The sequence below is a fragment of the Cavia porcellus genome, unplaced genomic scaffold, assembly GCF_034190915.1.
Source record: "Cavia porcellus strain 051 isolate PalLab524CR breed Dunkin Hartley unplaced genomic scaffold, mCavPor4.1 scaffold_14, whole genome shotgun sequence".
NCBI lineage: Eukaryota > Metazoa > Chordata > Mammalia > Rodentia > Caviidae > Cavia > Cavia porcellus.
In genome coordinates, this window is record NW_026947497.1 from 50,723,523 (window position 1) to 50,795,611 (window position 72,089).

Below are 72,089 nucleotides of genomic sequence, written 5' to 3' on the forward strand. Positions count from 1 at the left end.
CCATCAGAATTACAGCAGATTTCTCTGCACAAACCATCAAATCACGAAGAGCATGGGGGAAATAATTCAAGCTTTGAAAGATAATAATCTCCAGCCAAGATTGAGATATCCTGCACAACTGTCCCTGGAAATTGATGGAAAAACAAGGTGCTTCCAGGATAAAGAGGAACTGGGGGGAATTTGCAACCACCAATTCAACTCTACATAGAGTATTGCAGGATATTCTAAAAAAAGAAAAATACAAAGAACCCAGAAATAGTGGCGGGGAGGCCACAACGAATGGAGCAGAGAACAAAATGAAGAAGACAAACTGACAGCTACTGACAGAAAAAGAGCTCAACAGAAATGAGGCAGAGAAAATTGGATGATAGGAACAGCTATTTTGGAGAAAATGACATCTTAATAAGTAATACTGATTTAGTATCATCTTGTTTTGAAGTCTCATCTAGCTTTTGTTCTTCTGTCTCCAATGGTCTAAATAGGTTGTATCTTATTGGATTTTATTATGTACGATAGTATAAGCAAAAACCTTTTAAAGACAAGGAGATTATACAGAAACCATTGTTCATTTTCTGTTAGTCGATTCTAAATACTCTGTAATGCTGTCATTCTCTTAAATGGTTTTACATTGTTTTGATATATTTGATGCTACAGTATACGAAGTTGTACTCAAGGATTTCAAGGAAAGAGACAATATGGTAACTACTTTTAGGTTAGGATTATCTTGTGGTGAAACACTATTCTGCTTAAATGGTTATGTTTTGATCTGCGCTGTTTCGTTGTTATGCCCTCTTTTATCTCAATCTCCACTCCATTATTTACTTTTTTATTTTTATCCTTTTAATTAAAGGGAAAAAATAGCAGGGTATATTATAGTAACCCACTTTGACTTTCCATTATCTCGATTTAAAGCCCTGTATCACTCTCACCATTTTGTTTTTGACTGATGTTCCCCTATTCTGTTTTGCTGGATAGTATCAGGTTCGAAAATTTAGGCATAAGCTGTGAAGATAATGAGATTCATTATAACGCCCATTCTCGACTTTCATCTACTTTTGAAGACCTACAATGTCTCCAATGTTTTGGTTTTGTCGGTTTTATTCTTTACTGTTTTGTTCAATTGTATTATAACTAATGATATAGGCAATTCTATTAGAGATAGAAGGAGGCATTATGGTAACCATTGTTGATCACCTTGTATTATGTTTTTACATTATCTATTATGTCCACCCTTTTGACTTGACCGATTCTGTTCTGTTATGTCACATTTGGTTTTACTCTCTTCCAAAAAAGTAATAAGAACCGTGGGAGCAATGAAACCCAAAATGTGTAATAGTCATTGTACAAAAGAGAGGAAAAGAAAGTGCTCTAAACTATATAACTGCATGTATATTTAAGTGTATAAGATAGAAAATGATATCACAGAGTTTTATTGGATCATTGAACAGAACTGTTTGCAGTATCATTGTTGGAATGTCCACTTTACAAGCTTTAATTTTGTGACTTGAACAATTATATCTAAGATGACAATATGTAATCCATTAACTAGTGATTTCCTACTGTTTATTTTTTTTCTGTAAATCTGTATAACTTGTACCCTTTCTCTGCTTTTTTTTCTTTTCTCCTTAAATAAAATTAAAAAATAAATAAATAAAATAAAATAAATATATATATATGCAAGAAAGTGCTAAAGGTCTTTAAGCATCAAATAAATGTATTTAATATCACAGTGTGATACTATTGAGGCTTTAAAAACCTTGAAACTGAAACACTGAAAATACTGGTAGAATCTCTTACATGAGTGATAAGATTCTAATTCATACAATATCTGTAGAAAACTGTTTATTCTTATTTATCACACTAAGCACCCATGTGTACTATACTCAACAGTTCTAATTTCAATATTATTATCCAACAAAGTGGAACACAAACATGCCATAAAAGATCTATAAAAAGTTATTCATAGTGGTATCATTCACAATAAACAGATATTGAAAACAGTTAAATTTAGAACAATGCTTTATCTGTATCTTAAGTCTACATATAGCAAACTGCAATCTAACTTAGTATGAAAATAAATTGCAGCCTGACACATTAAAACAAATAACTGAATCCAAGTGGATCACTGCAAACAAGCTTCAACTAATCACAGGCTGCCAACTGCTCAAATCATATCTACCTGGCCAGGGAACTGGTCTTAAGCTTCAATTCCAATAATTAAGGATATTAAATTTAAACTGCTAGGCATTGTGGTACACACTTGTAATCCCAGCACTCAGAAGCTGAGACAGGAGGGTTACTGGGAGTTTGAGACCAGTCTCAGTACATAGCACGACTCTATTTCAAAAAACAAAAACCAAAAATTTAAATTTCAGAAAAGACTCAATTCATTGCTAGTACTGGAGGTCATACTACTGAATATCTCTGGGAGACTGGCAGGGTATTTATTCAAAGACAACGCAGAGAAGCTTTACACACATTTATAGATAGTCATACAAATATAATTAGTCATCAAATAAATGCAATTTAATTTAATAAATGCAATTTAATATATAGTTTTAAAAAGTAAACAGGAGACATAGGATATGAAAAATTCATAAGCACAAAAGTTAATAAATAAAATAATACATCTATTAGCATGAAAGACAATGAAAGTTGTTAGCAAACACCAGCTGAGGTAGGTGGAGCCCTGGCTATGTCCTAGACTGGTCCTGGAGTATACACAACTGAAGTCAGGCTGAGAAAAGTGAAAATGACATGGGGGGTCACCCCTGGTCTTAGGGAGAGAACAGGCAGGAGTGCTTTCTGAGTGTGGATCCTCAGACTCCTCTGCAGGTACAGGCTTGGAGCAGAACGCAGTCTCCCTGAAGAGGAGCTAAGGCCCTTCCCTGAATGCTGAGGAAGCCCAAGCTGGCTGAACATTAGCTTATCGGTCACAGCCAGAGGCCTAGCTAGCCCAGTCTACCTCTGCAGACATGAAGGTTGTGCAGGGTTACCACACACAGGTATGGCTATTTACAGCGTTTATAGCATTACTCTCTCCCTCCTTTTCGTAATGGGTGTGAGTGGTCCAGAGAAGCTCATGCTCGTGACTGTTTCACTGTCAGATCGTAAGTGTGCTGGAAGCCCACCCATGGATCGTACTTTCTTAGCCTTTCATGGTTCTACAGCACTGTCTTGTTTTGGGAGTTTGGGAGCCTTTTTCGACTTGATTTTTCTATCTTGGAAAGTAGGATTTTTTCCTCTCGTCCAACAAAGTTAATAAATTTTGTAAATATTCAGTTATTTTTCCGTATACCAGAACACTTACATATATTTGACTTAAGCAAAATGTCTCTTGTTTCAGTTTATCAAGTTTCAGTGTTTGCCTACCATGGCAAAATTAGGCAAAATTAGGATTTTTAGACAAAATTAGGATTAGATAAGGGTTTTGCCTTAGAGAATGTACTTAATTTATTTATACATCACTGAGAGATGCTGGCTAGACATCAATGCCTGCTGAATTTGTGTATTTCTGTTCCTGCTTTGAACAAACCCATCTTTTAAGTCCACACAGAGCTTATTTCAAATGCAACAATCACAGCAGAAGGCAATCTAAACCTTTGAAACTTTTGTTTCAGACAGACACTTTCCTTTAAAGGTCATAAAACCTGTTGCATTACCATAGTTTGCTGGCCAATTTTCTAACCCCTGAAGTGAAGACTTAAGAATGTCAGGGTTGCTCTCAGACATCTTTGGCAGCATCTTCTCATGGAACCACCTGACCTAGAACTGCTAGTCAACTGAAATGTGATTGTATTTACAACTTAGCAAGTTAGTATGCCACAACGTGTTAGCAGTTCTTGGGTGCTGGGAGGGGACAGCCAGAAACAAACTATTACTTTGAATACTTTAAACAGTGTGTGCACCAGCATGTACATACTTTTCCCCTTGGTCCCAAGTCTAGAAAGGTGAAATCAGTAGACTAAAGTAAGTAACTACATAGTGGTTTATATTAAATGATGAAATTTAATGTCTTATAATTACAAGCAGTCTGTATTTCAGAGGTAGCACGACAGCAAACAGAAACACCAAAATCACTCCCAGGATCTGGAGGAAAATTTGCTTTCATCAACAGACACTGATCAGGATCATTCTCAAAATATCAGGCACTGATCTCTGGTGGTGTAGGGCCTATATGGAGTTTGCAAGTGGGAAGTAGAGAAGCAGAGCACTTGGCTGTCTCTGATTGGCTCTCACAATATGCATCATAGTGACTGGCTATATATCACAGTGACCAGCCATTTCTAAGAAACTGACGCAATAGGAACTGGAGCAGGAACTTTTACCTGAGCAACTAACAGAAACTAAAGTATAGGGGTAGGAGATGTTCTGCTGCAGTAGACTTTTTCTTTCTTTTTTTCACTAGACAGAGAGCATGCCTGCTCTTTGCTTTGAAAAAAGACTGCCTTCTCAAGGCTCTTTGCTCTGCAAACACTAAAAGATAGTTTTTAATAAGAGTGATTACTGCCAATTATACCTATAATCTCATTTACTCAAGAGGCTAAGGCAGCAGTGTTACAAGTCAAGGCTGGTCAATTTAATGAGACAAATTCAATGTGTAAATGTAAAAAATTATTGTTTTGAACTTGAAAGCTTATGTTTTCTTTCTCATTCATTCTTTTCTTTATTTTTTTATTTCTTTTTCCTTTCTTTCTTTCTTCTCTCTCTTTCTTTGTAGTGTCGGCTAGCCTTGAACTCACTATGCAGTCCTGGCTGGCCTCAAACTCAAGACAATCCTCCTGCTTCAGCCTCTTGAGTGTTGGGCTTACAGGTGTGTGCCACCATGCCTGGAAGCTCTTTGCATGCATGGGTGACTCCCTGAATGCTGCATACCAAGAAATTTATACATTAAATACAACCTTCTCTAGGATAAAGATAAAAGTTGGTGAATACAAACTCAACTTCCTCTCCATGCTTTCTTGATGCTCTTCCCCTAATGTTTAACACAAAGCAGCACAACAAAAATACACCACACACTGGGTGCTTAACAGACACTGTAGAAGGAAGGCAAATAAGGATTTGCCAGACCAGAAGACAGTTGCTCAAGGATATGAGGATAATACTGATAATACTCTGTGCAAGCAACAGAGGCCAATTCTAATCCCTGAAGGCTTCACGATTAAGTGCAAAGAATAATCCTGGTGTCTGGAAGGTCTTCATGAGTCTTCATGAAGATGTTGTGTTATGAGAGTAAATGTTTGAGGCTTAAATCCTCAAATTCAGCCTAATGGGAAAAGCATTCCTCTCCATCCAGTTCCCCATTCCAGTGCAGAGGGAGTGTGGAGTGGGGTCAGGGAGCAGTCTGAGATCAGACCCCTCAAGGTTAAATGTATTCGTGGTGCTTAAGCATTCTATGAATGTTCAGTTTGAAATGTTCAGTTTTCTTATATGTAAAGAGATATTCATACTATTTAGATGATAGTTGCAAAGACTGAAGGAGATAAACAACTGCACCAGAGACCTACCGATGGCAGGTGCTCAATTTCCATTTCCTTGGCTTCTCTCTGACTACACTAACGAACTCTCCTCTTCAGTTATATAGATATTGAGCTTGAACACATGCTCATTCTAAGACACTGAGTTTTGCATTTCAAATTTTGCTCCTCTTTTCTGCATCCCATTTTTCCTCTTTCCACTCAGCCTACAATTCCAAGCTCTTTCTTTCAATCAGGGCCAAGCAGCTGCCCTTGGCAATTGTGTGTAACCTCCTCTGGCTCCAAAGATGAGTGGTACTTTTCTTTTTTGCTGTCTTCCTATCCTCTCCCCAGGTTTCCTGACTAAATCCTTCTTTCTGAACATCTTTATGAAGCAATGGCCCAGATTCAGTCATTGATGCACTTCATTTTAATTATGTTATTCACAGAAACATTAAGCTCTTTGCAGAATACAGCAGGGCTCGTTTTGTAGACTGTGATACCCTGGGTTATGTGAAAAGCTGTAAATGAAGCAGATTGGAGGCTGCTCGGTCTGCTCTCCTCGATCACCAGGAGCCTGAGCTTGACGTTGCTTTCTTAAAAGACTTCCTGAATATGGAGAGACCTATTTTACTCTGGTTTTTGGGGAGGAGTGTTTTTTTTCTTCCACATCTCCACTCACCAAGAATGTGTTTAAGGCACTGACATTTAGTGCTTGTGGATCTGAGTGAGAGAGAGGGAAGGGAATGAAGATGAAGAGAGGGAGAAAGGTTTATAGAAATAGAGAGGAAGATAAAGGAGGGAGGGAGAGAACAAGTGGGAAAGAGTGGAATTCAAGGGGAAACTCAGAGGAAGTGTTAAAAAGCAGATGTCTTAGCAAAGGGGACTGGGAACTCACAGAAGAAGTACCAGAGAATGCCAGAGATTGGAGGTAACTATTAATTCAAATTCTTTTATTTTACAAATTAAAAACTACAAGGCCAAGGTCACAGCAGGCAGCAGAAGGGAGAAGATGGCAGAGTTTGGATACAGCAGAATTACCGGTCCACATGATTTCCACTTTAACGTGGCAGCGGGAGGTCAGGAAACAAACGAGGAACACTGGCTTTCCTGAGTTCTGAAGGGAGCTGTCATTTAGTAAGTCACCTTCCCTTCCCACCCCTTCTGCAGCTGTTGCTTTACTCTGTGATAACCAGGAACTCAGGAATCTCTAAGTCTTTGGCTCTTACCTCTGCTCCCCTGGATACAGACAAGAGGACTCTAGGGGAGGGATTCATCCATATGGGGAGACAAATACATATTATTAAGTGAGCTATGAATGGGTTATATCCAGATGTCCCCTGAGAGCCCTGTGTGTGGCTGGTTATATTACAGTGATTGCATTGTGGGGTGCTGAAGCTGGTTTGCTGTTAGGAGGTGGGACGTGGTTACCAGCAGGACACTAAGCATGAGCTGAAAGGACACGTCTCCCTCTGCAGACCACCCTGCGCTCTCTGTTTCCTGGCTGCCATGAGGTGAGCAGCTTTCCCTCTGCCATGTCCCTCTGCATGCTGCTTCTTCTTTGGAGTCCACTGACCAGGGACCAACACATGAGCCAGAAGAGACTTCTCCTCCTTGAAGCTGTGGGTATTGGGTATTTTCTCCCAGCAACCAGGAAAGTGATTAAGACATGAACTAGGGGCTGGGATTTAGCTCAGCAGCATAAGCGCCTGCCTTTCAAGCAGACAGTCGTGAGTTCGATCCCTGGTACCGATAAAAACGAAAAAGACAAAAAAAGATGAACTAATATTTCATGCTGCTGAAGGAGGACCTTTAGGTGGAGGCTGAGTTAGAAAAGTGTCTCTAACTTGAACCAAACTCTCTGTTCTTCTGAAAATAAATGGATGCTAACAGGACTGGGACCAAAGACTAAAGAGTCTTTTCTAATGTCTCCTGATATATTCACAAAAGACAGAAAGGGAGAGAATAACCTGGAGGAGTGGCTGACGGCCACCCACAAGTGCCAATCGCTGAGCCTCCAGTGACCTCCTATCAGGATTCAATACGTGTTCGGAGCTTTGCCCAATCTAGGCAAGTCATCCCCAGGCAGGACCTAGACAGGAGGAGGTCAGAGGAGGAGACAAGGCCTTAGAAGACAGACACTGTCTTCCCAGCAGTGGGTCTACAGTACCACCCATGTAGGATAGAAAGTTCAAAGAGGAGGTGCAAATCCTCTTTACTTGGTGAGACAACCCTGAACATATTTAATTAATGGGAAGTAATAAGGCCGTTAAGTTCCTTCATTATCCACGAATGTAAGCATCCACTGTCATTAAGTCAAATATTTTATAATTTGAGCAAATGACATTAAGGTCTACTGCAGAATCTGGTCTTCCCAGAAACACAATGGATGATCAACCTGTCACAATTACCACCTTCAGTTTGTGAGCTGATCGCTATGTTGCAAACAACCTTCCTTCAAATGATCCTCGGAGCCTCCTTCTTACCATTTGAAAGCAAAGTTCTGCAAACCAAGCACATGTTCAATTACCATATTCAGGATCTGTGCAATCCCACAGCCACCTGAAGTCACTGAACACACTTCACTATGTTCTAATTCCAGTACTGATGCTAAGAACACATCTGCCGGCTCTCCTTACCAGCCATCCTAATGGTGCATTCAGAAGTTCTCCAACAACCTCTAGTCAGAGAAAGTCAAAATCAAATCAGATCTTTTCTGAACTTCCCGCTTGCCATTTCACTGTGTATAGCACAGATGTGAAAGGTGAACCGCTGATCAAAAGACATGTTCTCATTTAAAGAAGCTGTGGTGACGGGGGCATGTGTCAGAGCACTTCCAGGCAGCATCTGTGGCCATGGCTGATTCCTGAGAGACACACTGAGCCACTGGCTAGAGCTGGAGGTGAGTGGACCCCAGATTCGCTTTTCTTTTTCTAACTTTTTGTCTACTTAATGTGGGACTTAGCTTTCCCAGACATGAAAATGAGATCCTCCATTTGAATCTGGACAGCAGGCTTTCAAAGATCCAAGGGGGCCACTTACAAGCCCACAATGCATGAAACTCCTGGGATCACACCAAACCTGATCAGAACCTACAGGGCTAAGGCCCAATCATGTTTTCATAAAAAGTTTACTGAGATCTGATTCACATTCTGTGCTTGTTGGGAGCCACCACATTGCCGAGCCGCCGCATATAGCGATCATGCGGCCTGTGGTAAAGAGTAAAGCCTGAGTTAGATTACCCCTCCCATCGAGCACGTTAGTTTCCTGCTTACCGCGTAAACAACCCGCTCAATAATATGTTAGCCAATCAGCTTGCCTTGCTTACTTTAACATGATTGGACACTGTATCCGTATATATACTGGTGCCACCCCTGGGGGGAAGTAGAAGCCCGGAAGGAGCCGCGGAGAGCGGACCGGTAGAGGCTTCGGAGCGAAGCACGGAAGGAGCCGCGGGGAGCGGACCAGAGGAGGCTTCGGCTGGGAGCGATCCCAGGGCAGGCTGTACGGAGAGAAAATAAAAGAAAAGGTTGTCCACTGCCAGACTTTGTCGTGTGTCCTTCCTGCCGGCCGGGAGCGACATCGACATGTGCTTTTTTTGTTTCATTTTGGTTTATGCTACTCTTTGTCCTTCAAATGTATATACGAATTTTAGGATCAATTTTAAAATACAGTTCAGTCATATTTAGTCCAGAATTGTGCAACTGAGATTACAATCTAATTGCAGAATCTTTCCTTCAGCCTAAGAGAGGAACCCTACTCACAGAGCAGGGACCCCTACTGCCCCCTATCCAGCCCTGGGCACCCAGCCAGACACTGACTTTCATTTTGTAAATGCTTCTGATTCACATTAATTTGTATAGACATATAACTCATTTAAAAACCCTTATGTGTCTGGTTTATTTTGTGTAGCATAATGCCATCAAGGCTGCAGTGTCTATCGATGTCTCATGTTGCAATGTCTATTGATGGTTTATGTATTCCTGCAGCTGGATAACACCCCATGGTATGGATATACCACATTTCTTCAGTTGACGAGCATTTGGATTCTACATTTTGATAATTATTAATGGTGCTTTCATGAATATTGGGTACACAGGATTTGTGGGGTTATATTTTCATTTCTGTGTGGTTTGCACACCCAGGAGTAGACTCCCCCGCCATGTGGTGACTCTGTGATTGACCTTAGGAGGAACTGCCAGCTGTTCCCCAGTGTCTGTCCCATCTCACATTCCTGCTACTGTGAACCCACCCTCCCCAGTACCTTCTGTTTTATATTTTAACCATTCCGGTGGTGTAAGATGGCATCTCTGTGGTATCAATTTACATTCCATAATAACATTGGGCATCTTGTGGACTTTATCACACTAGCAATTTGTCTTTCTCTCTCTCTCTCTCTCTCTCTCTCTCTCTCTCTCTCTCTCTCTCTCGGAGAAAATGCTATTCAAATTATCTACTTCTAAAATTGGACAATTATTATTAAATTTCAGTAATTCTTCATGCCTTCTAGATATTAGATCTTTATCAGATAATGTGCAAATAATTTCAACTCTGTGAGTTACCTTTTCACTTTCTTGACAATATACTTCAAAAGTTTTAATTTTGATGAAATCTAATGTTTCTTTGGTTTCCTGTCCTTTTGGTGTAAAAGCCAAGAAACTGCTGCATAATCCAAAATGACAAAGATTTGCCCTGGGTCTCCTTTTAACAATTTCGTAGTATTCACTCCTACATGTGCATAAGGTTGGGTGAAATATCCCCAGATCTTAACTTATGCTCCTTGTCACAAAATTTAACCTCACTCAAGTCTTTGATCCATTTTGAGTTAATTTTTGCATAGTGTGTGAGGCAGGGGTGCAATTCTTGGTCTTTGTAAATATCTAGTTGTTGTGTTACCATTGTCGAAAAACAATTGGCAGCTAAACATGGTGACACATACCTATAATCTCAGTACTCTGGGAGGCTGAGGCAGGAGGATCACAGGATTATAATGTGGAGCTCACTATGGGTATTTTGACAACTTAGCATACCTCTAACTTAAAGTTTAAAAAAAAATTTTTAAACCAGAGATGTAGCTCATCATGAAGAGCTCATCATCCTGGGTTCAACCCTCAATGTCATCAAAAACAAAAAGCAGAAAATCAACTGATCATGAATGCAAGGATTTTCTAGATTCTAAATTCTATTCCACTGATCTATATGTCTATCAGCATGCCAGTACCATCCAACCCTTGTAGCAAGTTGCCCTTCTGGGTCAATTTCTTTTCTTTTCTTTTTGCTATTCTGGGTCCCTTGAATTTGCATATGAATATATAACATAAATTTTAGAATCAATTGCTAATCTTTGTTTTTAAAAAAAAAAGTCACGTAAGATTCTGATAGGTATTGCACTGAATCTGAATTTGAAATATTCTCATCTTAAGAATACTGAATCTTTCAATATGCTAGCAATGGTGTCTTTCTACTTTAGTGCTTTCATTTTCTAAATGGGGTTTTGTAGTCTTTATTGTGAAAATGTCCCATTTCTTGTCTGAAATTTTTTCCTACTAATTTTATTGTTTTGGATGCTTTGTTTTAACTTCATTTTTGGGTTGTTCACTACTAGTATGCAGAAATTCAGCGGATTTGCTAATATACAGATCTTATATGTTACAGATTTATTTAACTAATTAGTTCTCATAGTTTTCTGGTGGGCTCCTTAGGGTTTTATATACAAAAGATCATGTCATTTGCAAATAAATATAGCTTTACTTTTTTCTTTTCTAAGTGAATTTTTTTATTTTTTTGCATGGCTATCTATCCTGCTTAGTGCTCCCAGTAAATATTTAATAAAAATAATAAAAGTGGAATTCTTGTCTTGTCTCTGATCTTTGAAAGGCTTCAGTCTCTTACTGTTCAGTATGATGTAACTGAGATTTTTGTATAGATATCTTTTATTAGGATGAGGAAATTCTTTTATTCCTAGTGTGTTAGGTGCTCTAATCAAAAAACTTTTTGTCATAAAATGTTTATTGTGCATCTATCAAAGGGATCATGTGAGTTTTTCTTTTTCTAATATAGTATATTACATACTAACTTTTGTATTTTGGAGCCCATCTTCATTATTGTGTAAATCTGTCCTGTTTATAATATATACATGTATATACATATGCAGTGGCCCCCAAAAAAGATATATCTAAGTACTAACACCTGGTATCTATGACTGTGATTTTATCCAAAAACAGCATCTTTCCGTGGATAAGTTAAAGACCTGAAATGAGACCATCCTAAAATTAAAGTGGACCCTGCATACAATGACTGGTGTCTTTCTAAGTGAAAGGAGAGGGGGAACTGAGACACAAAGGCAGAGGGAAGAAGATTGCATGAAGACAGCGACAGTCATGAGGATCTGTTCCCATAAACTAAGGTAGGTTTGGGGCCTCTAGAAGCTGCAAGAGGTAACACGAGGTGGTCCTCAAGCTTTCCCGCCAGCACCTGTGGTGCTGACTACTTGATTTCTTAGTTCTGTCTCCAAGAACGCTAAGAAAGTACTGGCTGTCGTAAGCCACCGAATTTGGAGTAGTTGCTACAGCAGGCCCATGGGATTAATCGTTCTCTTCTATTTGCTGGAAGCATCTGTGCAGGATTGATATTGTGCTTCCTAAAGCGCCGACAAAATTCACCTTAAAGTCACCTAGATCTGAGCTTAACTTTGTGAAGAGGTTTTTTGTATTGATTCACTTTATTTGTTGTAAATCAATTCAAAGTTTCTATTTCTTGAGTCTTCAGTCACTTGTGTTTCTCTAGGAATTTGTTGACTTTGTCCAGATTATCAATGGTGACATTAAGTCTGTCCTGTATCTTCTTACAGACCGTTGCAGTTTCGCTTTAAAACATCTCCCTGATTCTCCCACGCAGAGACACCCCCCCACACACACACTGGATCAAGGTGCGCTGTGCTCAGCAACCTGGTCCAGGCTGGAGGTCAGGGCTCCCTGCTGTGGGGGGCGGGGCCTGGCAGTCAAGGACCAGGGGCTCCTGCGCATGCGTTGTTGCTCCCAGCGCCTCCAAGTTCTCTGCTTCCGGGTCACCACGGTTTGAGCACTTTTCCTTCCGCCAGGCCGCCTGCATTACTGTTTCTGCGGTGGAACCCAAGATCAGAGACTGATTGTGATCCATGTGCCAAAATAAACCTCTTCTCCTGTAAGCTACAGGTTCTGGGTATCATGTCTCAGCCACGGAAAAGCGGCTAAGACAGAGTCTTTTATTTTTATAAGTGGTGACACCCTGTGTCATCTTTCATTCCTGATTTCAACTCTCTCTGGTTTTTTTTTTTTTTTTTATGTTATCTACTTTATCTAAAAATATTCTTTTGAATTTTTCTGTTTATGTCACACAAATTCTCATTAGGACCTTGTTTCTGTTTGGTTTGTGATTGGTCATCCCTTCCTGTATTCTTTAGATAGAATTATGTTACTGATTTGAGATCTTCATTTTTTTTTTACTGTGAGTATTCACAGCTGTGCATTTGGCTGTGAAACACCCAATCTGTGTTGCTGTGGCGCGCTTCCCATTCATTACGGCTGTCTGAATCTTGACTGGCTCCAAGGCCCATGTGTAAGATGCGGTCCGGGTTGGTGCTGCTGGAGTAGGTGGAACCTCGATGGTGAGTCTTCCGGTCATTCGGCGCTGTACCCTTCAGCACTGCCCACTCCCTCCCTATTCCCCCAGCCGGTAAGGGAGGTGAGAAGTTTTCTCTGCCTTGTGCTCTCAGCATGTGCTTCTTCCTCCTGCACAGCCTCAGGTTAGTGTGGCCCAGAGCCCAGGCTCACCCCTTCACTGCCCCTGCCCTAGGATGCACAGTTCCTGTCTCTGTAGAAGCTGTCTCAGATTCGTTGTTAGATGGAACCTGGCTACACCTTTCCATCATTTCTTCTTTCACCTGTTGATCACTTAAGAGTGTGGTCCCTCAAATTCCGCATACTTAAGATTTTTTCAATTTCTTTTTGTAAGTTATCTCTAATTTTGGACTATTGTATTTAGGCAGTATTTATTTGATGATATCAATTTTTTTGCCTGAGGGGCAATGAAGCTAATTACCCTGTCTTTATAAATGATAATTTTTAAAAGAACAAATTGTGTTGAAATATCTGCCAAAACTGAGTAACTCTGATGCATTTATTCATGAAGCAAAAAGACTCTTGATTGATTTTTTATTTTAAAGAGAGGATTCATGAATCTTATACTGCAAATTATTAAATAGATAATATGCAAAGAGAACGAAAGCAAAATGTTTTTTCTTCAAAATTAAAAAGAATTTTGTACCAACATAGCAGATGTTCTTTTTAGTACCAAAAACTTTTATTACACTGTGTCTCAATTTTTAAGTTATTTTGACAGAATTTCCTAATGATCATTGTAACTTCCCTCTGGAAAGATAGTTTCCTGCAACTATTTATTCTTTTAACTAATTGTGACTTAGTCATATCTTGACTCTAAAAATTCTTGACTTTGTGTTTATCTAATTTCCCAAATTTAATCTTAAAAATGTTAAGATATTTTAATGAATAAAATTTTTGTTTGTCTAAATGGCCATTAAGAGAATAAAAACCCTTTTTGTATTTTATGAAGAGAATAGGAATAATTATCTTTGATTAGACTCTCCAAATTTCACTTACCTCAACACTACTGAGACCAATTTAGGATTAAAAATAGCCTGAAAAATTAAAAGAGAAGTTCAGCATTCCTAGCTTACTTATAACTAAACATAGTAATAAAATGTTCCAATAATTGTGCATTTTTCCAGTTTAAAGCAGAAAACACATTTTTGTTTAAAGACTAGCGAAATATAGCCTATAGAAAGACTTGTTTCAAGTTGAAGGTGTTTATCAGCCACTCACTAACACAGCATAACTGATATTAAAAAGTAAAGGCCCTGAAAATTTATTAGTGATTTCCGTAGTCGCAGTATCCTCTTACTTTCCTGGTAGTATCTAACTGATAACAAATTCAGATTGTGCACTATAACTCGGCAAAGGCTCGTGCTCTCCTCTGCTCCGTTATGACAATAGCCATGGTAATTGTCTGATGCTTAGTTATGTCCTCCAGAGATGCAAGTGGCCTTTCCAAAACGGCCACTCCTGTCCTCCATGCTCCTCAGCCAAAAGGTCAACTATTATAACAGCACTGTGGGAGAAGAATCTTACTTTCTCTTGCTGGAAAAAAACCAGTAAAGGTTAGATTTTTAGATTCATAATTTCAGGCCAAAACATTATCTGTTCTCTAAAAGTTTGAAAACTACACAATTGGGACCCTAAGCTGAAATTGTCAGAGAATTTCCAAAAATAAAGAGTACAAAGAATTTAAAAATTATTAAGTAATGAGCCCAAGTTTTCAGAAACAAGTGATGAACTGCCAGAGGTAGTATATTTCAAGACCACTGAAAAAAGACAACCCCTGCCAGATTTTTGGCAGCCACTAATTACCCAGCACATGTTGGGGGGGGGGGTTGGTTGTGTGTGTGGTCATCTTGGATACATTTACATTTTTTTTGGTTTAAATTTTAATTTTGTTCATAAATAACTTTGTCCTTTAATCTTGTTACTGTGCACACCACACCTCTGATAATCATGAAATGAAGAACTAAGTATTAGACACTGGAGAGATAATCCAAATTAAAGCAAATAAACATGAATATCAAAGGAAGATGCAAGTAGCATTCCAAATGAGATATATTTCATGTTCCCATATTCTTATCTTTGTGCTTTTTAAAGCTGTCACATTTGTTGACTTGAGTCTGAAATGCACAGCCCTTAACACGTGAGGATTCTACAAATGATCCACAAAAATCAAAAAAAGCTTGATGTTGGTAGAAGGCAAAATCACAGTGTATAATCCTGATGTGTTGAAGCCCATGCTGTTTGCACCACCACAAAGTCATAATGCATCTTTCTGTTCAGGTGATTTATGGTGTTGTTCAAGTGTTCTGCATGATTGTTGATCATCTGTCCCCTCACTCTGTCACTTACAGACAGAAAAGTATTTAATCTCTAATGGTATGTGTGGGTCTGTCCATTTCTCTCTCTCTCTCTCTGCTTTGTGCATATCACTGCTTTGTTTTAGGTGCATATGAACTTAGAATTTTTTGTGCCTTTTGTAAAGTGTGATAGAGACTCCTTGCTCTTTATTTCTGAGACTATTCCCCACTGGAAAGCCTACCTTATCTAAAATTGATGTCATTGCTTCTGCTGTCTTATTGATAGTGGTTTCGTGGCACTTCTTCATCTCTTTTTACTCCTAGCTTCTCTGTTTCTTTATATTTTGTGACCTACACATATAATTTATTGAGTTGGACTTTTTTTTTTCAGTTTGATACTTTCCCTTCTCTGCGAGTAGTCAGCCAGTTTAAATGTCAACAGAGTTATTATTCGTGATTGACTTCACTAAATCTATCTGTGACAGTGTTGTGTGTCAACATGGCTAAAACATAGCACCCAGAGATTTGATCAAATGCTGCCCTAAATGTCTCTATAAAGATATACTTAAGATAAAATTAATCTTTAGCCATAAAGTTTAAGTGAAACAGATCACCTCCAAAATCTGGGTGGCCTTACTCAAGAGAACATGGACCAAGATCTCCCGAGAGGGAGTCCTCCAGACTTTTCTTGGACTTGAGCTACAACATCAGTTCTTTGAGTCTGTGAAATTCTGTATTATTTTTATTGCGGCTTTTAAAATTCTCTTTAAAATAAATAAATAAATAAGAATTTCCAGTTTGATAGCTGCTCTACTAATCTGGACTTGCTAGCCCCACAATCAAATTACCCAATTGCTTAGAAAAATCAGTCTCTGTCTTTCTCTTTCTCTTCGTCTCTGTCTCTGTCCTCCCTCCCACTGTTCCTCCCTCACTCCTTCCCTCTTTTCTTCCTTCCTGCCTTCCGTTGATTCTGTTTCTTTGGAAAACTCTTGCTAATATACTACTATCTTACAGATTTTTTTTCTATTAGTCTCATTTATTCTTGCACCTCCTTTACTCCTTGCCTGCTTTTTCTTTTCAATGTTTATTTTTTTTCTACTAATGCATGTTTGCAGCACATGGACCTTGGCTGGTCCATGTGCATACACTTCTTAATGCTTTTCCATACCCTCTCCTCCAGTTCTTAGTCCTCTTCCTTCCCTTCTGCAAATGATTTATCTCTCCCTATATCTTATTATCTTTCATTTTGCTCTTTATTTATATTTTGGGGCCTTCATATGAGAGAAACCATGTGAGATAAACTTGTGTGTCTGATTTATTTCACTAAACATTGTGGTCTCGAGGTGCATCTGTTTTTCTACAAACAACTCAAGCCTATATTTTTAAAAAATGGTGGCACTGGGATTTTTTAAGCCATTTTTATTATTATAAGCCTTTTGCTGTATTGCTTAATTTTCTTTCCTTTTTTGTTGATTCTTTTTTACTGTTTGATGCCAGGTTGTAATACAACCCTCATTTAACATGCTGTAGCTTTAAATAAGTCATGTAAACAACATGTTATTAAAGAACCTCTGTAGTCACATACTTGCATTTCCCCATTGTACTCTCATGGCCACATATTTTATTTCACAGGATGCTAAATATTATAAAATCAAATGTTACTATTTTCCCCTAATATTACTTATTTTAAAAATCTAAACTGCATGAATGCTTTTAATACCTCTTTTTTTCCCAGGCATGGACCTTGCACATGGACTTCCCACTTCCTGGGCTTCTCCTTCCATTTCTGTTCAGTCACAAAACATGCAACAGCTCGGGGCTGCGCCTGCCTGCCCAGTGCACGGGCAGGACGGCTCCCTGCGGGTCTTCACCAGTGTTCTTCGTGCACTGTTCTCTTTGCAAGCTTTCTGATGGACCTGTTGTGTATGCATTGTGTTTATGGAAGACCTTATTTTTCAGGCTCTTCTATTTCTTCGACATGAATACAAACCTCTAGATTTTGCTCATTTCTCATTTTCTCATGGAGGTCCAAACAGTATCCGTGGTACAGAAGTCATAATTCAAAAATCTCCATTCTGGGGCATGGCTGTAGATTCAGCTTTCCAGCCTGCATACACCCTTTAAACAATGTTTTAATACTTCAAGACCATTTAAAATATGTATTGTATTTCCCTCACAATTGCCTTCCCATTGATACACATTTCTTTGGCAAATACAGGGCTCCAGCTTGTATCATTTTCTTCCTGTCTAAAAATGTTTTTTTTAAAACATTGCATATAATGCAAATAAGCTAAGAAAAATCCTGTTAGTATTTATTAATGTGAAATGCCTTTAATTCACATTTACTTTTGAGTATTATTCTTGCTTGGAAAAAAATCTAAGATAAACACTTTTTTCTTTCAACACTTCAAAGGGGCAACATCACTGTCTTGATTTGTATATTTTCTTAGGATCAGTGAGCAGCTATTTACATTTTTTACTTTTCCACTGACTACTTTTAATGTTCTCTTTATTACTCATTTCCAAAAATTTCATTACCTTATGGCTTTTTGTGTTTTGTTTTTCTCTTGTTTAACCTGTCTATGGTAAATTGAGATTTTTGGAATTATGAATTGTAACTTTCCCTGAAACTTGGAAAGATTTTGGTTACTTTGTCTTCAAATATATTATTCCTGTCATTAAATTTTTTAATAATTTCACAGGTCACTGATGATGTATTCTTTCTGTTTTAAGTCTCATTTGTTTCCATTATTCATTTTTGAGGCTTCTAATAAGTGGCACTTTCTGCTGCAGTCCCCACAGGTGTCCCACTTCAGCAAGGCTCTTGGTTGCTGTTTCTGTGCCATGGCCCAGTGACTGCTTGTAGGATGAAATCTGGGACAATCAAATGACAGCCTCTCCTCATTTGTTCCCATTCTTTCTGGAATCACAGTCAGGCACTCACAAGTGTCCGCCATCTTGGAAAGAGATGTTACCTATGAAAAGACAGATGTGTGTTCAGCTGTTGGGATGAAACTAATCACTTTGCAAATCTTTTTACTCTTTCATAATCAAAAGTAGCATCCAAAAAACTAGACAGGACTTTCACAGGCATGGATTTCAAATCCTAGATTTCGACACCTCAAGGAAGATGTAATAAAATGTCCTCTGTGTCAGGGCATGGGAAAAGCTCATGAGTTGCCTCATCAGATGGCACAGAAAATCCCACACCGAGCAGCACCAGTGTCCACAAGTCTGTGACAGTGAAGCATAAAAATGAAAAGAGCCTTCCTTCCTGCAGCCTCCACCCTTCTTTCTAACTGCCGGTGTCCACTCCTTTGAGGTTTTATTGCCAGACAGAGCTAAGGAGTGGCTTCTCCACACAGATTACTAAATTCTAGACACTCTCGGCCTCTCTAAAATTACACAGGAACCATGTTCTGTCAAGAAATCTTTCATTTTATTGCAGGTGACAACTATTTGGTTTTTCTCTGCTCAGTAAATATTTTTGAAAAACAAAATTGAGTTGCTGCCACATCAATACAGCAAAATATCTGAAGCCCAGGATGAAGGCAAGGCAGCATAGCTCCTTTTCACACAATGCAGCTGCTAGTATAATGGGAAGTGCTCCTCCTAGCCAGCAACTTCAGTGGCTTAGTTGCCCAGGTCATGATTCCTGTTCTAGTTCCTGTTGCTCCCATCTGTTAGAAATGGCCGGTCCCTGTGATGCACATTGTATCAACCAACCCCCAACTGACAAGCCATTCTGCCTCTGCACTTCCTGCTTGCTTATCCTAATAAGCTCTAGACCACCAGAGATCAGGGCCTGATCATAAATAAATCTGCCTTCAAGTCCTGGGTGTCCCTTTGGTGCACCTGCTTCCCATCTCACTAGGAAGGGGTGAAGAAGGCAGAGATCGTGACTGCGAATTGCACTGAAGTTCCCTTTGGTATCCTTTATCACCAGGCTCTCGGAGACTTTAAGGTCCTCATGAATTTGTCTGCTTTTCACTAAGGCAAAAAGTGGGATAGCCAGAGAGTAGAGGGTACCCAGGGTAAAGGTTGGGCTGGAATCCCCAAGGAAGGAGATGAGTCTCAAGAGAAAGAAAAAGAAATGGCACTGCTAATGCCTGGTAATATTAAAGTAAGAAAAGGTATGAAAAAAGACCAAAAAATGAAGGAGCAATGTGCCGAAAAGGAATTCACCTGTGTGTACATTCACATCACAGTGAATTTTATCACATCAACATATTAGACTCCATTTAGCCATAATTTGATCCCAAACAGTTTTATAAACAATGAAACCAGGATTTAAAATTTTATGGCATAATAACAGTCTGAGAATATACAAGGCAAATCAACAAAAAGAGATCTACCTTCACCTATAATTTTATTTTAAAGATATAATTAAGATAATTTGGCATTAATTCAGGAGTAAACAAATAGGTCAATAGAATAAAGAAAGCATGTGTTTAGAATTGTTTGTATAATAGTGTTACCATTACCCAAATCAGTGAGTTGCTTTTCAGTAAATGTTATTGAAATGCTAAGTTTTCAGTATGGAATAAGATAATATTAAATCCCTATAAAATACTACACAAAAATAAATGCCACGTTAAAATCATACTGGAGGAGCTGGGATGTAGCACCGTGGGTTAGCTTCTCAGAGAAGTCCCAAACTTGAGTTGGGAGCCTGACTTTTGTCTTCTCACATAAACCAGTTACTGCATACAAAGATTTCTTCGAAGAGAGAACTGAATCTTGAAAATGACAGCTCCCTTTGGCTGAATAATCTCTTAGTTTTGAGTGAGAGACTGAGCAGTAGGGTTCAGGAGGAGAATTCCAGCAGCTGGGAGTTTGTCCTTCAGGGAGAATCTGGGCTATACGTCATGGCATCCCTCTGTGAAGATAAAGCCCTGTATAACAAGTGGAGGCAGAAGAAGGAAATGTGATGAGGACACCTTTACGATGTGGGGTACTGAAGAATTTCTTAAGAGAGTAAAAAGTTGCAATGATAAAGAGCAGGATCCTTGGTTGAACCGCATCAAAGTGGAAAACAGGAAGGAGATGCTAAGTAGCACAGATGAATAATAAAGATGATTAACATGAAACAGACTTGAAAAAATACACATACAGAGTGTTTTACAGAGGCCTCACATATAGAATATTCAACAAATCACACCACTTAGAAAACAATATAAAGGTTAAATATGCAAAATACATTGAAAGCAATTTGCACATGGGTCAATGTGCTGGTCAAGGAACAACCAAATTTTTAACATTACAAATTGAGAAAAAAGTGAGATCAAAGCAAAGTGAAATAAAACTCCACTTTGCTTGGAGCTAAGTGGCAAAAACTAGAGGACATCTAGAGTTGGCACTGGCGTAGGAAAAGAAAAACTGCTTCCTTGGTGTTAACACCTGCATAGTGGGGATATGTACACAAACACTTCGGGACCCACACATCAGTGTTTATGGGAGTGCACGTAACAAAAAGTGTCCCATTATATTTGGGCTGATAAGGAATCTTCTGTGTGCAAATTTAACTGAAAAATATTTTTCTTAGCAATATTTCGATAATAAAAACAAACAGATGAAAAAGCCTAATGGTTATCCACTGGGAAATAAATGAAGGCTGATGTAAGCACAGAGTGGCGTGCCTGGTGGGAGTCCCTGCCACTCCAGGCCTCTGTGTACTGGAAGAAGTGGGTCTTACTGATCCTCCATCTGACCTAGTACAGAAGAAGCCCCAAGACTCAGCCTGTTCCAAGTGAGAGCCTACGTGCACCCCCACTTCCTCCTCCCACATTCCACTCAAGCAGCGCCTTGGCCCTGCCTCACGCTGTCCCCTGACAGCCTCGGAGCTCACCTCATTGAGCCCAGACCTGCCTGGCTTCATCCTCTGCATTCCCATATCCCGCATGTTCTCTCTGTATAATATGCTCAGCATCTGACACAATGCGCATTTATGACTGTGTCTGTCTGTCTGACTGTCTCTCTCTCTGTGATTAACATATAAACCACAAACGGAGATTAGCTTTTACTTTTTGTCAACCTGTAGGCTTAACACTACAAATACGCAAAGCACTATGGACTCAAAAATGCAGCTGCTTCTCAGGATCCGTGGGGACTGGGCCCAGGGCCTGCTCACATACCAGAACTGAGGATGCTCAAGTCTTTTGCATAAAATGCATAACATTTGCATTTAACTTACCCACATTCACTTGTCTACTTTCAGTCATTCCTAGACTATCTAATCCAGTGTGCATGATGTGTAAATAGTTGTTATACTGTATTGTTTAGGGAATAATAACAAGGAAAAAAGTCTGCATAGACTTAGTACAGATGCAAGGATTACAGATCTAATTACATTTTCCATCAGTAGTCGGCTGACACTACAGATAGGGAGAGTCCACTGTGTGTACAGAATGAATGAACAAGGAGAGTTTTCAAAGCAAACTGTAAAATGTAACATATAATATAATACAGCTCACATAAACCTTTTAAAACATTCAGAATAATACTGCCTACAAGCTGTTTAAACATTTTTTTAAACAGACAGACCAGAAAAATGTATTATAATTTCCTGGTAGTGATTGTCTTTGAGAAGACAATGATTATAATGGCTTTGAGGAAGAAAAAGAGCCTTCACTATTATCACCAATGTTGGGAGCCGCGTCTGTGATAGCTCGCCTTGCGCGGCGGACGTGCGGCCTGTGGTAAAGAGCAAAGCCTGAGGTAGATTACCCCTCCCATCGAATATGTTAGTTTCCTGCTTACCGCGTAAACAACCCGCTCAACAATATAGTCTGCCTGGCAACTGATGATGTTAGCCAATCAGCTTGCCTTGCTTACTTTAACATGATTGGACACTGTACCCGTATATATACCGGTGCCACCCCTGGGCGGAAGAAGAAGCCAGGTAGAAGCCCAGAAGTAAAAGCCCAAAAGGAGCCGCGGAGAGCGGACCGGTAGAGGCTTTGGGGCAGACTGAAGCACAAAAGGAGCCGCGGGGAGCGGACCAGAGGAGGCTTCAGCTGGGAGAACCCAGGGCAGGCTGTACGGAGAAGGAAAATAAAAAGAAAAGGTTGTCCACTGCCAGACTTTGTCGTGTGTCCTTCCTGCCGGCCGGGAGTGGACATCGACATTTGGAGGCCCGCCCGGGGACTGATCACCCCCGAGACGTGGAAGTGGACAACGCTCCAGTACAGAGCTGCGAGACAGGTGAGTTGGGGATAAGCCTGGGCTCTGGGTGGCGCGCACCTACAGGGCTTTTAGACTCCCCTCAGGCTCACGCGTAAGTGGCGGATTCCTTGGGCCTCACGCGGTGAGTAACATATTAAAAGATGGGAAACATGTTAGGTAGCAACACTAAGAGCGAGGGTGGTTGTGGAGAAAGCTCTCAAGAGCTTACAAAAGTACGCAGGGTATCTGAGCAGGCCCAGTCAGGGAGCTCCCGAGAGGGGTCCGTCAAGGGGAACAAGGATGCTAAGGAGGAGGACGGGGCTCTAGCCTCGGAGTCGTCTGACTCCGAGGACGAGGGAAAGTTGAATGGCAAGGAGGCCAAAGAGACCAGCTGTCAGGAGCCTAAATCGCTCAATAAGGAGTCGCAGGGTTCTTTTCCAGCGTTGCCCCGCGAATTGCGCTCTGCTCAACCTGGTCTGCGGAGGAGTAGAGAGCTCCTGAGCGCTCCCCGGCGCGAGAGGGAGGCGAAGCCTTCCGCCCCACCTTGGGGGCCGTTTCCGGAGGCGATTCCTCGCCACGAGGCGGCCGCCTGGGAGCTCTCTCCCCTTTCGCCAGAACAGGAAGTGATGCACGGGCCCCCATTTTCCGCCCAATCACGGCCGCTGTCTTATGCTCCGCCGCCGGCGGGTCGGTATTTTTACAGGCGGCTTTGGCAGGGGGGACGCTTGTCTCATGAGGTACATCCACCTGGGATAGATAGTGGCCCCTACGGGATATTTCCTGTACAAGTAGCTATGGGCCAGGGACGCAATGTATGGGAGCCTTTTGAGATAAAGCAGATTAGAGAACTTAAAAATGCAGTTACAACCTTTGGGCCGACTGCGCCTTACACCATTGCCATGCTGGAGAATCTGTCTTCTGGGCCCCTCACCCCCGCGGACTGGATTCAGCTGGCAAAGGCGTGTCTGCCCTCGGGCAGTTACCTGGATTGGCGAGCCTGGTACACAGAGTTCTCTGCCGAGCAGGCTGAGAAAAACGCCGGTCGAGGAAATGGGAGCTGGGGATTTAGCTTAGCGGCATAAGCGCCTGCCTTGTAAGCAGGCAATCGCCAGTTCGATCCCTGGTACCAATAAAAAAAAAAAAAAAAAAAAAAAAAAAAACGAAAAAGATAAAAATAAAAAATAAAAAATAAAAAACAAAAAGGGGGAGTAAGCCAAGGCCTGCCTCCAAAGGCGCGGTTATCTATGGCATGACAATGGATGGGCCCGGATCCAGTGGTCAGCTGGAACCGAGGCGCGGTTTGTGTTTTCCCACAGGAACCGGGACGAGAACCACTGTGGATACCAGAGAGACTGACACGGGCAACAAAGCCCTCGACTGAAGATCAGACCTGCCCTACTGGAGATCCATCACAGACCAACCAATAAGATGAATAGAAATAGCGGTAGCCCGAAATGGACAAGAAGATCCTCAGGCATATGCATGGCTTGCTCAATTGGCCCACGACCGAGTCTAGATATGGCGGGCATCCCTCATTCTCCTCCATAAGGTGACAATACACAGCAGGGTAGGTGAGTCAATGACGGGTAAGAGCGTGCCTCCCCAGCACGACTCGACCTAAGCCAGGCCCTACCCCATCCTGCACGTAAGCCGCTGGACTGTTAGATGCTGCCCAGGTCTAAATTTCTCTCCGAGGGGATTTCTTTACGGAGAGGAAATGAGTGCAAGCTTGTGTGCATCCAGGTTCCGTCCAGTTTGTGCCTGGCCCTAGAAAAAGGACGAGGGCCTCAGGGCCTTGGCAGACCATGGCATGGCCAACCAGGGTCTAAGCCAAGGACCTACGGTGGACCTACACATAGGGCATAAGCCTCTGCACCCAGTCCAGGAAGGGCTACGATGCGCACATTCATAAAAAATAAAATAGGGGGAGATGTTGGGAGCCGCGTCTGTGATAGCTCGCCTTGCGCGGCGGACGTGCGGCCTGTGGTAAAGAGCAAAGCCTGAGGTAGATTACCCCTCCCATCGAATATGTTAGTTTCCTGCTTACCGCGTAAACAACCCGCTCAACAATATAGTCTGCCTGGCAACTGATGATGTTAGCCAATCAGCTTGCCTTGCTTACTTTAACATGATTGGACACTGTACCCGTATATATACCGGTGCCACCCCTGGGCGGAAGAAGAAGCCAGGTAGAAGCCCAGAAGTAAAAGCCCAAAAGGAGCCGCGGAGAGCGGACCGGTAGAGGCTTTGGGGCAGACTGAAGCACAAAAGGAGCCGCGGGGAGCGGACCAGAGGAGGCTTCAGCTGGGAGAACCCAGGGCAGGCTGTACGGAGAAGGAAAATAAAAAGAAAAGGTTGTCCACTGCCAGACTTTGTCGTGTGTCCTTCCTGCCGGCCGGGAGTGGACATCGACACACCAATATGATTTTTTTCTGTTTAAAAACTCATAAATAATTACCACAAAATTTTATTTTAAGATTTCATCCATGATTCAGAAAAATTATAATTTGCCAGCATTTGTGAGGAGATGGGGTAATGTCCTACAGATGTCACAGGCCGTGCGCTGTCCCTTGATGTAGTTTTATCAGGATTCAGCTTCTTCCTTGTTCACTTTAAAATCAAGCGTGCAATGCTTTGGTTTATTCTGTTTAAATAAAGGAGCAGAATTCTTCTGAGTTCAAATTGATTTTTTCCAATCAACTACAATAAAACCTCAGCTTAAAGGTTCACAAGAGATGAACATGGTTCCAGCTCTCCCTGACTAAAGCCTGATGGGTATGCAGTGGGTACGCTAAACCTGAGTTGGTCTGCTTGGCATTGCCAGGTGCTGAGGGAAGGCCACACATGAGCAGCTAGTGGTGCCTGCTGGGCCCTCAGGGACAAAGGAGTCACACTGCCCAGAGCCACAGGCTGGCCCCTGAGAGTCCTGCAGAGGCACACCAGGCCGACCTCAGCCTGCTCAGCACCAGAGGCAGGGCTCACGGAGGCTGCTGCATCACAGGAGGTTGCATCCAAGGCCAGGCTGATAGACTGACAGCTCTCTGCAACTGCTGGAGCCCTGGGGCTTCCCACTGGCCAGGTCCTAGGAACAAGGCATCCTGCACACAACCACAGCAGGTGCTGCAGGGTGGGGACCGGCTGAATAGCGAAATACTCCCAACTGAAAAGCTCACCATATGGACTCTGTAGCTTGAAATGCTCTCCGTGTGGACTCTATACTTTGAAAAACATGTCTATCAAAGAAACTTTAAGAAAAAATAGTTTTTAAATATTTATTGGCCAAATGATGAAACTAAAATATATAAGTGACATGAAATAAACAAGAGATACCAATGCTACACTAGCTGGTCCTGATTCTTCAGCATCTTATCTCCCCAATAGAAATAACTATGCTTTTCACTGGGATTTGAAGACCCTGAGCATAGCTCTAGAACCCCAGCACTACCTGCAAGAACCTCACTTCTCTCTTGTTGGTGGGAACATAAACTAGTGCAGCCCTATGGAAATCAGCATGGAGAGTTCTCAAAAAACTAAAACTAGAAATTCCATTCTACCTAGCTAAGCCACTCTTCAGAATCTTCCCAGAAGAGTTAATATCAGCCTAGTACAGTGATGCATCCATTCCCATCTGCCCAGCAGCACTGCTCACAACAGCTAAGTCACAGACATGGCCTACACGTCTGTCAGCAGACAAATGAATAGGGAAATGTGGTACCCACACAGCACGGAGTGGTACTCAGCTCAGCCGCAGTGGATAAATGGGAGTCATCTGTGGGGAAGCAGTGGAGCGGGATAACACTCAGTGAAATAACTCAGCTGCAGGAGGCTAAATATGGCCTAGTGTCTCTCATATGAAAGACCCAAACTATACACAAGTTAAAGGGCAGAATAAAGAGCTGTGTTAAGAAACAGGGAAGCAGACTCAGAGGAGATGGGAAGGGAATCCGAGGAGGGGAGAAGACAGCAGGAATAGAAACAGTCCACAGATGCAGGGTGTGGATGCGTTAACCTCCAAGGTGAATGCAAACACCACTAATGTACACATGTACTAGACAGATAAATAGAATCTCACTGACCTAAAACATGCTTATCCAAATGTCATTTCTACTTGGAGGTTAAAATCAAACCTGCGGCAGGGAAGTTAAGAGTAATATTTTCTCTGTGTTTACATCTTTCCAATGTTGAACTCTAAAAGTCCTGACATTCAATCAGTCTCTTACTTCTATGGTTTTAGGGCATTGGCAGACATATTAAGAAAGCATCTCCATCAGTGTGAAAAAAAAGATTATGCACTTATGTTGCATGCAAAGAGTTGCGTGAACATAAGTGGAACCAGAAGACATTCAAGTGAAATAAGTCAGGCACAGAAAGCAAACAGCACATGTTCTCACTCCTATGTGGAAACAGAAAAAATCGTTTTCATAGTAGAGAATACAACAGTAGACCCTGGAGGAGGGGGAGGAGGGGAAAGGGAGGGAGGTTAGATGACAGTAACCAAATACAGCTAAATAGGAGGCACTAGTTCCCGGTCTACACCATGGCAGGATGCCTGTAGTTTGTAGCAGTCAATTATGCATTTTATAAGAAACTGAAAGTCCAAGGGCTCCAAATAGAAAGGACGATAAATGTATAAGGAGATGAAAATGCTAACTGCCCAGATTTGGTCATTATACATAATACACATGGATCAAATTATCATGCCATACCACCTCACTGTGTACAAGTATTGTGCCAGCTGAAAAGAATTGAGGGAGCCAGGCGTGGTGGTGCACACCTAACACTCAGGAGGCTGAGGCAGGAGGAAAGTTCAAAGCCAGCTTGGGCTACATAATGAGTTCAAGGCCAGGCTAAACTACACAGCAAGACCCTGTCTCAATATATAAGTAAATAAATAAAAAGTAAGATTGGGTTTCATAAACCTGAAATGCAGACAGAAGTGACAGAGGGTCACCAAGAGTCCAGTGATTCACAGTGTTTCTTTATTCTAACACACGTGACAACCATGAAATCACATTATGAATTTCTGCATAGAGATATATTCCAGGAAAAGAAAGCAATATGATAATGAGGGGGAGAATCGTCGGCTGTGCCTGCCTGTCTTTGACGATCCATGCCTCTTTTAGGGCTCCTCTTGAACTGTAGAATTGTTGTGCTACATTGATTTTTAAATTTATTTCACAGATAAGCCAAGCACTATGCCCTGACTCAATAATCAATCCAGTCTGCATCAGGGAATGAGCATCATAATTTGCGGGGGAGGGGTGCTGCGGATTGAACTCACGACCTCACTACCAAGCAGGTGCTTGTGCCACTGAGCTAAATACCCAGCTTGAATATCATAAATTAAATAAATAATCCTACTAAAAGTCTGACTGACTCAAAGAAAGTAACCAAGCACATATTTATACTCAACAAAGAGTAATCAGACAAACTTTTAAAAATGCTAAGCACTTTTCTTCCTCATTATACAGGTAATTAAAATGTCAGTTCTTGGGGAAAAAAACTACCATGAATGTAAATAAATCATCTCCAGCTATTTAGTTAATCAGGAAGATGTGAATCATGGTTGATGGGTTTCATGGTGAATACCGACATGATAATATTGCAGTAAGCTGAGGCTTTATCATTCCTTTCTCTGACCCCTAGCCTTCCAAAAAAGTTAAGCAGTCCATACTCTAATAAAATTTGTAATGCTTAAGAGGCTTAAATTTCATAGAGAGATATTAACCAAAGTATTGCTAACTGTAATATATGCAGTTTGGATTGTCTGGTATCAGGGTTGTAAATTTTTATGGGCCCACAGCCACACTGCACCCTGCTGAACAGTGTTTGATGTGCTCAGCATGGCTAAATGAGGCAGAAGGCAGAGAATGTAGAAGATGATTGTGTTCACCACGGGGTGAGGTGGTTAAATGCGTCTGGATTGGATGGGATGGCTCCAACCATATGGAGCTCATTGGGTAGACTGCAAAAGCCAACCGAGTTTTCAATCCATCTTAACCCAGTTTTTGTGTGTGCAGAAATTCGTTAAAAATTTCAAAGACCCATTTCACTGCACAGTAATGTGTTTAATTCAGTTCATACATGATCCTAAGCAGGAATTTCTTCCTAGCAGAAAGAAGCCGTAACAGAGGATCAACTGTTTAGATAAGCCATGATTGACTTACAACAATTGACAAGTGTTATAATCAATATACTGTGTTAAACTAATGCAGATACAATCCTGTTCTCAAAGCTTTTGCTATGTATTAAGGCAAAGAGACACTAATTAATTAAATAGCAACACATTCTGAAAGCTATGCTAAGGACTTTGTAGAAAATGTGCAGAGAGCTTAAGAGCTTTAGTAAGATCAGTCTTGGTGACATCAGAGAAAGCCTCCCTCAAGTAAGTGAACTTTGATCCAAGATTTTAAAAAGAGGCTGGATTAATTATTAAATAAGAAGATAAAATATGTGCAAAGGCCCCGGCGGAGGTGGGAGGATAGTATATCTGAAGAGTTAAGAAAGATGCTGATTTCAATTCTGGATATTGAAGTACAGTGACCCTAAGACAAGAAGGTAGAGGCATGGGTCTTCATCCTAATATAAAATCTATAATCTCATGTCCAGTACTCCTGGAATGTCACACTAATGTAGACAACACCAGCTAGCTCTTTGATGATTTTGAACATACAAAGAATCAGCATATATGATATGAAGCATGTATACTAAACTGTGTGCTTTGTTTGCCTATGTGTACATACAGTGTTCCCGGTGAACATACAGACATCATTTTTAGATTTCTCTCTTCTTTTCCTCAGTGGACACCAGCTCCATTTTGGAAATGAAGGAAGAATTTCCCATATAGAGCATAACTTTGGCCTCTATCTAGGAAGAGAGTACCTTATTGAACAGAAGTGGGGTGTAGGAAGGCTGCTTCATGCTACAGTATTTATGAAACAGACAAATGTCTCTGTGTTGGCCAAATTTGGGGGACAAGTTTACCTTTCTGCCTAGACTTCTTGTTCTGTCAGAATGCTCTTGCCACACAGACACAGCAATGCCACTGAGATAATATGCTCACTTTCACTTGTATTCTTTTGAGGCACTGTCTGTGCTCAGCTGTGTGACACACGATGGAAGGGAGTTAACATTAGGCATGGAGGACTGACGTAAGAACAGTTTGCAATGAAGATCAGTTACGTGAAAGAGAAATGCTTTTCCAGCAGGACACCAGCTGCTCTGACTCCCAGAAACTGTGGCATTCTTGCACACTGGGTTCAGAGACTCCACCCTTTACCCCAGACAGTTACCAGAAAGAAACAGAGCGGGCAGAACTCCACACCAAGGTAATGCAGTGCCTCAGCAGCACCCTTAAACTGCAACCCCACAGCCAAAGCATCTAAGTCAGAACCTGGAGAAACAGGTTCAGACTAGGATACGGGACGAAACCTGCCGCACAGCACATAGCAGAATGTATTAGAATTAAACGGCAGGGCCACCATCAGCCTCCAGACAGAAACTGCCTGAAGAGGACGACTTTCATCTGGCAGAGTTAAAGCCGCAGCCCTTCAGAGTGCAGCTTCCACGCCTTGGTGTACTGGCTTGGAGGCAGCCAGCAGCTCACCAAGGCTGGGTGCTGCCTCTCACCGTCAGCTCCTCATGCTGCCCCATCTGTCACAGAGGACTGCCCTCAAGGGCTGTCATTCTGCTGTTCCCATTGCCATTCCTTAAGCTACATGTGGTCATCTCCTCAGAGACATCACCGGGTGTTAATAAATAATAACCAAAAAGGTTATGTCCTTTAATCCCGTGAAGACCAAAAGAAGAGAAACATTTTGGAAGAAAACTGGCCACTACTGGAGGCCCTAGCTCTCTCTGCAAGTGGATTAATTCATCTATCTCCCAAAATAAGGCACTGCTAGATCTGCTGGAAGCTGTGAAGAAAAATCACAATGCCATCCCAGTCCAGTATAAAGGAAATGAAGCAATTTTTAAGAGCTCGTAAATATATGACTTGCTCAGTCAACTGATGCAACTGAGCCAATAAGAGCGATGGCTTTGCACACCCTTCAGAGAGCTGAATACCGAGCAAGTGAACTACACAAGAAGTAAAACCTCACCTTCCCGTGAAGCAGGTTCCACCATGGAGATCAGTAAGAGATTCAGCAAGAAGACAAATTTGCCCGGGAGCCAGCCAGTGTGCAAGATGGAAAACCAAAAGAGCCACCCCCTGAGCCCTCCATCCCTCCTGCCCACCCACCCCGCAGTAAGCAACTGGCTGATTTGGAGGACTCAGTGAGATGATAGCAACCGAGGTGAAAGGAACAGCTGGATGCTTGTACTGTCTGGTTGACCTTGCAGGCCTGGGCTGGAGGTCTGGGCATCTACTTGGAGGATGGCAAAGTGCACTGTGGCAACTGTGGGGGATTTGCTCCTGTCTTGTATTTGAAATCCAATGTTTTGCTCCATTTTACTGTTTTGTTTTATTCCCGTGTTTAGTGGCCTGAGCAACTACTTCGAAGATAGCAATGTACACAAGTATCACAACCACTGTTAAATTCCTTTCATTTCATTTTGAAAATCTATATATAGCTGACTTGCTTTGTTCTTTTTTGTCTTTTTTTTGTGGTGGTAGTTTAGGTTTCTTTGCTTCTTGATTTATCTGTATTTTTTTCTCTTTAAATTAAAATTATACAAGTGAACTGCACAGTTCTCCATCACACAGGCAAAGAATCCCCAGTCCCTTCAGAGTGTGCCATCTGGGTAGCCAGCCTGTTCCCTGGGTTAAACAACTAGCCATGATCCGTGCACCCAAACGTTTTCCCCTCAGAACCAAGACATCTGCTCTCAGTGAATGAGAACAACACAAAAGAGCAGAAGACAGATGCTAGGACCAGAGAAAGGCCACAGGTGGCAGCCATGAAGTGATCACTGTGGACCAAGTACCCAGAGCAGCTTCCTGAGCCACAGGGTCCTAAAGGCAGTGTCTTAGTTACTTTTTACTCATTGCTGAGACAAAATACCTGAAGCCCAAAGTTGGGAAAGGAAAGGTTTATTTCTTACAGTTTTTGGAGGTTTCAGTCCATACTTAGTTGGCTCCAAGGCAGGCAGGCATGGCTGGGCCACAGTTCATGATGGCTGCAAACCACAAGCAGGAATCAGCAAAGAGCAAGACACACATTCTTCCTGCCATTGCATCACATCCTGGCTCCACCCCTATGTGGGTGGAGCACTGACACTATCAATCCAAGCACTAGATTCCTTCCTAACATTGCATCACATCCTGGCTCCACCCCTATGTGGGTGGAGCACTGACACTATCAATCCAAGCACTAGACAATGAAGCATCACAAATGCACAATGCAAACTTATGAGGCCTGGGGGCCACAGACATAAACCATGACAGGCAGTGAATGTCCAACCACAAGAGAACCATGTTCCCGATAGCAGTGGCCAGGATGGGCATGGAAATGGGCACGGACACTGGCGATGGCTTTAGGAGAAAATAAATGAGGAGGAGCACACCTTTCATGGGGAGTAATGGGAGCCAGTGTGGAGTAGCAAGATGGAACCAGGTTATGACTCATTTAATAACAAAGCTAGTGCCATTAGAAACCAACAGGAACCTGAATTCCTGGGGTCAGTTCAGTGTTAAAATCTACCCAGGGCAAAAACAGAAGATATTTTTTAAAATATCACTAGTTTGGATCTTAGCAAAGGATTTTGATAATCCAGGTTGGCAGGGCTTTAAAAGTGATATAACTCCATGAAAAATGGATAAAGATGATTTAACCATTTTTTTCTATTTGCTGACTATTGAATATCAGTCACTATCTTGGACCAGCCACTATGTTTTGCCAGGAAATCCTAAAGTTGATTTTATATTTCCAATTACAGACATATGGCCCAGCAAGATTAAGTAATTTTATCAAAGGCAAACAATTAGTGGGATGGAGACGTATGATAGCCTGACTGTGTGACCCTAAATTTCCTGTTCACTGCATGCTGGAGCCCTTTAGTGACAACAATCTGCCCCTGAATAATCCTTACCCAGACAACCCACATCCTCTGTGTCCATGGAAAAGTTTTGAAATAAACATGTGGAAAACAATTTCAAACTCCCGAGTAATGTTTATTTATTCAACACTGTTACCATAAATGTCACCTGGGAGCACCTAGCCTAACAGCACTTAGATGCATCCTCTTGCTTCTTTAGCACATTCCAGAAACAAGATGTTCTCAAAATGCGCCAGGCACTGCCATAGACTCAGGACAGAGCCCAGAGCAGTGCAGTGACCCCATCCCCCTCTGTGAGTGTCCCAATGAGGAATGAGTGATAGAAAATTAGAGTGAATTGGTTGACTCAGTATGTAACAAACTATGAGCAATTATTATTTAAACTTACCAAGTTCCCTTAAGATAAAAACGCTAACAACTTATATGTAGGTCAGGTAGGAAAGTGGCACCTCAGAGACCACTCAGCCCAGGCTATGGTCATTCAACACAGAGACTTTACAACCATTACAACCCTTAATGCACCCCGTTCTCTGTCCCAGCACATGTAGGGGCAGGTTCGAGGCCAGGCAGGTTTTCCTCACCTTCTCCAGGCAGCTTCAAATGCCTGCTGGAGGCTGGTGGCGGTGCCCTTCACACCCTGCCGTCCTCTCTGCCAGAGATCAAGCAGTGAGCATCGTAGGCGAGGAAAGGGCAGAATTCTTTAATTTTCACTTAGCTTTTAAAGAAAACAGTAGTTTTTTTTTTTAAAGAGCTTTCCTCATATGGATTTTTCCATAATATTAGGTAGCTAGTACTTTCTTCTTTCTCCTGCAAATGCTGTCATCTCTCCCCTTCACACACCCTTCCACCTCATCTATACTAGAAGATTCTGGGCTCTTAGAAACTCTTACTCTTCAGGTGATGATTGCCTAAATCGCTTTGGTTCATCCAACTAAAGCAGAGAACTTCAACAGATCCTGTGCACCATGGGTTTTGTTTAACTTTTCTATAGATTCTTTTAATTATGTAACTTTAAAATTTAAAAAGAAAATGCTTTTGAAATTAAAATGTGACAAACAATTTTAAAATGCTCAGCAAAGTATCTTTCTTAAGATGGAATACAAATTGTGTGGCTTTCAGCAGGACCCGATTTTTACTCATATTGTATTTTTTTACTTTATTGGCCTACAGAAAACCTTTTGCTTATGCAGCACTATGCAAATCAGACTGTAAAAAATTCTTCATAACACGGGATGTGCTTACATTTTCACTATATGTCTTATTTCGAAATCTATAGCAGAGTAAGCTCAAATGGGAAATAGTGGCAAAGCTCCATAGGCATAAACGGTGACCAAAGCTCCACCTCACAGCCCCAGATCCGCCCCACATGGTAATCACTCCACCTTCACGGAGGTTTCCTGGGAGGCAGGGCCTAAGATGTATGCCCAGCAGAAATGTGCACATCAGATTTAGGAATGGCAGCAGAGACCAATGACCTGTCAAGGTCAGGAACCCACCTCCACTTAAATGCAAGGCTTATAATCTGCCCAGGGATAAAACTGCCTTGTTATGTTTCAAATGTCAACAACCATCAATCACTTTATAAGCTGAGAGGGTGACTATTTGAGTGATGCATTTGAAAATATTACTTATGAAGGCTTTTTCTGCTGCAAATTCCATTTCCATTTAGATGGAAAGCAGAAGCAGACAAATTGCTTCCACGCATCTATGGAAATGGACTCTTGATTGAGAAGGGAAAAGCTAAAATCAAAACCTCCCAGGCAGGCAGAGGATAACTGATGGTGTTTCATCAAGCTGTTGGTCAGGTTTCATCCACTACCAGGTAACACAATGTTTACGAACCCCAAACATGCAGAAATAAACACCCTATCTCCACGTCACCTCTCCCAGAAAATTTGACCTCATGACAGATCCTAACCAGAGTCTGTCAAACATAGGACATGAAGAAACCCAGCCAACAGCTGATGGATCTTCATGATCAACACAATGTCCTCGACCAACACAATGTCCTCCCTGGGTCTTTTAAATATTTCTCTTTTCATTAGTTCCCAAAATATCATGTTTTTCCTAATATATGCATTTGTGAGCAACAGAAACTTTCTGGGATATTAAGAAAGTGCAAGCTAAAACAAGAAACATATAAAAAGCTGAATTAGTAATAATTCAGGATCACTTTCACCTTTATACCCCAATCAAATCTTAATAAGTCACATTTGAATTAAAGATAAGTCACATTGAAACTGTCCCATTTTGTGAAAAATTGCCACATAAGACTGTAATTAAAAGTTTCTATTATACAAAGCATGCTGTTAGCTGCTTCGAGGACATCTTGTTTTTGGAATGTGCTAAAGAAGCAAGAGGATGCGTCTAAGTGCTGTTAGGCTAGGTGCTCCCAGGATACATTTATGGTAACAGTGTTGAATAAATAAACGTTGCTCAGGAGTTTGAAATTGTTTTTCACATTTTTATTTCCAGATCCTTCTGACTTCTAAAAGGCCAAGATTTCTGCCCAGAGTCCTAATACAATCTCTAGTATGGCAGAAATTTTGCATTAGGAGCAACACAGGAATAAATTATGTTCTGCGTGTGTGTGTGTGTGTGTGTGTGTGTGTGTGTGTGTGTGTGTGACACAGAGAAAGAAAGCATCCAGGTTAGAAAACTGTACCTAATATATTTTATAAAAGAAAACAGAAAACTCTTGGTCTAAAATAAGTTCACATAGTTATATGAAATATTAAACAATAATTCAGCAAGAATGCATCAAAATCTACCATAGGGAACTTCTGGGAGAACATGGCAAACAGATAGCAGCAGCTACCGAGGCTCTCTGAGAGACCCAACTTAGAATCCAGGAATGGTGCGAAGTTAGGAATCCTAAGCAAGAGGAGATATACCCTGCTGACCCAAGAACGAACTGCGCTGAGAGGAACCAACTGGGAATGCAATCCTGGTGCTGTAACAGGAACAGATAAAGCCTCAGCGTGGAAGCTGGAGCCCCCACCATTGGAGGCTGAGATTTGGGTTTCCTGCCGCCGCTGCTGCGTTGGATCATCTCATCTGAATCAGCTCTGAGAACGAGAATCGGTGAACAGAGTTGAGAGTGGGATGTGCAGGGAGCCGTGCATCAACCTGCAATGAGTGAGGGAAACTGGGACTCTTCCACAGTGTAGGAAGCTCCAACAGAAGACATTCTGGGACCAAGCAGACTTGCCGGAACAGGGTGCTGTAGTGACTTCAGTCACATATCCCCCTCTCAAGCAGGATTGGTGAACAGTGCCTAGCCTACGTGACGCTGCTGGCTGAGACCCAGTAGGCTAGCACAACCCAGGTCCCAGCGCCTGGAGGTGCACCCTGGCAGTGAAGCCTTCGGTAGGTTGACCTGGAGGGGTGGGCCCAGCGGAGGCTGTCCGGTCCGTAACTCCCTGGTGTGCTGTGGTGGGCAGGAACACCTAGCCAGCGCAATTCAAACAGACTGTGGCTGACAGGGAAGGAAGCTGGGCCTCCTATATATGCTTGTATATAAGGAACAGAGAATATGGGAAGAGGGAGCAACAAGAAAGTCTCCCCAGCCCCCAATCCTGAGAAACAGGCAATGGCAGACACGGCACCAATAGACATAAAAGGCTATCTCCAGAGCCTCATAGACAAGTTCAGGAATGAAGTTATTAATGACCTGAAGCAAGACATAGCAGAATAGTTAGAGAAATGCTAAGCACCACCCAAGAAAAAACAGATGGTGGAATGGTAGAACAGAAGAAAAGGGGAGAATTGTTTGGTGGAGAAAATAGAGAAAGCATAGAATACGTGAAGCAGGTTCAAAGAGATTATCAGGAAACTAAAAACTATCGAAAACTGGCATAACAGCTTGAAAGAAACTAAGGACAGATTATCTGAACTGGAGACCAGATTTGTAATATGGGAGCATGAAATGAAAAAATTCTTAAAAATAACAAAAAAACAAACAGCAATAATACAAAGACTGGAAGATGATAAGAGGATCTATAACTTAAGAATTAAGAACATAAAAGAAGAGGTAAGGACACAAACAAATGAACTACAAAAGCTACTCACAGAAATAATCCAGGAAAATTTCCCTAATTTAGCAAAAGGTAAAGATACTCAGATGTATGAGGCATACAGGCCCCCAACCACCTACAACCCAAACAGAGCTACATCCAGGCATATAATAATCAAAATACCAGAAATTCAATATAAGAACAGAATATTAAAAGCCATCAGAGACAAGAAACAGATCACTTACAAGGGAACACCCACCAGAATTATGGCAGACTTCTCAGCACAAACCATTAAATCATGAAGAGCATGGGGGGAAATAATTCAAGCTTTGAAAGATAATAACCTCCAGCCAAGATTGATATATCCTGCACAACTATCTCTGGAAATTGATGGAAAAACAAGGTGCTTCCAGGATAAAGAGGAACTAGGGGAATATGCAACCACCAATTCAACTCTACAGAGAATACTGCAGGATATTCTAAAAAAAGAAAAATACGAGGAATCCAGAAATAGTGGCAGAGAGGCCACAATGAATGGAGCAGAAAACAAAAGGAAGAAGACAAACTGGCAACTAATGACAGAAAAAGAGCTCAAAAGAAATGAGGCAGAGAAGATTGGATGATAGGAACAGCTATTTTGGAGAAAACAACGTCATAATAGGTAATGCTGATTTTATATCATCTTGTTTTGAAGTCCCATCAAGCTTTTGTTCTTCTGTCTCCATAGGTCTTAACATGTTGTATCTTATTAGATTTTATTATATGTGATAATATAAACAAAAACTTTTATAGACAAGGAGATTATACAGAAACCATTTTCTGTTAGTTCATTCTAAATACCCTGTAATACTGTCATTCTCTTGAGTGGTTTTACATTGTTTTGATATATTTGATGCTACAGTATACGAAGTTATACTCAAAATTTTCAAGGAAAGAGACAATATGGTAACTACTTTTATGTTGGGATTATCTTGTGGTGAAACACTATTTTGCTTAAATGGTTATGCTTTGATCTGTGCTGTTTTGTTGTTATGCCCTCTTTTATCTCAATCTTCATTTTATTATTTACTTTTTTATTTTTATCCTTTTAATTAAGGGAAAAATAAATTAAAAATAGCAGGATATATTATAGTAACCCACTTTGATTTTCTATTAACTTGATTTGAAGCCCTGTATTGCTCTCACCATCTTGTTTTGACTGATTTTCCTCTATTCTGTTTTGCTTGAGAGTACCAGGTTCGAAAGTTTAGGCAACAGCTGTGAAGATAGTGGGATTCATTATGACGCCCATTCTGGTTGACTATTATCTACTTTTGAAGACCTGTAATGTCTCCAATGTTTTGGTTCTGTTTGTTTCATTCTTTACTGTTTTGTTCAATTTTATTATAACTGATGATATAGGCAATTCTATTTGAGATAGCGGGAGGCATTAATGTAACCATTGTTGATCACCTTGTATTATGTTTTTACATTATCTATTATGTCCACCCTTTTGATTTAACCGACTCTGTTCTGTTATGTCACATTTGGTTTTACTCTCTTCAAAAAAAGTAATAACAACTGTGGGAGTAATAAAACCCAAAATGTGTAATAGTCATTGTACAAAAGAGAGAAAAAGAAAGTGCTCTAAACAATATAACTGCATGTATATTTAAGTGTATAAGATAGACAATGATATTACTGAGTTTTGTTGGATCATTGAACAGAACTGTTTGCAGTCTCACTGTTTGAATGTCCACTTTATATGTTTTAATTTTGTAACTTGAACAAATATTTCTAAGATGACAATATGTGATCCATTAACTAGTGATTTCCTACTGTTTTTTTTTTCTGAAATTCTGTATAACTTGTACCCTTTTTCTGCTTTTTTTTCTTTTTCTCCTTAAATAAAATTTTTTAAAAATCTACCATAAAATTTAGATGGTAATGCTGGTGCTGTTGTCTTCACTATTTGGCATGGAAGCTCTGTGGCACATTACATATGCACCAACTACCTCTGGACTTCTAGATCAGCCTGAGAATGAATTTGTGGGCCAGTGTAGGCTGCCTGAAATCTTCCTGGTATCCCTGCCTTAGATGCCCTTCCATATCCCCAGACCACAACTAAAGAGCTGGCATTTAGCAAGAATGGAGTAATTAGTCAGACGGAACTTATAATTTCTTTTAAGTGCAACATGACTATAAACAGTAATATCACAACATTGTTCACTGCGACAAATAATGGAAAAGAAGGAGAAAAGTGAGGAGGGAGAGAAAAAAGAAGAAAGAACAGAAAGAGAAGGGTAAGGAGAAGGGGTGGCAATGCAGCGGAAAGGGAAAGTTTTATCTGGAGATCACTAAGCCACTAACTATTTCAGAATGAAAATAAAGATGAAAGTAAGCACACTGCCAGGAAGCACACTGGAAACCATTAATAAGTTACTACTGATCAATTAGCCCTCCATATACTGATTGTATAAAATATAGGAACAGAAAGAAGGGAATGAGTGGAGTTTCAAAAATGGTGGCTTGCTAGGGGATTGGATGGAGAGTCTGCAGAGAAATTATATTAAATGCTAGAATATGACAACATGGAGAGGGCCAGACAAATGGATAATGATTCCTATTAACCAAGGCGGTAACTGAAGGGAAAAATAAAACTGGGAAAAGGAAAGAAAAGCACAATGGAAAGCTGAAGCGCGGATGGAGAGCTGAAGCCCAATGTACTCACTGAGCCTCGTTCCACGCTGTACTAGGCACAGCCAGAGGATTTAAGGTTGTGCTGAGACCATGGCTGCCGATAATGGGAGTCTACAAATCCCGCACCTTTAACGCGGCACACTGACCAGTGGATCCAAGAGGAAAAGCTATATTGGCTTTTGGCGACTGCTAGAAATTGAGACCTGGGACCCCACAAAGCAGCCAGGGCCACCTGGGTGTGCAGGAAGAGATTACAAGAAGCTCTCGAGCTCTGAAGCTGGACACTGCAGTGTTCTGACAGCGATCCATGCTGTATGGGAAATGCAGTGAAGACAAGAGGCACAACGTGCAGTGGACTCAAGAATATCTGCATTGAATCCTGGTGAGTACTAGGGACTGGGTCCCCACAGCTGCTGTCACTGGCTGGAGGCCATCTTGGAATTGGGCAGACCCGGTGCAACAGTGACATCAGATATTCGCTCCTGATGCAGAGAGGTCTGGTAGAGGACAGTTAGGATTTGGGCAGAGCTCAGTGCTGTGGTGACATTAGTCAGCCACTTCTGGTGCGGAGAGAACTGGTAGGATCTGCTGGGGCTGAACCAAGCCTCTGTTTGGGACCCAATAAGCACACACAAAATAGTCGCAACTCTGTGACGTCCACAGAGTACAGCCTAACTTTCGGATTGACTGGCACAGAGGCTGGAGGCTAGCCTGCACCATCCCTGCATTCCTGCCTACCTCAGATAACAGCAAATTGGGGAGGGCAGCAAACTCAAGTCAGCATGCTTCGGAAAGGCCCTAAGCAATACAGAGAGGGCCAGAGACCCCCAGGACACTCCAGTCTGAAAGAAACCAGAAACATGACAAGAGATAGGAAAAAAAAAAAAAACTCTAGCTGCGGAACGTGAGAAAATAAGCCCAGGAGAAGTAAACACAGAAGAGAACCAACACAGTAACCATCCAATACTAAAATACAGCATGAGCCGAAATAAAGAAATACCTTTATGACCTCATAGATGAATTTAAAATTGTACTTCTGATCCAAGTGAGGCAAGAAAAAAAGAGATTAATTAAAGAAACTATAAGCCCCTCCCAAGAGAACACAGATGGAAGAATGGGGGAAATCAGAAAAGAAAGAGAAACTTCTGAAGAAGAATTTAAAGATAGAATACATGAAACAGATCCAAAAAGATTAGCAGGAAACTAAAAACTCCATTGAACACTGGCAAAATGCCTGGACAGAAACGAAAGTTAGCCTTTTGAAACTTGAAGAGAGATTTATGATATATGATCATGAAAGCAAAGACCTCTTAAAAATAACAAGGAACCAGAAAGAAACAATTCAAAGGCCAAAAGATGACAAAAGGATACATAACTTAAGAATAAAGCACATGAGCGAGGAAGCAGGAGTAATCAAAAATGAAATACAAGGAATATTCACAGAAATATTAAAGGAAAACTTCCCAAGTAGAGGAAAAAGAAATGATATCCAGATAAAAGAGGCATACAGAACACCAGCTACCTACAACCAAAACAGATCTACACCCAGACATATAATAATCAAGATTCCAGAAATCCACCAAAAGAACAGAATACGAAAAGCAGCCAGGGAAAAGAAGCAGATAACTTACAATGGAAAAATTATCAAAATAACAACAGACTTATCAACACAAACTCTCAAATCAAGAAGGGAATGGGAGGAATATTCCAAGTCCTGAAAGAAAATAATTTGCAACCAAGACTCATATACCCAGAAAAACTGTCTCTCAAAATTAATGGAGAAATAAGATGCTTCCAAGACAAGGAGGAACTGTGGGAGTTTGTGGCTACCAACTCAACCTACAGAGAGTGTTGAAGGACATTCCAGAGAAAGAGAGGAAAGGATACCAGGATTCCAGCAACAGTGGCAGACAGGCCTCAATGAACAGGGCAGACAGCGGAATGAGGGAGTAAGGTGGACAAATTATAGCAGTAAAGTGGGTAGCAGACATGAGGCAGAGATGGTAAGCTATAATCTTTACTATAGATAGCTTTGATTCGCTATTTAAAAAGGCACAGATTGTTAATAGTGTATCAGGATTTAAAAGACACAGTAGCCTTATAGCCTTGAGGGCACAGACATCTGACCCAAAAATAGCAGGTTATACTATAGTAACTATCCTTAACTTCCTATTAACTTAAACTGAAACCCTGTATTACCTACATTGTCTTACTATGACTGATCTTATTTGAATTCGATTCATTAGACTGCGGTTTTGCCTTGGCTGATTTTATTTGAATTTACTGTGCTTGATAGTATCAACCCTAAAAGTCAAGGCAACTACTCTGAAGATGACAAAATGTAAAAGATATCCATACCGGTTTTGATTATTAACAGCTCTCAAGTCCTACAATGTTTTCAAAGTTGTGTTTTTATAAAAATAGCTATGTAATACTATGCTTAACTATATTAAGCCTGATGATATAGACAAGTCTATTGAAAAGAACAAGAGAAAGCATAGTAACTACGGTAGAACACCTAATATTGTGGTCTTATGTGTCTTTTTCATTGCATGTTTTTCTAGGAATTTTTTTGCTGTCTTGTTATGATTTGTTTTCCCCTATAATACAGAGAGGATAGATATACATGTAGAAATTCACACATAAGAAGATTTTTAAAAATATTTATGGGAACATATATAATGCAAGATGTAATGAACAGATATTGTGAAGAAGAAGAGACACTAAGAAACCCAATGCTAATTCTGTAGCATTATGATATAAAATCTAGCAATACTATTATTCACTATTCAGAGTGATATTAGTCTATTAAATTCAATTAATTAGTCTATTAAATTCAATTTCAGCATATGTAAAGATAAGGACAGCTACTACGAAGTGAATGAGAGACACTATGGTAGTTATTATTGTCTTCCCCGATGTCAGATCTTGAAGACCTAAAAAGCCTTCATCATCCTGTAATGATTTGATTAGTTCTATAATATGCAGTATATACTTAATGTGTGTGAAAATGGGGACAACTATTTGGTAAGAAACTAGAGACAATTAGATAAACCATGAAGATCTCCAGTGAACTTGTTTCGAAATCTGTATTTCTTTAAATTGTTTCTTTTTGAACTGTTTTGTTCTGTTTTGATATGTTTAATCTTACCCTCTTTAAGATAAAAAAAAAAACTGTGTAGGGCTGATAACCATATTACTAAGTTTTTATTAGATCATTGAGCAGAACTGTTGGCAGTGTCACTATTTGAATGTCACTTTACATACTTTAATTCTGTAACCAGAACAACTGTTTCTAAGATGACAATATGTAACTTATCAACTGGTGATTTCTTACCGTTTATATGTCTACAATTCTATATTATTTCTACCCCTTTTTTCTCCATGTATTTTTTTCTTTCTTTCTCTTTAAATAAAATTTTAAAAAAGAAGGGAATGAGTGTCTCTTCAGCACATCTGCTCACCTGGGTCCTGCAGGTGGGCAAAGCAGGTGTACACACCAGCTCCAGCCCCTCGGTGTTGGCTTAGAACAAGTCAGGTGCTACCGGCTAAGGACAAAAGCAGGAAGACCAACAATGCACCGGCACAGATCCACACCACGGGAACAGCCATGTCAACATTTGGGACCATTTAGCTGATTATACAGTTTATTTAGATCCCTTTTTAGAATAAAACAGTAAACACATATAATGCCCATTGCTTTTGTCTTAGTCACTAAGGGAAATAAATATTCAGTAGGCTTTGGAAAAAAAACTGCTTAACCTGAAAACTCTCTGGAAATCCTTTACCCAGCTTTTCTTGGGAGCCGACCATTTATCAATCTTTGTTGATCATTTTATGAATTTTCTCAGTGGTTATAATGACAGAGTTCCCATTCTAACTGCTGACCACATGTGTCAGGTATGCCAACCATTGCATATAAACAAAACAAAACAAATTAATAAAAAAGACCCCAGATTTTATAATTTGGAAAGAGAAAGAGGCGAGAGAGAGAAATGAATCCACTACAGATAACTAGAGACCGCTTTCCCTTTTAAACATATCATAATGATTCATATCGTATCTCGGGTAAAACAATACTAACACTGCGTGAGTCCTGTCTGTGTCTCCCTGGACACTTCCCCACACAATCCCCTGATCACCTCCAGTTTCCTTCCCAAGCTCATCTCCCAGGCAAATCGGGGTCTATAAGAAGTGGTGGAAACCAGAGAGGACCCAGGGAAATGGCACCGGTGAGTGGGATGGGGTGGGTTAGCACAGGCCAGGTGCATGAGGGACCTGTGGGCAAAGGCACCCAGTGGTCAAGGACCCTCTGGGCCACGTGGGCATTCCTCGCAGAGAGGGCAGCAAAGGGGGACGGGGTCTGGAACGTGTTTGCTTCCCCCACCTAAGCGTCACTTAGATGCAGGGTGACTGTCACCTTTGTTGCAAGCAGGGGCTAAAAGGAAGATAACAATCAGTTGATCCAGTTTAATGGGATAATTATTGTAAAGCACAAATTAAAGTTTCCATTCATTCTCCATAACAAGTTAATTACTTGGGGTCTATTTTTTATCTTGCATGAAAAGGAAGTATTGAGTAATAACCGGTGTTCATTAAGCGTGAGACAAACAAAAGGACCGCGTGTGTGGGAGGACCGTGACCAACGTGCTCAGTAGGGCTCTCAGCTCGAATCCGCAGGGTTAGACCCTTCCAGATAGAGACTCCGCATCCAACGCATCCGACAATCGCTCACTGGGCTCGCCCGGCAGGCCCAGGAAAACCCAGGAGGGAGGCTGAGAGTCTGGGTCGGGGAGGCAGGGAGGAGGAGAAGGGCACTGATGATGCGTTTTCTGACTTTCTTATTTCACAATACCTTCTTACAGTGTTTCGTGGCATCAGCATCCAGGCCAAAAGATGTATGCAAGAGTTACTTTAAAAAGCAACACTGAATAGCTTTGTGTGCCCTGAGAGCTTAGAAACTGTCTGGAAATAAAGTAGACAACTTGAAAAGTGCAGGCGCAGCTCTCTCTACACCACCGTGACATAACTGCAACCGCCTAGTGGGCCCCCAGCACCCCCTCAGTGCCCAGGACTGAAAGGGACACCCGCGCCCTCATCCTCTGTTCATTTCTGTGTGGCTCTTGCTTTTTGCTTTCTCACAGCAGTTGTTAAATCCCAGCTTCACAAAGGCACAGCGCTCCTGAAAGGAATGTAGAAACCGTGAATTACACCAGGACGTCAACAGATGCTGCTGTACCTACCTCAAAATCCTTAATCACCCTCCAGTGCCCTCTGTGAACGCCGGCGGCATCCAAAATACACACGCACAAACTGAGAGCCAGGGGCAAAGGTACTTCCTAGACATCCAAGAGAAAAACGGGGTACGATGAAGCACATGTGTGAAATGGACGTGGAGGACAGGGGTTCACCCAGCAGGGAGGAGCATCAGCAGGTGCGCAGAAGGTGAGAACCCGGGACAGCGCGCCGTACTAAGCGCTTCCGGGCTTCCACAGGGCCTCTGCGGTTTCAGCCTTTGCATTTCTTTCTTCGCTTGCCAGGCAAGCGCTTGTGCCACCGGGCAAATCCCCAGCATTTTTTGTTTTTTAACTAAACGAAAAAAAAGATAAAAACAATTCAGAATTTTAAAACAGTATCACAAAAAATTAACACTAATACATGGCATATTGCTACCTTCAAAGTACTAACCACTCTAGGTCACCAAAAAGAACAGTCCGTGTTTCCATGGTGTGACTGATCATCTTTTCCATGCCTCAGTCTCGTCGTCTGCACTAGTATTTTCTCACTGCTAACTGTTGTGCACTGGTATGAGTCTTTCCTGGCTTCCTCTTGGTGAGTCTGGCGAAGGCCTTGCCTTTTGATGAACCAGCTCTTCAATTCTTTGATTTTTTTTTTCACTTTTTTTTTTTTTTTTGCCTCAATTTCATTGATTTCCACTCTCATCTTTATAATTTCCCTCCTTAATTTCAGTTTGGAAAAGGCTTGTTGCTGCTTCGCAACTATCTTCAGCTTTCTCCTAAGGCTTCTTATTTGAGCTTGCTCTGTTTTCCTAATGTGAACGCTGGCTGTGATTAATTGTCTTTCTCAAACCACTTTTATAATGTCCTACAGGTTTCACCTAGTTGTAAGTCACTGTCATTAACTTTACAATTTTTAAAAATTGGTTATGTAGGAGTATGCTGTTAATTTTCCAGGAGCTTTTGCCTTTTCCAATATTTCTTCTACTGTTAATTTTTATTTTCATTGCACAGTGGTCTGAAAATACACAGTACACAGAACCTGCTAACTCTGATTTTTTTATTTTAAAGAGATTAAGATAAAAGAGGACAGAACAAAGCAGATCAGAACAGAACAATGTAAGTAACACAGTACTTCACCACAAGACAACTGGATATTAACAGTAGCTACCATTATGCCTCTTTCTTTGAAGTAGTTGAGCATACCTTCACATATAACAGTATCAAACATAACAAAATAGTATAAAGCCATTCAAGAGAATGAATATATTACAGGGCATTCAGAACCAAATAACAGAAAACAAACAATAGCTACTATATTATCTCATTTTCCATAAAAATTTTTGTTTATACTATCACACATAATAAAATCCAATAAGATACAACATGATAGAATCAATGGAAACAGAAGAACAAAAGCATGGTAGGGCTTCAAAACAAGATGATATTAAATCAGCAATGGCTGCCATAATGTCTTGTTTTCTTCAAAATAGCTGTTCATACCATCACAGATAATAAAATCAAACAAAACAGATTAAAACCATTCCAACTAATGAATGAAAACATTATAAGGCTTCAAAGCAATGTAATGGGAACCATGATTACCATAAACTTTTATGTACTCTTACCATTTCTTACACTAGGGAGACTATACAGTATTTATAATACGAGTTTGATTTATTTCACTTATGAGTATGGTCTCAAGTTGCGCCCATTTATTTGTAAATACCTCAATGTGATTGTTCTTTATAGCTGAGTAGTACTCCACTGTATAAAAATACCACAACTCTGATGAATATAAACACTGTATGCCATAACATAAGCTACAACAATGTCAACAAATACGAAAACAGAGATAGGGATAGAGCGGGGGAGAGAGAAGAGGCAAGGGTGGAGGAAAAGCAAACTAGCAGGAACACACACATGGAATCACTTCCAAGTTTATAATCAGCCTGAATTACAAACATGCACTAATAAATTTTAAAAACAAAAAGAAAGGCAAGTATTAAATAAATGCACACACATACTGGTCCCCTACTACGTGCAGGTGCTGCTTAGTAATGCAGAGCCTGCAGTATCACTGTTGTTTAAAAAAAGATGAAAATAATTTGGCAAGCAAATTACAGTACAGAGGCATAAGAATAAGGATGAGTAAAAAGGCAATAATCTTTTGAGCAAACAACATTGAAAAGAAACTCTTAATGGTTAATAGTGGCGAATCAGGTGAAGGAGAGCTTAAGCAGGAATATTCCCGATGTATGGGATGGATGCACAAGCCCAGAGTTGTGATCACTTATTCCCTGATTCAATGAAAACGTATTGAGTGTGAGCTAGGTCCAGACACTGTGCTAGATTCTCCGAATACAGCACTAAATAAAACCAAGTCACTGAGCCCCTGGAGCTGTGTTATAATTAGGAAAGTACAAAATAGGAGAGACAAACTATAAGTGAGAAAATGAAAACAAGATGAAGAGACATAGAGTGATGAAGAAGTTCCACGAGAAATGATCCTTAAAATGCAAATTGCTGAAGGTCACTGCATAACTGAACTTGGAGTGGAAGGGTGGGCTAGAGGTAGGTGGAGGCCAGGAGTAGGATGTGAGCTAAAGACAATCCCTGGTCTTGGAAATTCCTGTGCAAGCAATGCAGGCTTATCTCAGAAAGTAGGGATGAACTTTCCCACTTTAACATGAGAGAGAGAGAGAGAGAGAGAGAGAGAGAGAGAGAGAGAGAGGATAACAGTATGAAAAATCATTTTATCAAAAATACAATCACTTCACACAAGAAAAATGCAACCCAATCAGAGGTTCACTGAGGTCATCGTTTCGTGGAAGCTGAGGGTTTCTCTGCAGACCTGGGCACAACCAGAGACCCAAAGCCCCACATCAGTCAATGTCCTGCAGCAGCTCCCTGGAGTCCATGATTCTTGACACAGCTGGCTCTAATTACTGTGGCAGCTTTAAAAGAATCAAATTTTCAGGAAGTTTTTTAAACAAAGCTTTGTTGTTTGTGCAAATTATGACAATGAGTCATTTACTCTAAAAGTTTCTTGTTTACAAAAAAATTACTCAGAATTTCAAAAGTGATAAAAAGCACATGTAAACATGTTCTTAATGAATGCAAAAATCACTCATAATCCAATATTCTAGAGTAGAAACTTCAAGGGGTTTTGTTATGATTTCACATAAATATAAGAACTGATGTCACCTGTTAGCATTGCTTATCTTTCTGGAAAAACAAAGGACCCTTCCCCCAAAAGTTCTGCTAATTTTTCAGGGTTTTAAATCTAACAGTCACCTCTGGAACTGAGTTATTTCTTTCACAAATTTTCCACAAATATTTTCTTCAATTTGCCTCAGCCTAATCTAGGCATCAAAGTTGTTTCCTTCTTATTAGAAGAAGGCTAAATTTTACAGATAGTTTGGGAGGGTGGAAAATTATATTATTAAAATTTTCAAATTAAATAGTATCATCTCTTAGGAAAAGTCAGTAAATGGGCAAAAAATTATGAGGTGTCCTCTTGGTGGGATGATGGCCATTAGTAGTAGTTTCCAGGAATCATCCGATTTTTTTTTTTTTTGTCTTTTTTGAGACAGGGTCTCGCTATGCAGTTCAAGCTGGCCTTGAGCTCACTTTGTAGCCCAGGCTGGTCTCGATCCTTCCACCTCAGCCTCCCGAGTGCTGGGATTACAGGCGTGAGCCACCATGCCGGGCAATCATCTGATTCTTTAGGAGCGTGCACTCTGATTGTTATGCAAGGATTCTGCAGGAGGAAGTAAAAATTAAGATGTTGAAAATTGTGAGCAGTGAAAATAATTCTTGTTCACTGAGGCATAAATATAGAAATATAAATCACTTTCATCATGCAAAATAGATGACCCCAAGCATTGTAATGGGCCGCACAGATTTTACTGCCCTATAAAATATTAATCACATGTGGGTCTCTTAGCAAAATCATTTCAGCTTTCCTCATTGCCTGCATGTATGTGTGTTCTTCAAAAGTTTGTCTTAGTGACTTGCTTTTCAAAAAGTTATTTTGTGTGGTATGTTTATTTAATATGCATATAATACGTGATTTTACTTACAACACATCTTATTCTTGATACCACGTAAACCACTAGAAACTTCTCACTCTTCTCCAAAGCTTTAACCTCTGTCAGTGTTCTCGGGCTGCCTTCCCTTCTTCTCTGATTTATACCACTTCCAAACTCACAGATTGCTTACCCTTCCTAGGCAGAGAACTTTATTCTACTGTCTCCTCATCTCCTTGTGAACCAAAGCTTTGGATGCAGCTTAATCTACCCTAGCCCCTCACAGTCCATACAGAAGCCAGAATGGAGATTTCATCCCCAGTTTGACTCTGCAGCCAGTGTGTTAAAATTACACAACTGTAACTTTAATCTACTTGTGGAATGAGTAAGAGTTGGGGGAGGAGAGGAATAACTGGGGAAAGAAAACTTGCAAAGAACAGGCTTGAGAAAGAAGCTGGCTTAATTCTAGATATGAAGACAATGTGCCTAAGCTTTGGAGGTAGAGATAAATAACTGGCTAAAATTTGGGCCTAGAACAAAATCCTGCATCATTAATGTATTATTCAGCTTTCTGGTCACTGTTACTGACAACGCAATTTAAAAGAGAGGTTTGATTTGGCTAAAGGTCCACGGTATTTAGTCCCTGATTGCCTGGATTTGAGGCAGAAACATCATGCCCAAAGGGTACAATGGAATCAAACTGCTTAGCTGGAGCAGACAGGGGGACCATGAAAAATAGGAAGAGACCAAGGACCAGATACAATACCCAAGATATTGGGTATCTTGCTCAGAAACACTCAAGAATGTTCTCCACCAATTCCTTGGGTGACTCACAAGCCAATCAAGTTGGTGCAGTCAAGTTTAATCATCACATCTTATTGTCTGCTGATTTAACAATCAAAAACCATACTTAATCCCCAGATAAAAGCAGTCATAATTCTGCCTAACACTCTCTTGCATACCACCAAAAATGAAATAATGCCTTCCACAGAATCTCAATAATTTCAAATTTTTCAAAATCTAAGTCCAAACCTCTTATGAAACTCAAAGCAAACTCAGCTATAAGTCTCTGTAAAAATCAAAAATAATATGTAATCTTAAGATACATTGGCATGGGGTAAACATTCCCATTCCAAAAAAGAGAAATACAGGAAAGAAGAGAACTGGACCAAAACAAGACCAAAGCCCACCAAGGTAAACATGAAGTCCTATAACTCCATATCCAGCATGTAGGGCACAGATAGTAAGAGATGAGATTCAGAGGGCTCGTGCAGCACCATCTTGCTATGGCCTTGCTGGTTCTGCCCCACATGGCCCCTGTTGGGCTACCTCCACTCACGGTCTGCAGCCTTCCTGAACAAACACTCCATGTTCCCAGCAGCTCTGACTTTCCGGGGCCACAACTACATCTTTGAATTCATCCTCACAGGTTCATGCACTGCCTTCTGATGGGCTCCTTGCCTGGCCTCCCAAGTCATGCTTTGAAATCAGGGTACCAGTCTCCCTGACCCCACAACTCTTACAGCCTGCATGCCAATGAAACCAGCACCACATGGAAGATAACAAGGTCTGCCATCAGCACGAGCAGTCACCAGTTCTCATTGATCCATAGCTGCGATAGCCTCTGCTTCTTAGAAGAGTGAGCATCAGATGAATCCCATGGAAGCAGTTCCCTAGAAGACCCACCTTCAGCAAGGATGCCAGGGACTCTCATCTCAAATGAAAACTTTACATTTTTGCATCCTTGAGCCTGCAGTGGGTGAAATCTTGCTGATTTCTGAGATGACCTCAAGGCAACTTTCTTCTTGTCCCAAAACAAACTATTGGCTTCTTTTTAACAGTATTAATCACCTCAGCAACCCCACCTCCTCTGACCTCGGGTTTTCATGTGGCTTTGGGGGGCAAAAGTTAACATTTTCAACATTTTTCTCTGCCATTTGCCATCAGTAGTCACTACAAATCTGCCAATAGTACCAGTGCAACCTTCAAAATGCTGAGGTCCCTTGAAATTTCCTCCAGCAAATTGATTATTCCACCACCCTTAATTTGGACCTCCCATAACATCTCAGGACATGAGCAAAAAGTAGACAAATTTTTGGCTACCATATAGCACATAAGGTCTTGTGTTCAATGGCCAGTGAAGTCGTTGCTGCCAGCTGAAACCTCCTACGCCTGTCCTAGTGTTCACACTCCCATCAGCCTTTTGGTCTTCCGAGCTCTGACCAGATCCACCCATCACACTAAGCTTATAATGTTCTAAAGTTAGAATGTGCTATAGTTATAAATGCCTGCATCTCCAGACCTTTCCAAACTCCTGCCACAATCAGTTTCAAAAGCTCTTAAACCACTTGCTTAGATATAACCACAGCAATGAGCCTGCTTCACTGGCTGTAATTTTCTATGTTAGGCAGTTTTCCCAGAGCTGAGATGGAATACTACACACCTACAACCTGGAGGAGAGGTTTAATTTGGCTTGAAATTTTAGAGGATTCAGTCCATGTTTAGATGACTCCAAGGCAAAAATATCATGTCAGAAGGTAATGGTAGAGCGAAGATGCTGACTTCATAGTGGATGGGAAGCAATGCAGGGATAATAAGGGGGGGGGAGCAAAAGCAGAGGGTTAGCCTCAGAGATGACCCTTCTATGACCCTTCTATGACCCACCCAGAACTGTGCTCCACCAATTCCCTGAGTGACTCACAAGCCAATCAACTTGACAAAATCAATTGTAAGCATCACAGTTAAATTAGTGCAATCATGTCCTACAGTAGAGGTTTTAATCATAGTGATAAGTATTCTCTATTTCCTATATTTTACTATTATTTCCCCTAAGAGATAAAATATGAAAAACGTGTACTTTAAAATTCTGTCCCGTCAACCTGAAATGCCTGAAATTAAGTGATCGTCCTGCCTGCCGCAGCTGGGGCATGTGAACTGTCTTCCCGGCACTGTGTTCCAGGCAGTCATCACCCTCCTCACTGCTAAGGTTTCTCTGGGCGAAGACCCCTACAGCACACAGCACAGCCCTTATGATAGATGTCTTCCCTGTGTATGTTTCCCTGCCCCTGTTTAGATGCCATTAGTTCACTGAACTACAGATAGGTTTCCACTTACCAGATTACCAAAACTGACCTAAATACTTCAAAATTCTTCCCCTACTTACAGAGGGTAAACTCCTAAAAAGGAGACAACTTCTGACCAACTCCCATCTGCTGAAGAAGTGGCCCAGAAATCTTCTGTTTATATCACTGTTGAGATTCTGTGAATCTCACTGTTGATTCTGAGACCAAAGCAGCTCAGTTGCGCAGATTAATATTAAGTAAGACAGCAAGTTTAGGGAAAATAGACAACGGCTAATGAAACATTAATTTAAATATGACTTTTTCCTGACTCATTTCCTTATGAGCTACTCATTGCTCTTGATTTTGGAATTTCCAGCTGTAATTTTCATCTTTAAAAGATAAAGGCTGCTCCCCACCCCCCACACCGCGTGCACTCTGTATCTGCTTTATCGCTCTAGGAATGACAGGCTTTTAAATGAGTGATGGGAAAAGAGAGCTCAGTATGCCTGCTCCTCAGGGGCCCAGGGCCCACGGCCAAAGGAGCAAAAGGGGGAGCAGTCAGCTACTGACAATCATATAACATTTGCAAGACTGTCCCTTGTATTCTTCCTAGGCCATAGGACAACTGGGCCATTTCTAAAACAAATCTTGTCATTTTGTCCTTTGAGACAGTGTCGCGATTTCCTGTTTTCCCTCTATCCTTTCAAATGTGTAATAGTTCAGGAAACTAAAAGCAGCAGGACTCTCTGCCCAGCCAAACCCTGCCCCTCCCCAGGCCTCCTGTCCTCACTCACAGCAAGGGCTGTGCCCTGCACTGGCCTGCTGCTTCTCCAGAACCCTGCACTGCTCATGAGCACGGTTACCAGTGGCATTTGGTTATAGCAACAGCAATAATTTCCCTGTTGGACTAGTTGGACTGGGAGTCTCAACACATTGGAACTGTGGGGATTTTATTTTAAACAACTGTCAGCACCTGTGCTTTGTCTGCTCCCAACTTCCTGCTGCTAAGTAGGCTGTATGACATCCCAATCTGATTCCATCACTTTTCACTTTCTTTTTGGTGGTCACACTTGCATTCAATTACTAGGTCCCCAAACTTCAGTCTCACCTCTGCTCTTTTGCCTTTCCACAGAAGATTAGATCTGGAGGAGGGGAAGAGTAGAAAAGGTGTCCCTTCCCTTGTCAGTTGACTTTCTTGGATTGACTCTTTTTGTTAGTCACCAGCAACTTTGTCCCAGTGACAATCAGTTGCTGATTCTGTTCATCTTCACCACAGATCTGGGTTGTTTTCTCCACACTCAAGTGGATGAGTAGCGGCCTCCAAAGCACCTACCCATGTGGTTCTCAATCCCAAACTTCTCCCATGGACCCAGTGAACCCTTGCAAGAGCCAACCTCATTTTCCAAACCAGCAGTATCATGCCACACTCCTCTAGCCTTTGAACACTGCACCACACCCCGTTTGGTTCCAGTTTGGGTCCTTTACCTCCAAGTTTCAGCCTTTCCTTGTTGCTCCACCTCCAGGGCCATAAGATCAGGAAGGTTTCCCAATATGTACTGTTCAGGAACTAGGAATGTGAGTGGGCAGCCTCTCCCTGACCATGCTACTTTCTTCAGGTCTGGGAGCCAGTGAGCAAGCCAGTAACACCCGTCACTCAGTAAACACCCAAAATGGTAACATGACATAATGGCGGAGAGAAGAGCAGCTCTCCAAATATGCCCACACCCCTATCTCCAGACCCTGTTGCTGGACCAATGTGGCAGGAATTTTGCAGATGTGATTAACTTAATGATCTGGGGGAAATCATCCAGGACCACACAGAGATGGGCAATGTAGCCACAGAGATTCCTAAAAGAGGGAGGTACATTCTCTTCTAAGTAGTCAAAGCTGTGAAAAGGCTGAGGTGCTCTGAGAACAGAGGGAAAAGCCAGGAGCTGGCTCATGCAGGTGGCCTCCACATTCTGGTGACATAATGTAAGGTATGGAAAGAGCAAGGTGTGGCCTCTTCACCTAGAAGGAATTCAGCCTTTCCAGCCCCTTAGATTTAGTCCCCAATTCCCATTTTGGACTTCTGATTCACAGAACCGTAAGACACGATGCTGTGGAAAGATCACGTGGTTCTCTTCGGCCACAAAGCCTGTGGCATTTGGTAACAGCAGCAGTAGAAAACTAATAGTGATGTCAGTTACACACTGTTTCTAACATCCACAAAATTTACAAGTCAAACAGTGTCTTTCACCCAAGTTCATTCTTGCCACAAGGAGTGTTAAGAGGGAAAGAGAGCTCCTGTAATGCTACTTGGACTGCCAAACTGGTTTTGAAACTTCTGTTCACAATATTACAAATGTTCTGTTTACAAAGTTCCACTGGAGAAATTCCTCTCATCTGTACTGTGTTTCCCTCCCCCACCCCACTGGTAATAGCTAAAACTCTTGGAACAACCTGGTGGGTCACCACTATCAAAACAATAGGACCTTACTCTCTGTATTTTGAACAATTTTTTTCTCCAGTGCTAGGAATCAGATCCAGGGCTTTTCAGATGCTGGGCAAGCGCCCAGCTCTGAGCTGTGCCACATCTCACAGCACACACTTTTGTGACCTGACCTGACTCTCGTTTAGATTACTTCTACCCTACGCCTCTCCACCATAGTGCAGGGAAAAGGAACAATTAAAGAGAAAGAACAAATAAAGGGATTGCAAGAAGAAAGGAAGGTGTCAAATTATTCTTATTTTCATATGATTTGGTCCTGCACTTAGAAGACCCTAAAGAGTTCACCAAAATCAAGCCAAACCAAAAGACTTAGGTCTGATACACAAATTAAGCAAAGAAGCAGGATTTTATATCAGAAGCAGGATTTGCTGAATTTGTGTATCAGACCAGAAAACTGACGGCTATTTTACCATGGTTTCTTTAAAGGCTGTATCAAAGTTGAGTGATAATCCTGTAGAAGAACATGAGCTGTTCGTCTTGTAAGCTACCCAATACCACACATGTATCCCTAGATGTTCTAACACTTGACAGATCTTAAAGAATACCATTTCCTCCCCATCCTAATGCAATAGCAAAAGTCCCATTCAAGTACAAACGTATACATTTGTTAATCAGTTTTACCTGGAAGAGCTGTTTCCAACCATTCCAACAGTACTGGACACTGTCAAACAAACACATTACATCCATGTTCAGAAAACACCAGCTATCTTTAGAAGTGAGTGGGATGGACAGTAGACCCACCATAATCTGAAAAAAGCATCCTCGGGATGATGTGTCCAGGCCCCCTTCTCACTTTTCTATCAACTACAAAGGTCCCTGTTCTCCATGATGCACAGGCCTCTGTTGAAATGCACCTATTGCAGTGTCGCAGTGATAAACTTGAATTTCCATATTGCTTGGCTATTGGTAAAACTTCACCACATTCAGCACTGACATCCATCCCTCGTGTGGCATCAGCATTAAAAAACAAATAGCTTTTCTATATGCCAACCATGTGAACTAGCTAAGAAAGAAAGCAGGAAAACAATTCCAATCACAATACCTTCAAAAAAGAAAAAAATCTTAAGAGACCATCTCATCAAGGAGATAGAAGAAATTGAAAAATGCAGTGTAAAATAGAAAAATCCCTTATATTCATGAATCAGTAGAATTAATATTATGAAAATGGTCATATCACCAAAATTGATCTATAGTTTCAAAGAAATTTGCATTAAAATACCAATGGATTCTTCACAGAACAAAAAATTCTAAAATTCATCTGGAAGCAGAAAAGACCCAGAACAACCCAAGCAATCCTAAGCAAAAAGAGCAAACCGGGAAGGGTCACAGTACTCTCAGAAATGCCACAAGCCATGCTAAAAACAGAAATAGTACTGTCATAAAAACAGACCCATATGTCAATAGAATGGAGGTCAAAGAAACAAACTCATAACATGCATCTAAGAAAAGTCAACATCCTTAGCAAATGGTGGTGGGAAAACTGGATATCCATATGTAAAAGATTGAACATATATCCCTATCTCTCGTCCTGTATAAAAATCAATGCAAAATGGATCAAAGACATAGGTATAATACCTGAACCTTTGAAAGTGCTAAACACAGGAGAAATGTTTGAAATCATAAATACAGGCACCGGCATCCTGAGTAGTACCCCAATAGATTGGAAATAATAGTGGGAATTAGCAAATTGGACTATGTCACATTGTAATATTTACACAGCAAAGGAAATAACCAACAGAGTAAAAAGAGAGACTGCAAAATGGGAGAAGTCTTCTTAAGTACTCTTTGAATGGACAATTAATATTTAGAATATAGAAAGAACCAAAAAAATTTTAACATCAGAATAGCAAGTAAGCCAATCAATACATGGGCAAATGAATTGAATAGATTCTTCTCCAAAAACACCTGTGTAAACAAGTATATGAAAAAAATATTCAGCATCTTTAGGAAAATCCAAATCAAAACCATCTTGAGAGTCTATCTCACCCCAGTCAGAATCCCTCTCATCAGGAACATACACACACACACACACACACACACACACACACACACACAAATGCATTGTGCTGGTACACCAATGGTGGGAATGTAAATTTATACAGTCAGTGTGCAAACCAGTATGGAGAGCCCTCCAAAACTGAAAATGGAACTATCATATGACCCAGCTGTTCCTTTACTCAGTTTATTCCCAAAGGGATTAGGTCAGCACGCCATAAGGATACCTGCACACCCAGGTTTACTGCAGCAAATTCACAACAGCTGTGATGTACCCCACCACCACAAAGCCTCCTGTGCTCAGAGTTAGGGCTTCCTGGAGGTGGCTGTGTCTAGGGTGCATGGTGCTGGCATTAAAGGTGTGTGATAACTAAAAAGGTCCAGCAGAGTTCTGGGTGTGGGTAACGGAAGCCCCACCCTGGGTGTTGGTGGCACCAGTCACTAGGTTCATAGCCTGAAGGGAATAAGGGCAGACAGGGAAGGCAGGCTCGTGCTGCTGTTCGCTGTCTCCTGCCTGGTCTGCTGTGGACTGTTTCTCCTCTGCCATGCTGCCTTGCCCTGGAACTGACTACAGATTAAAACCTCCACAAACTGTGAGCTGAAAGAAACCTTTCCTCCTTTGGCTTACAGGTGTTGGGTATTTTGTCTCAGCAATGAGAAAAGTAACTAAGACAACAGCCGTAATATGGGACCAGTCCAGGTGCCATTAACGGATGAGTGCATAGAGAAAATGCAATCCATGTGTTACTCATGGGAAAGAACAAGGAAAATGGGTAGAACTGGAAATCATCATCCTAAGGAAAATAAGCCAGGCTCAGAGAGGTAAGCATCACAATGTTTAGCCAATATGCATAACCTAAAAATAAAATGGCAGGGAAGTAGACGTCCATAATTAGACAAGAGAAGAGAAAAAGGGTAGGAAGAAAGAGGTGTTAGGTGTGGTAAAGGGAGACAGATGCATCAAAATATATGATATGAATGACCAAAAATACCACCGTGAAACCCAGGATTTTGTGAAGCTAAAATATATTTTTAAAAAGACAAATATTCTCATTATCAAAGTAAAAAATAATAATAGCATAAAAGATTAAGTCCTCCCTTGATGAGAATTAGATCTGATTTAAAATAAAATCTGCTAGTAATTAGCAGGTGTACCATTTTGTCTCGTACAGTTTAATTTCAGAATGTTACGTAATAAGAAGCCCTTCAACCTTTGGGATGATTTTTCCCTTCATTCACTGAGGATTTAGCTCTTATGTGAGTCCATGTGAGTCCCCTAGGAAACTGACTTCTAGGGCACAATTTAGAAAAGAGAGATATTGATACAATTGCTGCTCAAAGAAAGGATATTAGTAAAGGATATTAGCTAGGACTGTTTCGTGGTGACACAGGTAATTCTGTTATGATCTTCTCTTTCCCCTTTGCCTTCAAGAGCTGGCACATTACTGTGCACTGAAGAGTCAGTTCCCCTCCTTTCATCTCTACAACTCAAAAAGCGAGGCCAAGCGTCCCCTCAGCCTGCAGCTCTCCAGTAGCCGGGCACAGATATGTGTGCAACTTCTTCCTCGCCTTAGCAACAACTGAGATCCAAAGCTGAGGGCTTGAAGATATAAAATACCCTCCTGGTAGAAATAGCCAAAATAATTGAAGACTAGAACCCCTCATGAATTGGTAAGTGAAATCTGAATTGATTGGTCTGTACCCAAATGTTATTCTGTCTAAATGAATCAAAGAATAAAGGAAGAGAATTATTCAGGAGACTAAGTCTACAGGAACAGGGTGAGAGTTGTTCCCTTTCTCCCCACCGGAGAAGAGACAAGAATTCTTCCCAAGTGCTCTAAAATAAAAGGATTGTGAATTGGAGAAAAACTCAGATGTGTGGGAGGGCAGCAAAACGAAGTGCGTGCACATCTACGTTCAAGAGCATAAACTGGAAAACAACCTGGCTAGTTTAATGAGAAAGACACAGCGCAGATAAAGGAGTGCTTTGCTGAATCATTGCTGGAGCTAATGGAAATTCTTTCTGGTGTGCCCAGGGCCTCATGCCATTAGTAAAGAGGACAATTATAAGGCCATTCCTTCGGGAGATATCATGGTGTGCTTATTGTGCTGTAGGCTGCGCAGGGCAGTGTAGCTGTGGCCTGTCATCCCAGTCCTTCGCTGCAAGGAGCTCTCCCTTTAGGAGAAGCCTGAACCCCCTACAAAGGTCACCGTGCACAGGTGACCATGGAGCACATCTCACAGTATTGGGGTGAAATGGGAGACTTCAAAGTGTCCTCAGACATGATGCCATCCATGCCACCTGCACAAAGATGAGTCTTGGGTGACAAAGGAAATGGGGGAAGGGAAGGAGCAGCCTGGGATGTTTGGGTTTGTGCAAAGACCTTCAGCAGGAGCAGCAAAGCTGCCCGACAGAATGCGAGGGGCGGCAAGACTGGAAACTACCAAGGCCTCAGGGGAAGACAGGGCTAAGGCATCTACATTTACTCAAGTAATAAGAGAGATCCTTTGAAAAGTCTTAAGCAGTTCTAAAAGACCAATGCATGATGTGGGAAAACACTGCTGCCTCAATAGATAGAAGGGAATGAAATAAGGACAAAGGATGGAGAAGAATCAAGAGATCTGAGGGGGCTGTGTGAGAGGATGTGAGAGGACTCATGGAAAGCGGTGCTTGGGCACAGAGGAGACCTCGAAAGTGACGTCAGGCTCTTCATCCGTGCCCATCCTCACTGGCGAGAGGGCAGAGCACAAGCTGATTTAAACCCACGCACCTCTCTGCTCCTGGCTGAAGAACACCGAGTGCTGTGGTTCCAGATGTTCTTTGTCTTTATTTTAAAATTTCATTTGTGTCTGACTAATAAGCTTGGGAAACTGATCTGAACCTCAGATGCACTGTGTTCTTAAGTACTGCAAGGGAATAAATTATATTACTTTGAGATAGATCGCATTTTCATCATAATTTATTATATGCTTCCATACATTGGAGTGCTTAATATCTGTGGCATAAACAGTCCATTCTGCCACTCTGGGTTTCTGCTGGAAAAGAATCAAAATGTCTTGACTTGTTAGCTCTCGGCTAAACCCCACAAAGAACTCTTAACAGAGACCGAAAGCATTTGGGCGGGGATTCAACTCCCCAAAAAAAAAGTCTGTTTAAAAGTTTCTCTGCACTTATTTTACTCTTTACTACTTAATTTTTCCACTCTGCTTTTTTGCTTTTCACAGTATATGTATCTAGCAAAAGAAAGAAAAATATATGCAAAAACAGATGGAAGTGATCCCATCTTAGCTTCTTTAATGAATAAACTTTTAATACAAATTATTCTTTATGTTAATATCTACACCTAGTGTTTTAATTAGTTTCTCATTATTGGGACAAAATACCTGGCATCCACAAGTTAAAAGAGAAAAAGTTTATTTTGGCTCACAGTTTGTAAAGGTTTCAGTCCACAGCCAGCTGGCTCAAGAGGGGTGGCTTGGCAGGGGGCATCACAGAGGAGAAAGAGCTCCTGGCGTGGGGAGGACCAGTGAAGCTTCCGTTTTCTTTCTCTTTTCACTCCATCAAGACTGAAAGTATACTGGTTGGTGCCATCCACACGTGTGGGAATTCCTTCTTTAGTAAATCCACCACGCACACCCAGAATCATGCTAAAGCAATCAGTAGACTAACCAGGACCACATATCTATGGTCCAGTCACTCCCAAAAGCCCTGATTATCAGCCTCACTTATGAGGCTTTGGGGGATATCCAGATATAAGCCATAACACTCCCAAAATTTGTTTGATTTAATTTACATATTTAATTCCACAAGACTAAAATGTCTGTAATTTCTGAAAATTGCTGAATCTTGATGCTTCAGATCTTATTTCATGGAAAGCACTCTTCATTTGTCACACATACAAACATACCAAAGTCCAATCCTGTGCTAGCAACCTTTGTCTTCCACCAGGGTTTTATGTCTGTAACGCAGTTTATTAAATATATTAGCAGTAATTTTCTGCCTGCCCTGCAAGGTACACTTCTCTTTACGTCTAGAGAGACAAAAGGTCCCAATCAAGTCTTGCACTGTTTCAAGGGAGAGTCTGATGTCTGGCTGGTAAAGCATTGCAAGGAGAACTAGCCCTGCCAGGGACTTGAGCTGGGAGAGAAGAGGGCAGACACGCAGGCCAGTGCTGCCTACCGGTGACAGGACTGAGCTCCCTGCATGGGACAGATGCATGCGAGGCAAAGTTGTTCGGTCAGATGAGAATTATATCAGCAGGAGGACAGATGGTACGGTTAAAAGCCATTGTATCCAGCTGGGCTACTGAATTTGGTTATTAAATCTAGAGTCTTTTGGTGGAGTTTTTAGGGTCTCCTATGTAGAGTACCATGTCATCTGTAAATAATGATAATTTAACTTCTCCCTGTCCTAACTTTATTCCTTTTATGCTTTCTCTCATCTAATTTCTCTGGCTAGTGTTTCCAGAACTATATTTAATAAGAGTGCTGACAGTGGACATTCTTGTCTTCTACCTGATTGTAGACTCAAACATCAACAGCATTTCTGTACACAAATACAAGCTCTATGAGAGTGAAATTAGGGAAAACACACCTTTTACAATAGCATCAAGAAAAATGAAATACCTAGGAATCAATCTAATGAAGGGAGTAAAAGACCTCTATACTGGAAACTACAGTATTATTCTAAACAGGAGATCCAAGAGGATATCAGAAAATGAAAAGACATCCCTGCTCTTAGTTAGGAAGAACCAATATAGTGAAAATGGCCATAGTTCCAAAACTGTTATACAGATTTAATGCAATCTGAATCAAAATACCAATAGCACAGCTCACATAACTACAGAAAACAATCCTAAAATTCACTTGGAACCATAACAGGCCTAGGAAAACAAAAGCCATTCTTGGCCACAAAGGCAAGACAGGGGACATTGCAATTCCTGGCTTGAGATTATACTACAAAGCTACAGTGATAAAAACAGCATGGTACTGACAAAACAAAAAACAGATTTGATGATCAATGGAACAGATTAGAAGATGCATAAACAACTCCAGACACACTCAGTCACCTTACCCTTGACAAAGGAACCAAACACCTTCACTGAAACAAAGTCTCAATAAAATGGTGCTGAGAAAACTGGCTTTCCATATGCTGAAGATTAAACCTAGACCCATATCTCTCACCATGCACTAAAGTAAAAATGGATCAAAGATATAAATATTAAAACAGAAACATTAAATCTGCTGGAAGATAAAATAGGTAGAACTCTTAAGGACATAGATGGAAATAAAGACTATGAACAAAATCCCACTCACATAGGAAATTTTGCAAAGTATCAATAACTGGAATTTCATCATATTAAAAAAGCTTTGCACAGTGAAGGGAATCACCAACAGAGTGAAGAGACAACATAGTGGGTAAAAATGTTACCATCTGTTCTTCAGACCAAGGATTAATATCTAAAATAAAGAAAGAACTCAAAAAAATTGGGCCCTTCACATTTAAAGACTTGACCCAAAATGGGCATCTGGAATGAATATACACTTCTCAGAACAAGAAGTAAAAATGGCAAATAAATATATGAAAAAATGTTGAATATCATTGACCAAGAAATGCAAATTAAAACAATGCTGTGATTCCATTCCTCTCCAGAAAGACTGGCTATTGTCAAGAAATCAACCAATAACAAATGTTGGAGGGGTTCAGAGGAAGAAAGCTCTGTTGTTGGTGAGAGTATAGACTGGTGCCACCACTGTGGAAATTGGTATGGAGACTCCTCAAAAACTAGGATTGCAGATCCTATTTGACCCAGCTATTCCCCTTCTGATGGTATCTTCTCATAAGAATTAAAAACACCATACCATAGTGATACATATGCACCCACGTCTACAGCAACACAATTTGTAATAACTAGATCTTGGAAACAACCCAAATGCCCACCAACCAAGGAATGAGTAAAAAATGTGGTATTTTTCTACAATGGAATACTACTCAGCCATAAAGAATGACAGACTGGAGACTTTTATAAGTAAAGAGATACAACGTGAGACCATACTCCTAATAATAAACCAAATGCACGGGTGTAAATACCATGTTGTTTCCCTAGCATGAGAGGCTGAAAGAGTAAATAAGATCCAGAGTATACAATAGATAATGTAAAATGGGAAGAAACTGTTTAAAAGGAAAGAAAAACTGGAATGGGAAAAGGAGAAAAGAAAGAAGGGAAAGGCAAAATAGATAAGATAGATGGATAGACAGGTAGATAAGGCAGACAGACATAAATTGCAAGCTAGTTATATTACTAATTTAGTTCACTAAAAAGAAAAGTTTGTGCTAATACTGTTTGGACAATTAAATGCCTATATCTTGTACTCTAATTTAAAGATAAAAACACATAATGTATTAATCATTTTTCCTCTCCTATTATCTTGCTTTTAAATTTTGTTTTACTGTTTTCTCTTTAAAATAAGCAATAAATAGATATTTTATTAAGCACAACCTAGAAAAAACTATATATATATATATACATTTCAGGAAAAGTAGTGCAATGTTTTCCCAACAGGCAGTGCAACCCTCACATGGGGGCCCCAGAAGATGTAGTGTGTGGCAGGCACCCCACTACAGCACCAGACCTCAGGGAAGAAACTGAAAACGCATGCAGCCACCTCACGGCCAAGGTTTACCCAAGAAGCATTTCACTATGTAATAAATGTCTTAAAGCTAACAGTCACCACTTTGAGCATCTCTTGTAATTGTAGAGGTCTAAGCTAACTTGTATTAATCTCGTGATGTCTCAATAAACTTAGTATTAAAATATTCATGCAAGTTTTCCTTTTCATGAAATGTGCGAATATTTTGATGGAATGTACATGCAAATGCATATGAAGATAAATAACGGATACATGGATACATAGATGAGAGATACAGAGATAAACAGGTAAAGACAAGTGACCTCTGGGCATGTGTTGTTCATTTTGCACCATTCTGAATTTGATTTTGTAGACTTAATATCAGGAATATTTCCCAAGTGCAGTGTCATTAAGAACATTTTCTTACTCTGAATATTCAGAGTATGTTTTATGGGATTGAATTTTTTTTAGGTTTTTATTAAAGCCCAAACTTGAGAACAACACACAACAACTACCCACATATTCTTGAGAAGAAAAAGGGCTAGAACCTTCTATGCATAAGACAGTCAGTGTAGCTTTCTAACTGCCATTCTTACTAACCTGCATAAACAGAAAATTAGAGTTTAGTAAAGGAGCAGATTTAATTGAGGGAATATCTGTGGATAACGGGTACTTCAGTTTCTCTTTCCTCGCTAAGGAAAACACCCAAAACCAACAATAATGATAAGGGTATCACAAGAACAGTGGCACAGGAGAAAGGGCTTTGGCCCTAGTAAAGTCCTGTTTCAGGAGAGCTCTCGTTTCCGTGGCCTGGAATCTGCATTCTCACCGAAATACATCATGCACCATCCACAGAATTCTCTGCCAAATCTTTAGACATTAGGGACATGTAACAGCTACAGCAGCACAAAATAAACCAGTCACCCAAGCAGAGCAGTGAATGGCTGTGAAAATCAACCTGCCCTTAGAGCCACAAGGCACAAGCATAGCTCAGAACCCAAGTACAAAATCTGAGCAGAGTGACTCTTACTAAAACAGAAATCTGAAATAGGACCGAGTCTCCAGAATAGTAGAGTACCCAGGATTCAAAAGAAAACATACCCATCATTCTCAGAACAAAGGAAATCACAACTCAAACAGGAAGAGACAAACACCTAATGCTAATTCCAAGGTGACTCAGATGTTGAAATGATCTGACAAGAAATTTCAAAGCAGCTGCCAAATGTGCCTCAATAAGTACTTACAAATCTTTTCAGAGAGTTGAAAGAACTAGATATCTCAGCAAAGGAATAGAAGTTATTAAAAAGATCCAAGGATATGATACAAGAGAAAAGTAAATAGCAAAGTAAAAACTTGGTGAGTGGGCTCAGCAGTAGAATGGAAGTTACAGAAGTTATAATCAGTGAACTTGAAGATAAAACAGTATAATTTATCCAGCCTCAAAGCAGACAGGAAACAAAATGAACAAAGCTTCAGGGACCTGCGCAGCACTTAACAAAGGCCTGATACTCACTTCGTGGCGCTGGGGAAAGCTTTCTTTGTCCTTCATCACTACTTCCAATCCCTCTTTCTTTTTTCATTTCTCTGGGGTCTTTTCTCCTCTCCTTTTAATTTTTTGCCTGTTAGGGTGATATTGAGTGGATATTTCCTCTATAGAGTTTTCTGATTTGTCTTAGGTTTTGTTATATAAGTCTTGTACATAGGGTTAAAGGTGACAAATTATTGGTTAATACAGTTTGTCATTTTCCAGTCTGTGTCTGATGCTATTGTCACCACTGACCGTACTACTTTATCCAAGGTGACATAGCTGTTGTGATCAGTTAATCCTCCCTGTATACCAATACCTAACTGTTTGGGGCTCATAAACAATACTGCAGTCCACCCCCAAAGAGCTGGGTGCTAGGCCAAATAGACTGCAACCTTCCATCCCTAATAAACAGAATAGGCAGAACCCTAAGCCAGACTCAAAGACCAAAAACTTGCTATACCAGAAAACATCTCTGAAAAGCACCCATTTCCTTCAGAGTTCTCAATACTAGTAATAAAGTCACCCTACCTCAGCAATTTATAAGACACAGTGCAGAAGACAGATTTAAAAAAAAAAAAACAGAAAATGAGAAACCATGGAGGCAATTTGCAATCCAGTACCCCCAAGTCACCCAGGGCAAATCCAGGGGCATTGAGGTGGAAGAATTATCTGAAAAGGTTGTATCAGAAATAACAAAACTGATGACTAAATCTTGACAAAACCAAATCAGGATAATTACACAGATAGTTAAACAGGTGGTGACCTTCTTCCTTAATAAAGGAAAAGAAAATAGCTAGTGGATCTAGAGTAGATAAGAAATTTTTTTAAAAGAAGAACTTATGAAACACATGAATGCCCAATATAGAAAACAACTGGATTGCATATAACACACGCACATAGAAATCTAGCTGATTAAAAATTGCATTGAAAGTATACTCAGCAGGGTCGACCAATACAAAAACAGAATGTCAGATCTAGAAGACAGGGCTGTGGCTGGCAATCATCAAATAAAAGACTTCTTTAATATAGAAAGGGAGCATGAAAACTCAATCCAACAGCTGGTAGGTGGTGCACAGAAGACTAACACCAGACTAATCGGAATCAATGAAAAATCACAAGATAGCACAAAGGACTTTAAAAAAAAAAACCTTTTCACAAAAGTAATAGCAGAAAACTTTCCAAGCATGGAAAAGGAACTTAACACAGAGATAAGTGAGACATGTAGAACTCCTAACAGTCATGATCAGAAAAAAAGTCTACACCAAGGTATATAAAAGTCAAGATTACAGAAATTCAACACAAGAACAGAATATTAAAAGTGGTTAGAGAGCAAAAATCAACAACCCATAAAGGAAAATCCATCAGAATCACAGAAGACTTCCCAACACAAATCCTTCGGAGAGCTTGAAGGAAAGTATTTCAAGCTCTAAATGAATACAATCTCCAACTCAGATTGATGTATCCTGCACAGTTATCTTTCAAAATTGAGGGGAAATGAGATACCCCCTAAAAAAGAACACTTGAAGAAATTCATGACCACAAACCAGCACTCTAAAAAGTTCTCAAGGATATCCTAAAAAAGAACAGTCAAGGCAACAATTTCAAAACCCCAACAGAATGAATCCACAAGGCAAGTAATTAAATAGACAGAAAATAAAAGGAACCAACAACAGAAAAATCATACAGTGACAAGGCTAAGTCAATACCTATCAGTTATAGCCATTAATATAACAGTTTCAATTCACCAATAAAAAGAAACAGATGGCAGAATGGATCAAAAACCAAAATCCAACAGTATGATGCATACAAGAAACACATTTAGGTCAAAAGGAAATTCATAGACTAAAATTCAAAGCACAGAAAACAATACTGCATACAACCTAGAAAAAATCAGGGCTGGCTACTCGCAGACTGATCAGAAGACTGATCAGAAGAAACAAAGGAAGTCACTACACACTGGTAAAGGAAAAAATTCAACAAAGAAGATAACAATCATAAATATATACACATCAAATATTGACTCAGCCAACTACATAAAACAAACACTAACAGGTATGTAAAATCTGATAAGCACTAATATAACCATAATGGAGGACCTGAAAACTTCAGTGTCACAAATAAGCTTATCAGCTAGACAAAGAAATTAACAAAGAAATATAATGGTGGAGCCAAACCTTTGAACAAATGGAGCTAATAAACATCTGCACATGTTCTCCCTAACAACAGGTTAGACATTCTTCTCAGCAGCAATGAGACTTTCTCCAAAATAGACCACATACTAACCAATAAGTAAGCATATAGATGTTTAAGTAAATGCAAAAATCAACATATTATCAGACCACAGTGCATAGAGACTAGAAATCAATGAAAAACACACCACAGAGAATATTAAAATATATGGAATTATATAATACTCTTTTCAATATTCAAAGGGTAATAGATGACATTAAAGAAAAAATTAGATAGGCAACTACTTTGAAGGCAATAAGATTCACTATTATGCCCATTCTGGTTTGACTATTATCTTCTTTTGAAGTCCTGTAATGTTTACAATGTTTAGATTTTATTGGTTTTGTTCTTTATTGTTTTGTTCAACTTAATTATACCTAATGATATAGGCAATTCTTTTTAAGGAAGCAAGTGAAATTATGGTAACCATTGTTGATAACCTTGTACTCTGTTTTTACATCATGTACTATGTCTATCCTTGGTTTTGACTGACAGCTTTGTTTTGTCATATTTGGTTTTATTTTCTTCCAAAAAAAAGTAATAAGAACTATGGGAGTAATAAAACCCAAAATGTGTAAATTTTGTTGTAAAAAAAAGAGAGGAAAAAAATGCTCTAAAGGATACAACTGCAAGTGTGTTTAGGTGTGTTAGGATAGATGACCATATTACGGAATTTTTGTTGGATCATTGAACACAACTGTTTGCAGTCTCACTGTTTGAATGTCCACTTGTATGCTTTGATCCTGTGACTTGAGCAACTATTTTTAAGATGACAATGTGTAATCTATTAACTGGTGATTTCTCACTGGTTTTCTTTTTTGTTTTTGTAGTCCTGTATTACTTGTACCCTTACACTCTTTGTCTTGTTTTGTTTTGTTTTGTTTCTTTTTTTTCCTTTTAAATAAAAATTTTTTAAAGATCAAATAGCAAAAAAAGAAGTAGAAGTAAAACAGAAACTGAGTTAAAAAAAATTAGACACTTACACAACTAAATGATAATGCTCATACAACACACCAGAACCTATGCAATGCAATGAAAGCAGTTCTGCAAGGGAAGTTGATAGCAGTGAATTCCCAAATCAAAACACAGAGGGGCGGGATATAGCTCAGTGGTATAGAGCCTGCCTGGCAAATGCGAGATTGTGAGTTTGATTCCCAGTACCAAAAATAAAAACAAAAACAGAGTAAGCTCAAGTAAATAATCTTATGTTTGATCTCAAGGTTTTAGAAAAAGATCAATCAAAATCCAAAGCTTGCTTGAGGAAAGAAATTACAAAGACTAGAGAAGAAATTGATGCAATGGAGACTAAGAAAACAATACAAAGAATCAATGAATCAAAGAGTTGGTTCTTTGAAAGATTAAACAAAATAGACAAACCCCTAGCCAATCTAATCAACACACGAAAAGAAAGGACCCAAATCCATGGAATTAGGAAGGAAAGGGCAAAATACAATGCATCCTGCATATCCCAAAGATTGCTGGTACCTACTTTGAAAATTCATCCTCTAACAAAATGGAAAACTTAGAAGAAATGGGTAGATTCCTAGATACGTATGAATTACTGAAGTTGAATCAATAAGGTATTAAAATTCTAAATAGTTCAAAATCAGTCAGTGAAAATAAGTAAGTAATTTTAAACAATAATACTATCAATGAAGAAAAGACCAGGTCCTGCCAGATTCACTGCTGAATTCTACAAGAAATTTAGAGAAGATCTAATGCCACTACTGCTCAAACTCTAATGAAATCAAAAGGGAAGCAATAATCTCAAAGTCATTCCTGGAAGAAAACATTACCCTGATACCAAAACCAGAAAAAGACCCAACCAAAAAAGAGAAAGGCCAATCTCTTTAATGAACATAAATACAGACATCCTTGATAAGATACTGGCAAATAGAATGAAGCAAACTATCAAAATGATAATACATTGTGACCAAGGAGGATTCTTCCCAGGAGTTCAGGGATGGCTCACCACACACAAATGAATAAATATAATACACAATATAAACAGACCCGACGACAAAAACCACACAATCATAGGCTCAGAAAAAGCACTTGACAGAGTCATGGTTTAAAACTAAAACCTGCAGAAAATCAGAATAGAAAGTCTTTATCTTAATCTAATAAAAGCCAACTATGACAAATCAACAACCAGTATCATACTAAACAGAGAGAAGATGAAAACTTTCCCCTTAAAATGAGGAAGAAGATAAAGATGCCCACTAGCACCACTGCTGTTCAATATAGTTCTGAAAATATTAGCTAAAGTAAGTAGACAAGACAGAGAAATTTGATAGAAAAGGAAGAAGTTATATTAACATTTTACACACAATCTTTTACATATAAGTCCCCAAAAACCCCACCAAAAAACTCCTAGAATCAATAACCAAATTCAGCAATGTAACGGAATACAAAGTCAATACTCAAAAATCAATAGCATTCCTTTACACCAATAACAAACTCCTGAGAGATAAATTAAGGAAACAACACCTTTTATAACAGCATCAAGACAAATGAAATACTTAGAAAGCCATCTAATAAAAGAAGTAAAAGATTTCTATAATGAGAACTACAGTACTCTGAAAAAAGGAGACCCCAGAGGATATCAGAAAATAAAAAAAAAAAATCACCTGTTGTTGGTTATGCAGGACAAGTACTGTCACAATGGTTGTAGTTCCAAAATTGTTAATACAGAGTTAATGCAAACTCAATCAAAATACCAACAGCACACCTTACATAATTAAATGAAACAATCCTAAAATTCATTGGTATCAGAGGAAACCTAGAATACAAAATCCATTGTGGGCAACAAGGCAAAGCAAGGGGTATCAAAATCCCTGACCTGAAATTATACTGCAAAGCTACTGTGATAAAAACAGCATGATCCTGGGAAAAAAACAAACATGAAATGTGGGAATCAGTGAAAGAAAACATGAGATGGAGAAATAACTCTAAGCACTCTCAGCTACCTTATCTCTGACAAAGGGACCAAACATGTTCACTGGAAAAAGCTAGCCTCTTTACAAAATGGTGCTGGAAAAACTGGCTTTCACATGCTGAAGGTTAACCTTAGATGCATCTCTCTCCCTATTCACAAAGATTGAAATGGACCAAAGATCTAAATACAAAAACTGAAACACTTAATCTGCTAGAAGATGGGATAGATAAAATTCTTGAAAACACAGGTGTAGGCAAAGACTTCAAGAACAAAACCCTGATTGTCCAGGAAATACTACAAAAATCAACAAGTGAGATCACATCAAATTAAAAAGCTATTATACACCAGAGAAAACCAACAGCAGAATGAAGAGTCAATCCACAGAATGGGAAAATATTGTTACCAGCTACTCCTGAGACAGAAGACCAGTATTTAAAATAATATAAAGAACTAGAGAAGCCAGACCTGCCCCACCCAACTTTAAAGACCCAGGACAAAATGGGCACTGAGATACCTCCTGTGGCGGAGTGTAGACTGGTATAACCACTGCGGAAATCAGTGTGGAGTTTCCTCAAAAAATTAAAACTAGAGGCTCCAGTTGACCCAGATGTTACACTTTTAGATATCTTCCCAAAAGAACTAAAAGCATCATACCACAGCAGTATGTGAACACCCATGTTTATAGCAGCACAAGTTTGTAATAGCTGAATTTTGGAACCAACCCAAATACCCATTGACTGATGAATGGATAAATCAGATGTGGGCTTTTTATATGATGGAATACTATTCTGCCATAAATAAGGATAAATTTAAGACATTTTTAGGCAAATGAAAATACCTCAGACCATATTTTTTTTTGTCTTTGTGAGACAGGGTCTCTCTATGCAGTTGAGGCTGGCCTTGAGCTCACTTTGTAGCCTACGCTGATGTTGAACTCACACCAATCCTCCTGCCTCAGCCTCCCGAGTACTGGGATTACAGGCATGAGCCACGATGCCTAGCTGATATTTTTAAGTGAAATAAATTTTGGACACACAAATTTAAATATCACATTGTTTCTTTATGTGAGAAACCAGAAGTGTAAATAAGTACCAAATAAGAATAGTCATGGGAAGCAGAAAGAAAATGTTCAAATGAGAAAGGGAATATGGGAAGGGGAAGCAAGAAGGGAAGGAAAGGCAAGGGGAGGAAAAGAGAATAAAAGGAAAGGCTGAAAACAAAGGCTTTATAAATAAGAAGAGGAAGAGGGGTCGAAAGGAGGGGAGGGGAATAGGAAAAAAAGAAAAATCAAGATATATTTTTTGCAGATCGAATTCTCTAGGGTGAATGTGATCACTATGTACAAATTCCCTATAGTGAATACAATCACTATGTATGCAAATGTGTACCAATGAAATTAATTTTGAAAAATAAATAAATAAAAATTAAAGAGAGATAACTGAAGGAAAATGGATACAGAGCTTTTTGTAAACCAGGAGAGGAAAAAGGACTGAAGGGAGGGAAGGATAATGGGAAAAAATGAATTAAGATATGTTATGTACAACCAAAAATTCCCCATGATGAATGTGACCATTATGCATGGCAAAGATGTACTACTAAACAAATAAAATATTAGTGCTATAGGAACTGTTACATTCCCAGTATAAAGATGAGGAAAAATACATACATGCAATCCAGGTGGGTAAAAAAAATAAAACCATAAGTTAAATACTTCCAACCACACTGACATAAGGTGAACATTCCCACTCCAAAAGTAGGAAACAGGGCAATTGAAATGAATTAGAACAGAGCAAGACCAAAATCCAGCAGGGCAACAATAAACCCATAAGTCCATGTCCAGCACATGAAGCAGGTGGTCTGAGATGTGAGCTCCAAAGTGCAGGGCAGCCCTGTCCCTGTGCTACTGGTCTTTCTCTGAAGGTGCCCTCTGCTCACTGCCTGTGGCTTTCTTCAGGAGATGTTCCACATTCCTGGGCCTCCAAACTCTACTACACTTTCAACTTTGCTGTAACAGCTTCACCCACTGCTCCTGGGGGAACAATGCCTGGCCTGCCAGGCCTGCCTTTGTTTGTTTGTTTGTTTGTTTGTTTGTTCGTTTGTCTTTCACAACAGAACAGTTTAAGCAACATAGTGTTTCACCACAAGACAACCCAACATAACAGTAGCTACCATAGTGTCTCTTTCCTTGAAATATTTGAGTATATCTTCATATACTATAGTATCAAACATAACAAGACAGTGTAAAACCATTCAAGAGAATGAATGTATTACAGGGTACTCAGAACCAACTAATAGAAAATGAACAATGATTATTATATTATCTCCTTGTCCATAAAAAAATTTGTTTATACTGTCACATATAATAAAATCCAATAAGATAAAACTGATGGAGACAGAAGAACAAAAGCTTGGTGGGAGTTCAAAACAAGATAATATTAAATCATCACTAGCTATTATAATGTCTTGCTTTCTTCAAAATAGCTGTTCAAACCATCACAGACAATAAAATCAACCCAGAATAAAACCATTCCAACTAATGAATGAAAACATTATAAGGCTTCAAGGCAATGTAATGCAGGATTATGGTTACCATAAACTTTTATGTACTCTTACCATTTCTTACACTAGGGAGACTATATGGTATTTATACATGTGAGTTTGATTTATTTTACTTCTGAG

General features: G+C 40.3%; 1 long non-coding RNA gene across 1 annotated transcript; it reads left to right on the plus strand.

Moving 5' to 3' along the window:
• Window positions 1-19,987: 19,987 nt before the first annotated feature.
• On the plus strand, window positions 19,988-24,943 carry LOC134478720 (uncharacterized). The gene is made up of 2 exons (XR_010051505.1): window positions 19,988-22,614; window positions 23,892-24,943. It is a non-coding gene; the product is annotated as an uncharacterized LOC134478720 (long non-coding RNA).
• The last annotated feature ends 47,146 nt before the right edge of the window (window positions 24,944-72,089 follow it).